This window comes from Diadema antillarum, unplaced genomic scaffold (assembly GCF_040938485.1).
Source record: "Diadema antillarum isolate AM-2024a unplaced genomic scaffold, OU_Dant_1.0 seq00000512_RagTag, whole genome shotgun sequence".
NCBI lineage: Eukaryota > Metazoa > Echinodermata > Echinoidea > Diadematoida > Diadematidae > Diadema > Diadema antillarum.
The window spans coordinates 1,835,244-1,907,332 of record NW_027271466.1 but is presented as its reverse complement, the minus strand read 5'-3'; the positions used below and the strand labels follow the sequence as shown (position 1 = coordinate 1,907,332).

General features: G+C 39.5%; 2 protein-coding genes across 2 annotated transcripts; both read right to left on the bottom strand.

Annotated features, from left to right (window-relative positions):
* Nucleotides 1-38,092: 38,092 nt before the first annotated feature.
* On the bottom strand, nt 38,093-40,969 carry LOC139734167 (uncharacterized). Its single transcript, XM_071644972.1, has one exon. The coding sequence runs from the start codon at nt 40,967-40,969 to the stop codon at nt 38,093-38,095; it is 2,877 nt and encodes a 958-aa protein (XP_071501073.1).
* Nucleotides 40,966-43,437, bottom strand: LOC139734166 (uncharacterized). The gene is made up of 2 exons (XM_071644971.1): nt 43,083-43,437; nt 40,966-43,019 (listed from the first exon to the last, which is right to left on the bottom strand). The coding sequence occupies exons 1-2, from the start codon at nt 43,435-43,437 to the stop codon at nt 40,966-40,968; spliced, it is 2,409 nt and encodes an 802-aa protein (XP_071501072.1).
* Between the last annotated feature and the right edge of the window lie 28,652 nt (nt 43,438-72,089).

Below are 72,089 nucleotides of genomic sequence, written 5' to 3'. Positions count from 1 at the left end.
ATGCTAATTCAACACGCTAAAGTTATCTTTTGTCGATTGGTAATATACGAAAACAGACTGTGAAGACAGAGTTTGAGAAATACATGTTACGCTCGGTACAAAAATGTCGTGTCCCTCATATGGTAATCATTTTATTTAAAAAAAGAATGGTGCTAGTATGTTCCCTTAAGTTACGTTCAGTTGACGTTATTTTGACCTGTATTCGCCGTAGTAGAATCGAGAGGGACGTAGGACTTGGAGCTCGCTAATATGCTTACGGCAGATATTTGCACACCACACGCACTTTTACTTACGTCCGCGTCCTTAAATCGAGAGCTCCTTTTCAACCTTCTAGAACCATCGACGCAGCTGAAGGGAACAATGCGCGCGTGAATTGCCCCCAATCTGAACCTGGAAGAATACTTGAGACTGGGATTCACTGACCCACATGCATAGATTATTGATGCATTTCCCAATCATGTCGAAGGAAAATACGCCATACGCTTGCATGCGCACGCACATGGGATAGCCCACTCGGCTGAGCTGCAGCGTTGCACATTTTCTAGCGCGTCTGCCTCACGATCACGCGGCCCGGGTTCGAACCCGAGTCTGGACTGAGCAATGTTGTGTGTAAACATACCGTCCCCTCTAGCAAGAGGCAAAACACTCTGTCCCTCGGATAGGACATAAAATGGAGGTCCCGTGTATGAGAGAGTCACAGCTCATGCACGTAAAAGATCCCGCTTCATTCATTCATCGCAAAGAGCAGGGTGTCTAACCCGGTGAAGTGGTCCCACCCCACATCCAACTGGACCCCATGGAAGACCAGCTTAGTGTAGCTGAATATGGGCTATCCAGCCATCTTCACAGATGGAAAATGAACAACAACAACAACAACACATTTTCGTAAGCGCTTTTAAGGGTCAACCGACTAATGGACGCGGACGTTCGAGATGGGTTGCTTTCTGCGTCGGAGATTTCACTGCGTCCCCAATCGAAAGCTCCCTATTAGCATATCTGTACCAACTGCGTCCGACTCATAATATAGTTCACAAAGGCCCTGTCACTACTTTCCGGGAAAGCTACGCGGGCTTGTGGCGAGGAGGTATTTTCTAGCACGCAAGAGATTTTCCGCGGGAGGAAAAGAATGCTTGCAAATTTCGCACTTGTTTCTTACCTACAAGAAGCGTGCTACTTAGCTTCTACTTGCGTGCATTCCGTGTGACCTGCGTGAGAGCTTTGAAACCTGTCCGTTTTCTGTTACGATCGACTTATGGGTACTGCGAAGTACCGGCATTGGAGTTACCTGCGAGATGCTGCCGGTAATGGTCTCCTACTGGTGTTCTGCGTGTACCTCTGCGAGCGAACCCCCACGACTCACTCGGAACAAGTTTCGAGCATGCTCAAGGTCTTGTCATACCGTATCTAGGGAAGTTTTGCGGCTTGACTTGCAACATATTTGCTACCCGGAGCTCTCCGCAGTTGGTCCGCACCTGACAGTGCCTAGCTCGTATCTCGCCTGTAGTTGAACGGAAGTGCGCACGGAAGTCCGATTTAACCGCAGCCAAGTTTTGAGCATGACCAAAACTTTTTTTTTCGGGTGAGTCGCGGGGATGTCCGGAGAGGTCCACGTAGAACGCCAGTAGGAGGCACTTAGCGGAAGCAATTCGCAGGCAACTCCCATGCAGGTACTTCGCAGTCCCCGTATACAGCCAAGATAATGACATTCTGTGGAACTTCTGCCATTCCTTCGGAGGAATTCCGTCACTGAGTTGTCAGCCCCCACGCGACTGGTATACAGGTCACACAGTATACGCGCAAGTAGAATTTAAGGCGAACGCGTCCAGCAAGTAAGACACATGCACTCACTCGCCCAAATCCATGTCTGCCCTCAGAATTTGTTCGGTACGCTAAAAAAAAAAATCCCTTCACGCAACAAGCCCGCGTAGCTTGCCCGGAGAGGTGTGGCAGGGCGTAAACATGGTTGCGGGTAAAAAGATTTGCGTGTCCACCTATGGGCGACCACGGGTGAGATACGTGAGATAGGTACTGTCATGTGCGGCTCATCCACGGGGACCTCCGGGTTGTAAAAATTGTTCTTTGCAAGTCGCACGAAAGCCGTGCCCGGAAAGGTGTGACACGGCCTTAATAATTCATACTGAAGTACGACGCGAGGCGGCATGGGAAAAAAAAAAAGATTTAAAAAGGCCTCGTGGCTGCGCCGCTCGGTCTCGCGTTCGCCCGCTTCTCGCAGTGCTCGGTGTGGCGAGTTAGTCTCATTCCTCAGCCACGATTCCTTGTCAAAAGGCTTGGTAGAACCTGGAATATCGTACATATAGCCATTATATTCTTCATCCTTGTCTTCTCGTCTGGGCTTTTAAGCGTGTCACGGTGTGTAATGTATCAACCTCTTTGGTTAGGTTTAGCATTTTTTGCTAATAGTTTGTATGGTTTATTACATGCATATTTTGAATTTTTATAAACTTGTGTTGTTGGATGAATATAGAATACAATTGGATTGAATTGAACTGATTATGGTGATCGGGACGAGTGTTCAAGACATTTGGCAATGATGTCTGACTGATTTCTGGGCAAAAGCAGTTTTGGGATTTGCTAAGCAACAGTCTGTTAGCCGCTCTTTGCACTGAATCTTGTATGTGGATAAGGTGTATTTTGTTTTAAGGAAAGTTGATTGTATGTAGTACTTGCGTTTGTCTGCTTGTAAAATTTGAATATCGTGGATTTGGTTGCATGTTGAAGCTGTAGAGTATGGAATGTAATGTGTGAGGAAAAAAATGAGGAATTAGTTTCGATGCAAATACACACTGTACTACTATTTTTCTTACTAATGACATTGAGTTTATAGCACTGTAGATTTTACCCAAGCAATATATAAATCACAAATATTAGGTGTAAATAAAAAATTGTAAATATTCACTAATCTTGATATTCAGACATGTCCTATTGTTGAGTGTAATATGCTGAATATCGTAATGTACATATTGAATACAAAGTAACCAAATAGGGCCTTAATGTACACCGGTTATGTCGAGTCTATAAGATTATATCGGGATATTAAAAACATTTGTGTATTATTCCTCCCTCTATTTGTGTGAACCTCACTAAAGCATTATCCTTTTTATACCATTCGAATCAGTTCCTGTATGAAAAGAAAACATGGTTAAGAACACGCCATGCTGTCAATATGCATCCTTACAAGATGTTTCTTTATTTCAATTTTGTTACACGTGTATTGTGAGCAATTGGAAAGTGTTTTGAGTGCCTTCTATGGTGAAGCCAAATCGGTTAAGTATCAGCAAGTAGTTTGCAAGAAGCAATATAATCGTTTATGATGATTTGTCTCAAGAGATTTGAAATACTGGTTAGAAATCGTATCGGCCTGCATAGCTTGGAATTACAAGTATCTTTAAAAGTTGATACAAATAAACTGGCAAACTTGGTAAATTGCCCCCTCAAAAGCCATTCGATTAAAGGATAAGTCCACTTTCATATACATTTGGATTGAGTGAATGCAACAATATTAGTAGAATACATCAGTGAAAGTTTTGGGAAAATCCGACAATATTCATTCCAAAGTTATGAAATCTTAAAGTATCTGCGCAGTCATTGCTGGATAAGAAGAATACTTCAGTGTATGATGTCACATGCGTACAACGATAAGGAAAATAAAAGGAGAATTTCACAAAACTTTATTTTTTGAAGAAAGGGCACATTTCTTCGACTTGTTACTGACGTTTGTTAAGATTAATATTATTTCCCTGCTTTCTGGACGAGAGAAGTCGAATGTTCTTTTGTTATGTGAGAAAAATGAAAATATGAATTTTCTTTATTCTTTCTTTATATCGTTGTACGCATATGACATCATGAGCTATAGTAGTCTTCTCATCCAGTCGTGACTGAGCAGAAACTTCAAAAATTGATAACTTTTGAACGGATCGTCTATTTTCCTCAAACTCTCACTTATGTGTTCTATGAATGTTGCTGCATTCACTCAACACACATGTCTATGAAGGTGGACTTGTCCTTTAAATACATGGTGTAAAAGCGCTGTAATGTAATGAATTATGTGTCAAAATTATTACACCATCATGTCTTGTCTAGTAAGTTGTTTTGTAGGATTCATAGTTGCCTGATCGTGTATAGTATAGTGTTTTAACAACGGGTATGTTGTTTATAATTCGATAAACTGGCAATGGCAAAGATTAGTAAGTGACCAGATTATCTATGATGCAAATGTATTGTGAAAAATGCTGCAAGTATCTTTTCCTATAACTCGAAATGTTCACCACGCCCCATCCACATTAAACCTATGTGTTTCACCGATCGCAAAGCGATTCTGAAACAAAATTTGCTTCTGAAAGATGTTACCATTGAGGAATGCAATTGAGATAGAGCGACGATGTACACAAAGACCTGCGGAAGGAGCACAAGCAGATCATGGTCAAAGTGAAAACGCTCAGGAAGGAAAACAATTTGGGTTCATTTCAAACTCAGTAAAAAGACTTATTGAATACAAAGATGGTCCTAAAGAATACCGCAATTCTCTGAAAACACCGAGGTTGTCAGAAAAGAAAAGTGTAGGTCAGTGCTTTGAATGATGCTCTTTTGAGAGAGCTACTCTGTTCATACATTTATATGTAATGTTTGTTTGAAAGTCAAATAGTGTGAGTGATCTTATATGATGTTGTTTTAGAAGGCTAAAAAACGATGAGCTCCCTTTTACATGTAATGAAAATGTAAATTGCAAATCAGCTATTTCCGTGTTGTTGTTTTTTTTTACGGTTTGTTTTAGGTGGTGGTTGCTTCTTTTTTTGGATCATTTCGAATTTGCCCATAAATCTTTGCCACAAATTCAATTAACACAGCTTGTTCACATTGTACTTTGTGAGTCTCAGAGTGATAACACATGCCAATTTCCTTCGCATAGTGTATCTGTACAGTCAGTATAATCCAGGAGAGTGGAATGAAGTGGGAAAAAGTTGTGACTTGATGAATTTTCTCCTACAACTTTCCTGATATTTACAATTGGGCACTCATGTCTCCGACCCAAAGACTACTGATTCTAGCCCACATGATGGGTTGTTACTTAATATTCTTTAAAGTCTCATTTTTTTTTGTTATTGATTTTAAAAGGGCTTCTGAACGGGGTGAAATGGGCCTCTCCCGGGAGAAGTGGGACCTCTTCGGATGAAGTGGGACAAATAGTAACTATTTAGACAGCATAATATTTAAGCATAAAAAACTATAGTAACGTGTGTATGTGAGTTGGTGCCTATGTTTCTTATCATGGCTAGTACTAATAAAAAAATGAATAAAAACACTGATCATTTCAGTGCTTATTCACGTCCATGTAGGACAAAGGATCCTAAAGTCGCTGACGGCTGAGCCGAGAAAATAAAGTTTGCAGTCAGATCATCGAAATCGTTCAAAATTATCTGATTTTTGTTTTTGCCACAATTTTGTAGTCTAATGTATCGTCTATCATCTGCCGAAATTTCGAAGCTAAATGGTCAAAGGAAAGGCAAGAAAGTAGCGTTTGTCTGGGCCATGATTTTACGACTTTTAACGAAACAGGAATGTGTCCAAAGATTTAGATTAAGCGCCGAAGCTGGACTCCGCCCCAGCAACGAGGGAGTGATCTTATTGGTCAGTGCATGGCATCTTGGTTTGATTGGTTGTGCGTAGACCGCTGCCGCTATAGGGCTCACACGGGTAAATAATTTCCCATAGAGACGTGTGTTAAAATTCAAATTTCAAAAAATTCTGTAAAATAGCTGGGAGAAATGAGGTGTTTCATATTCACTAACCTGGATAAGTGAGATATACCCTTTCATCCATCAAATTTCCAGGGTGGGTTCTTCTGCTCTAATTCTGTCCAAGGGTCCGCAAGGCCAGACTACGAGTTCTTGTCACTCAGAAAACCACCTATTTTCCGTACACGTACCCAATGAAATATAGTCCCCTCAAATTCCATCAGAGAAGCTTTCATCATCCAACCAAAATGCAGTTTGTAGAGGAATTCATACTCAATGTCTACAGATATTCAGTTTTTTGCCAAACTACATCATTGATTTTTGAATATTTTTTTTCTTCATTTATTTTGGTATCTTTGGTACGAATTTGTGAAGGGGTCTGGGACAGTCCATTTTATTTACAGGTGTGAGCCCTATGGTGGAGGTCATATTTCTTATTTGACTTTTTAACATCATAAATGTGTTTTGATATTTGCCCCTACATCATATGAGAAATCACACATTCAAGGGTTATAACGCTTCTCAAAGGGACACTTTTGAAAATCATGCCCTTATGGGTTTTTTTTTTTTTATAAATCTTGCAGTTTTGATCAGTTCTTCATAAGATGAATACATAGATCCAGGCAGTTATCCTTGATTATGGGGGTGTCATCATCACCTTATAGCCTACAAAGTATTTGATAAGTCTTTGTTTTGTCAAACAGACTAACTTTATGTATTTTGAGCTGTTTCAGTGGTAGCCAAAACAAAGAAATACATTAAAATAACACAGTCATTCAAAGTTTTGTGATACTGATGAATGCTATGTACTAAGATCTAGTATCACAAGAACATAATAAGAAAAAATTGTACCAAGGCAGAGTTGTGGGGGGGGGGGAGTAGAGGAGAGAGGTAGAGGGAGGGGGTAGGGAGGAGAAGAGGGAGGGAGGAAGAGTATCACAAGTACATAATCACAACAACATAATAAGAAAAAATTGTAGCAAGGCAGAGTTGTGGGGGGAGTAGAGGTGAGAGGTAGAGGGAGGGGGGTAGGGAGGAGAAGGGGGAGGGAGGAAGAGATCTGACATAATACAAGATACTGTACACAATACAAGAGTAACACAGTCATTCAAAGTTGTGTGATACTGATGACTGCTATGTATACTAAGATCTAGTATCACAAGAACATAATAAGAAAACAAATTGTAGCAAGGCAGAATTGTGGGGGGGGGTACAGGTCTCTGGAGAGAGGTAGAGGGGGGGGGGGGTAGGAGGAGAAGGGGGAGGGAGGGAGGAAGAGATCTGACACAATACAAGACCAACATACACCAGCAGAGCTTGTATGGGATGTATACTTCCCATAGACTTGCATGCATTGCGTGCATTCTCTATAGTGGAGGTCATATTTCTTATTTGACTTTTTAACATCATAAATGTGTTTTTGGTGATATTTGCCCCTACATCATTTAATTATGAGAAATTACACATTCAAGGGTTATAACGCTTCTCAAAGGGACACTTTTGAAAATCATGCCCTTATGGTTTTTTTTTAAATAAATCTTGCAGTTTTGATCAGTTCTTCACAAGATGAATGCATAGATCCAGGCAGTTATCCTTGATTATGGGGGTGTCATCATCACCTTACAGCCTACAAAGTATTTGATAAGTCTTTGTTTTGTCAAACAGACTAACTTTATGTATTTTGAGCTGTTTCAGTGGTAGCCAAAACAAAGAAATACATTAAAATAACACAGTCATTCAAAGTTTTGTGATACTGATGACTGCTATGTACTAAGATCTAGTATCACAAGAACATAATAAGAAAACAAATTGTAGCAAGGCAGAATTGTGGGGGGGGGGGTACAGGAGAGAGGTAGAGGGGGGGTAGGGAGGAGAAGGGGGAGGGAGGGAGGAAGAGATCTGACACAATACAAGACCAACATACACCAGCAGAGCTTGTATGGGATGTATACTTCCCATAGACTTGCATGCATTGCGTGCATTCTCTATAGGGCTCACACGGGTAAATAATTCCCCATAGAGACGTGTGTTAAAATTCAAATTTCAAAAAATTCTGTAAAATAGCTGGGAGAAATGAGGTGTTTCATATTCACTAACCTGGATAAGTGAGATATACCCTTTCATCCATCAAATTTCCAGGGTGGGTTCTTCTGCTCTAATTCTGTCCAAGGGTCCGCAAAGCCAGACTACGAGTTCTTGTCACTCAAAAAATCACCTATTTTCCGTACACGTACCCAATGAAATATAGTCCCCTCAAATTCCATCAGAGAAGCTTTCATCATCCAACCAAAATGCAGTTTGTAGAGGAATTCATACTCAATGTCTACAGATATTCAGTTTTTTGCCAAACTACATCATTGATTTTTGAATAATTTTTTCTTCATTTATTTTGGTATCTTTGGTACGAATTTGTGAAGGGTCTGGGACAGTCCATTTTATTTACAGGTGTGAGCCCTATAAAGCTTGAGTGAACATGGCGGAGGTTGCTAAGAGCATACCTTCTATTGTCAAGCGGGGGAAAATGCATTGCCTCCCCTTGATCATGATAGCGTCGGAAGGTTTTCTCGAAACGCTGATTTCCTAAACAACTCGACATGGCCTAATAAAATCATCGATATTTCCACAACCGAGTACCTTTATGAGTCGTGCTACATATGAAATTAAAGTGGAAGAGTGAAGGAATCATGTCGTGTCATTTGCTGAAAATTGTCCTCCCTCGACTTTCGGATCTTTTTGTTGTAGCGGGTCACAATTTGTCAGTCAACTACAAAGAAAAAACATCTTGAAGGAAGATTATCTTGAATTTAAATAATTACGCAGGACCCTATGCATGAAAAAAGGATTGGAACCAACACTTGCTGTAACCCCAGAGTTTACCCCAGCACCCGAAAAAAAATCAAAATAACTGCGCACAACATGATTTAGTAGTGTTTGCAAAATCTTGTAATGCAAATTATTGAAACTCATAGGGTATGCATATAATGTGCTAAGTGCCTGCTAAAGCTGTACGATGAATTCAGAATGCCCTTCACAATGAATGCAAACGAAAAAATACAAAAAGAGTAAAATACCATTTAAAGTAAAACTTTTTCGAAGAATTGAAGCAAATTAGTTACCATGTGTTTGTACTATGATGTCAAATGTCTAATAGGCAATAGGACATGAAAGCTGATTACGTCGAAATATTTGAACGGCTCCCGGAAGCGTGTTTATTTATTTATTTATTTTTTTTGGGGGGGGGTTGTTTTGTTTTGTTTTGTTTTTTTGGGTGGGGGGGGGGAACACGATTTTTACCCCCCCCCCCCCGTGCCCCCTGTAACAAATCATTAATCGATCATTTCAAGACCAAAATGAACAATAAAGGCACTTTTCTTGTCAATTTCATAGCTGAAAATGGAAAATCATAATTCATTAGAAATATACATTAGAATATAATACACTTATATTTACTTATGTGCCCCCTGAAACATACCTATAGTTAACCTTACATTTTCCCTATCTTCTTTGCTTTTTTAGCAATATAGTTTTTTTTTATTGCTCGAGCAATGCGATCACGTTTAAGTTTTTAATGAACACATTTCAGACGAATGGCAAAGTGAAAGTGGGTCGATCGCTCTGCCTGTACATTTAGTAAAATGAACAGTTTTTATAAGTTTTGATGATAGTCCTTTATAGTGATTTTTGTTGTACTAAGTTTAAGTTCGCTCCCTCCCGAGGATCTCACACCGTCACATATAAACGTACCCCCCCCCCCACCGCATGTTATAATGATATTCCTTCGCACTATTTTTTTTTCACTATGTTTAATTTCCTAGAAATTTGCTTTCAAATGCTCTATAAAAGCGACTTTTTTACTCTGGTTTAAAAAAAAAAAAAGTCGCTGCCGTGGGAGGGGGTATCTGTAAACGCGACCTTTACACTCTGTTTTAACAAAATGTCCCTATAGTGATACACTAATAAAAAAAATGCTTCACTTTTGCACCTTTAAGTGTGCAAAGTGATGTCACACTGGCGGCTCCCTGTAGGAGCAACTTCGCACCCTCAAGAAATGGGTGCAAAAGTTGCATCATGCGCAATGGTATAATCTTGCAGCCTAGTGGGTGCACCTTTGCACCTCCACAGAGGATGCAAAGTTGCACCCTTTATTGAGGGTGCGAAGTTGTTTCCTTGGGTTCATCTTTCTACCCACACTAAGTGAGGCTAAGTTGCACCTTTTCATGAGGATGCGATCTTGCACCCTTTAACTTTCGACGCAACTTTGCACCCTTTCTTGCCTTTACTTTTTGGTGCAACTTTACACCCTTTCGTGAGGGTGCAAAGAAGCACCCAAAGTTCCGAAATTGTGCCTTGTCTTAAAGGTACAATCTTTGAACTCTGGGTGCCGCTTTTTACCCGCAAGAAAGGGTGAAAGTTGCATCTCGGGAGCAACTTTGCCCCCTCGAAAAAGGTGCAACATCGTACCTTTGGGTGCAACTTTGTACCCAAAGTTGGAAGAATGTACCCTCTCTTTAGGATGCATTCTTGTGCCTTACGAATGCTGCACCTATGTGGTGCTTATTTGCTCCATGACTGCTGCAAAATTGCTCCTTTAAAGGAGCCAGTCAGTGTCACTGCCTGCTTCTTTAGAGGCGCAGTATTGCCCAGTAATCTCAAGGTGCAACTTAACATCATATAACAGGGTATACTAGAAATATCACTGAAGGTGATTAATACCCCCGCCCCGTGACGACAGTCTTACCCAAGGAATGATCTTTCCTTGATCTTCTGCCATTTAAATGCCGTTACCATGGCAACGCAGCTTCCGACACGTCCGAAAAATATGTCTTGCACATCTTCCCACCAAGACTATTGTGTGTGCCACATTTCATAAGCTTTTGTCAAAAACTGAGGAAGTAGTTCAATCCACAAGATCTTTCCTTGATCTTCCGCCATTAATATGCCGTTACCATGGCAACGCAGCTTCCGACACGTCCAAAAAAATATGTCTTGCACATCTTCCCACCAAGACCAATGTGTGTGCCACATTTCATGAGCTTCAGTCGAATACAGAGGAAGTAGTTCAATCCGCAAGATCTTTCCTTGATCTTCTGCCATTTATATGCCGTTACCATGGCAACGCAGCTTCCGACACGTCCGAAAAATATGTCTTCCACATCTTCCCACCAAGATCAAGGTGTGTGCCACATTTCATAAGCTTTGGTCAAAAAACTGAGGAAGTAGTGAAATCCGCAAGATCTTTCCTTGATCTTCTGCCATTAATATGCCGTTACCATGGCAACGTACTTTCGGGTACTGTCAAAAAATGCGTCTTGCACATCTACAACCAAAGGCACACATCTGTACCAAGTTTCATGGAAATTGGGCAAAAACTGAGGAAGTAGTTTGCAACACAACATTTTCCATCATTTTGGCTCATAATATGTGAGCTGTTACCATGGCAACATACTTTTTGTCACTGTCAAGAAATGTGTCATGCTGACCTATATCCTAAGACAAACATTCAATATGAATTCCATGAGAATTGGAAGAACACTGATGAAGCAGTTTTGCCATGAAGCATTTTGCCCTACATTTTACCAATAACATGCCGTTACCATAGCAACGCACTTTTTGCCACTGCGGAAATATGTGTCTTGCACATTAACATATTCAGATGAACATCAATCTGTACCTAATTTCATAAAAATTGATCAAAAACTGTGGGAGGAGTTCGCGACGCAAGATTTGTACCCATTTTTGCCCATAATATGCCGTTACCATGGCAACGTACTTTTGGGTACTGTCCAAAAATACGTCTTGCACATCTACAACCCAAGGCACACATCTGTGCCAAGTTTTATGGGAATCGGTTGAAAACTGAGGAAGTAGTTCGCGACGCAAGATTTGCAACGGACCGACCGCCCGACCGTCCGCTGATTCCTATATACCCCCTTCAAACTTCGTTTGGCGGGGGTATAAATATAGTTACTAACCTACTTTGAACCTTATATAGTGAGAACTGATGTAAGCCTATTTGCTTAAGCCCTTTTTACACTTGTGTTTCTTAACCCCGGACTTTCTCTGACCCAGGACTATTGTTAGTCCCGTACCAATTTTTTCAGCTTTTTACACTGGCCAATTAGTCCTGTACTATCTCTTGTCCGGGGCTAAGGAGAAAACTGACCTTTTTACACTCGTATTTCTTAGCTCCGGACTTTCCAAACCACATGAATATTCATGATTACGCTGTGCACTGTACACGTACACGCACGCACCGGCAGCACTTGATTACCTCGTTTCTGATTGGTCAGTGGGGGTCGGACTTCGTCTCCGTCGCTTGGCCCCGGATTATTTTTTCGTTCTGTTTACACTCACTTTGCTTGGCACCGCAATTGCGGTGCTAACCCTGCTATTTGCAGGGCCAGATAGTACGGGATTATCGATGGGGCTAGCCCACTTTGGCAAAAACGAGTGTAAACAGAAAGTGGGCTAAGGATAGTCCCGTACCAACGGTGGGACTAAGCAAAAATTTACAAGTGTAAAAAGCCCTTTAGTATATCAAACTTATGTTGTTGTTGTTGCACTCTGCAAAGTAAATAGGATTAGAGTAGTTCTTGTGAATCATGACATGTGTGTGTGGAATTTGTGAATTGTGAAAAATGAATGTTAATGTAAAAGTTAACTTATTAGTTGTGTTCGAATAATATACTGAAACCAAAAATTTATCAACTCACCTTTCAAATAAGGTGAGCACTATCACTATCTATCAAACAAACCCTCTAGTCAGGAGTATACATCTGCATGAAGGAAGAGGTAAAAATAAGATATGCAGTTGTCTGGATACGTTTCATTCAAAACGTCCTCGAATGCGTAGTCATTCACATAACCTATAAGAATAAGAATATGCTTATTACCAGTACACAAAACCTCACAAACAAGAGCATTCTTCATAAATTTCTAAATACACCATTTGAAAATAAAAAGGCGTAAGAGGATATAAGAAGTTGTTTGTATGCATTTAAAAGAATGCATTATTTCAATGCGTACAATATTCATGTAACAGTGACGTCATCGTGAATCATCCGAAAAGATATGTTTCTAGCATAGACATGAATTCATATCAAATCTAAAATATGTCTTGTAGCTAGAAGTTTGCTCCATAATGCTGGTGATATTTGTCTTTAAGTCCTTATCACCAAATGTCTTGGAGTTAACACGTATTTAAAACATGAGATTCATGAGATTACGACTATGATTTAAAGAGTTACCTGAGATACACTTACCGTAAAGGGGGATTTTGGGTGCACGTCACGAGACCGGCACCCGCGAGTCATACAGCTCACAAGTCATACAACCCACGAGTCATACAGATCAAAAGTCAGACAGCCCAGTAGTTATACAGCCCACGAGTTCGACACTAAGTAAATAAAGCCCACGAGTTCGACATCAAGTAAAAATAAGCCCACGAATTATTCAGCCCATAGGTTCGACACTACGCACAAAAGGATCACGAGACCGACACTTGCCTCGCGTGAAAGGCTCACGAGACCACCACTATGCAAATAAAGCTCAAGAGACCGACACTAGACGCACGAGGCTCACGAGACCGACACTAGGCAAAGAAGGACCACGAGACCGACAGGATGAACAGCACCACCTATAGAGCAATTAATTGTATAGGGTGTCGAGATAATGGTATAAGGAAGATAATGAAAGATGGAAAAGGAGAGTTGCTAGGGGATTACCTGTCACCCTCCCTTGCCCCCTGAACTGTTAAAGATGTTTAATTGTGTTTGCGTGTTTGAGTGTTTGTGAAAAAATAAACAAAATTCAGTAAAATTTCATCAGCTGTTTCAAAATAATTTCGAAAATGCCAAAACACTCTCGTCTCACTTTCCGCCAAACATATACCGGTATACACCTGCTTAGAAAAAAAAAAAAAATATATATATATCCATATATGTGGACATTCAAATCAACCCAATAGAATAATACCCAGGTATGAAATGAAGTTTACAAGAAAATATTTCACAAAATGGTCAATGTTGCAGTGCACAATTGCTTTACATGATAATATGGAAGTTAGTCCAGGAGTATTAGTTTTAACCTGGACATTTATGGTAACAAGCCGATTTTTTCGGGATAGGTCCAGAAAAATGTCTAGAATAACATACTACAAGTCCCCATAAATCCTCTTTGAGTGCTTTCCGCAATCCAAGATGGCGTCCAAATTGGCCGCCATTTCCAGGAATTCTTATAACTTTTCAACCAGAGAAGCCAAATACAAAATTTAAATGTCTAAATATATGTTTTGAAGCATGAAGAACTCAATAAAAAACATATAAAGAGACGTTGATGCACGCAAGTAACGTAATCCAAGATGGCGTCCAAAATGGCCGCCATTTTCTGAAATTCCTATAACTTTTCAGCCAGGTAACCTATATAGAAAATTTAAATGTCTAAATATATGTGTTGAAGGGTGAAGAACTCAATAAAATACATATCAAGAGATTTTGAAGCACGCAACCACCGTAATCCAAGATGGCGTCCAAAATGGTCGCCATTTCCTGATCTTTTTTATCTCGTGATTTTGAAAGTAGATTTTAACTGTAGACACTTGAAATATCGAAATATACGTTAAGAGTGACAGGGAACCAAATATAATACTTATTCAGAGATTTTGAAACACAAATAAAGCACTTAAGCACTCTCAGGAACCCAAAATGGTGTCCAAAAAGGCTGCCATTTCCTGTTTTCTCATTACCCTGAAACTAGGTAACCGCGATACCCACTTAAATGTATAAATATATAATTTTGAGACATAAAAAGGAACCCAACGAAATACTTATTCACAGATCATGAAGCACGTAAGTTCAAATAAAACTACGTGAGTTTTTTGGGAAAACCAAATAAACCAAATGTTGCCCAAAATGGCCGGCATTTGTTTATCAAAAATTGCCGTTTGTAGCCTGTTTCAAGAGACAGAGAAATTCAACATAATGTTCGAGATTCAACAACTCAGAGGGTCCAGTGGATCATTTCCCTTAAATGTGCACAACACGGGCATAGGTTGGATTGGATGCATCCCCCTCCCCCCCCCCCCCTTGGGGAAGGTAAGTGGCCTGTACAATCATTATTTTCCAAATATTCAACCTGAATAATTTGTACTTTGTCATTGAATTGCAATCATAAAAATGCTAAACGTCCCTCGCTCGGCCCCTTTCCATAGACTTTGTACACTTTTGAGATTAACAAATTTCCGAATATGTCATCAAAAAGTGTGCGCTTGATCTTTCACTTACAAAATGCAAAACTTAGTTCCCTCATATTGGATGGTAATTTGCCCTTCCTAACCCTTCTACCTCTCACTACCCCCCCCCCCCCATGTAGATTAAATATCCCTTTGATTAACAATTCCCAAATATTCCATCAAATGTGGGTAAATGATATAATTATTTTCATTTCAATTCAAGTGTAAAAGCTCCTTCGTGTTGGAGGGAATGGGGATACTGAGACTTTGAATTATCCACTCTTTGAGGATGGACAATCAATATAACACCAAGGGTGCACTGGGCCGGTTAATGACGATCATAGAAATGTAAAACTCTCTCCAGTCGAAAGTAATCCCCTTCCCCCTCCCCCCCCCCCCCCCGTCCTCTACCAGCTCATTGCCTTGAATATACTAGTCTTTATTCTACTCACACTTTTTAATACAAACAAAAATCTAGTATTTCATCAACAGTGCGCACCATTAATCCCGCAACCTGAAAAAAGAAAAAAATCTCTATTTTGTGGGAGGGTGCATCACCTCATAAACCTTCGCAGCCTATTTCCATAAATATATATTTTCTCACTTGTTGGACAAAAAAAAATCTCAGATATTTCATCCAAAAGAGTGCGCTAAATCTCTGAATTTCAAATTGGAAAATGCCAAAATCTCCATCGTATGGGAAGGAGCATTCTCCTCTCACACTTCCCCCTCCCCGACACTTTCCTGATTATATATTTTTCCTAACGTTTTCATATAGAAAACAAATATCAGATATTTCACCAAATGGGTGCAACGGATCTTTGAATTTCAAGTCTAAAAAACACGAAATTTTCACTCGTGTGGGAGCGGGCAACCCTATAACCGCGCTCTTCCATGATTATATATCTTGTTGTTCCTTTTTTGATTTAAACAAAAATATTTCACCAAAAGGGTGCATCAGATTGTCTGAATATCAAGTCTGAAAATGCAAAATCTCCCTCATGTTGGGGGAGGGGGAGGGGGAGGGAATCCCCCTTCCACACCCTCCATTCATTGTCCATTTCCCTGAATACTACTTTATATATTTCCTACTCTTTGATGGAAATAATTCAATATCTTACCAAACGTTTGCACTATATGTTTCACTTTTGAGTAAAAGAAAAAAAAAAGATTCCTCGTGTGGGAGAGGAGTATCCCTCCTCCATGTACCAATAACTATGAGTGCCATGTTCCTTGATTTCTATCTATTATATAATATTACCTAATCTACACGTAATGAATAAGATAATTTAGACAATGTACGTTTAGGTGGAGCAATATACTGCCCCAAAGAAATTCATTGTCATGTGATGAATCACACATATTTTGAAGTACATGTAGGACCTAGATACTAGTTTTGAACATTTATGTACTACAGATATCAAAAAGAATTGTTTTTACTTCTCAAGTGACAACTGACAGTTTCAACTGGAACTCGCCTCATGGTAGACATCAAATGCGTTGGTAATAACAAGGGGCTAGCACTAAATTTCCATATCATGTGCTTGAGGTGACGAAAATAGACCATGTGGTGAAAAGATATTGCCTTCTAGTATTGGCTCTCTGTTTAGCAACAAATCTGATGGTGAAATGATTCTCTCGTAACAAGAACACACTCCTTGAGTTTAAGACCCAAATTTGTATACTTTACACAGAAGAATTATATTTGAAATAAAAAGTTTTTTTTTTTTCAAATAAACTATACTAACATTTATTTACATGATTGTGAGATAAAATTGCAACTGCAGGCCAGTTTGCACGCCATTTTGCATTTTAGGAAGAGCTCGAGCGGTTAAATCGGAACATGATTGCGTCAAAATCTCTTAATATGTATTTCATTGAGTTCTTCATGTTTTGAAACATATAAGACTCTTAAATTGTGTATTGGATTTCCTAGTTGAAAGGTTATGTTTCTTTCAGGAAATGGCAGCCATTTTGGACGCCATCTTGGATTTCGGTACTTGCGTGCATCAACATCCCTTATTCATCCTTTAAAACATATATTTAGACATTTAAATGTTCTATTTGGGTTACCTAGCTGAAAAGCTATGAGAATTTCAGAAAATGGATGCCATTTTGGCCGCCATCCTGGATTTCGGTACTTGCGTGCATCAACATCTCCTAATATGTGTTTTATTGAGTTCTTCATGCTTCAAAACATATATTTAGACATTTAAATTTTGTATTTGGCTTTTCTGGTTGAAAAGTTAAGAATTTTTTGAAATGGCGGCCATTTTGGACGCCATTTTGGATTGCACAAAACGCTCAAAGAGGATTTATGAGGAATTTTAGTATGTTGTGCTAGACATTTTTCTGGACCTATCTTGAGAAAATCAGCTTGTTACCAATAAATGTGCAGGTTTAAGCCTTTTGAGACCTAATGCTTTTTGACTAACTGGAGTAGTCATCTGCAAATGTGCTGATTTTAATAGTATAACAAAGTCACGGGAAATTATAAAATCGTCTATAAAGGTAGCTCTAAGAATTCGTACAAGAAGATGCATCAATGAAAACGGCTATTTTGATTCATTAAAAATGTACCGTTTTGAGGAGAATGATTTTACCAATACAAGCCACAAATCTACGTGAATCGCTGCGATGTAAAACGTTTATATCCTTTGAAACGTCATACATTAGAGTTACAGAAAAAAATAACAAATTGAACTCTTAAGCAGTCGGGTATCAGCAGGCGGATAGGATATCCAATAAGGCCTACTTAACTAGTGAAGTGAGAAAGAAAAGGGCGGAAAAAAAAACTAACATCCTGTCCACCGTCTATCTAGAAATGGGAAAGCATATTAGAAATAGAACGATGGCAACTAAAATCAAACCGTACATCGTTCTTGTCCTCTATTATTGTTGCATTCATTTTTTCCATTTTTTTTTTTGGGGGGGGGTCCCCATGAAGAGAACACTTGTATTTTTTTAAAGAGAAATTGGTAACAGTTTCGCTCCACGTGACGTGACAGAAATTCCCTCTTAAAGCCAAAACGCGTAAAATTACAGTTACTTGATGTCGTAGATATGTAGATAGTGCTGTTCAATGGGTTAAAATCAGGGTCATCCCTCGAGACCGACACCCACGAGTCATACGGTCCACGAGACCGACATCAATAATAGGTTCATGAGTCATACAGCCCACGAGTTATACGGCTCAGGAGTCATACAGCCCATGAGTTCGACACTTCGCACAAAAGGCTCATGAGACCGACACTATGTAAAGCAATAAAAGCTCACGAGACCGGCACTAAGCAAAGAAAGCCCACGAGACCGACATTAGGCAAAAAAGACCCACGAGACCGACAGGATAAACAGCGCCATCTACATGTCAATTACCTGTACAGAGTGTTCTTTGAACGGAAAAATAACATACAGGCGGATGCAATTTCGTCACGCTATCAATTAGTGAAAGATGGTAACCATCTACATAATCTTATGAACGACATCGATATGTATTTCTACATATTTCTGGGGGGCAGGTCTGTCAGGGAGCGACGTTGTTATCAATTAGAAAAATAGAATTGTATTCTTCATCCTCCCCCCCCCCCAAAAAAAAAAGACAAAAAACACAAATGAATTAAGAAAAGACATGTTTGACATCATAGTAGAATAGTATCATATAAAATCCCAAAATCCGTGTAGTAGCTAAAAACATTTATCTCTCATCCATTCAATGTATTGTACACTTTGTATTTGCATTAAAAAATGTATATGCTTTATTTTCCTCCTAATTCGTTGAGTTGTATTAAATTCTTGTCTGCACCCCACCTTCTCATCATGATATTCAAGTGATGTTTATTTGCCAGTCCTGTGATGAGTTTTCCACAAGCAACCGCCTACAAGAATAAAAACGTAATGATTTTGGTAGCCACTTTGTTTATTGAGATTAGATGGAATTGCACTGAGAACTTCTCTTACAAGCCGTTTTTTTTTCTATTCAACCCATAAGCATATTCAAATCATGCCGATGTTCATCTATAAAATGTCTCCCGATGATCCCACTAGAATATAACAATCACCGAAGCCAGATATCTCTCTCTCTCTCTCTCTCTCTCTCTCTCTCTCTCTCTCGGAGGGGGGGGGAGTAGGAATATATAAAAGAGGTCAAAGGGTTAACATGCAAATGACGAGGGTGTCTTGGCATCTTTAAGTTAATGTGGAAAGATCTGTTCACTCTTTCACTGAATTTTGTTCATTTTTTTCACAAACACACACCAACGCAAACGCAATTAAAGATCCTGATCATTTCAGGGGGTGGTGGGAGGCAACTGAAGGGGTAACACCCTGGCAACTCTTCTTTTCCATCTCTCATATTTTCCTTATGCCATTATCAGGACACCCTATACAATTCATAGGTCTACAAGTGGCGCTGTTCATCCTGTCGGTCTCGTGGGCCTTCTTTGCTTAGTGTCGGTCTCGTGAACCTCTTTTTTTTATGTCGGTCTCGTGAGCCTTGTATGCGTAGCGTCGGTCTCGTGGGCATTTTAAGTGTAGATTCGGTCTCGTGGGCTTTGTTTGCTTAGTGTCGGTCTCATGAGCCTTTTGTGCGTAGTGTCGGTCTCGTGAGCCGTATAACTCCTGGGCTTATTTTACTTCATGTCGAACTCGTGGGCTTTATTTACTCAGTGTCGAACTCGTGGGCTGTATAGCTGGTGGGCTGTATGACTTGTGATCCGTATGACTCGTGGGCTGTATAACTTGTGAGCTGTATAACTTGTGAGCTGTATGACTCGTGGGCTGTATCACTCGTGAGTGTCGGTCTCGTGACGTGCACCCGTCAAGAACAATAGGCCTACAACCTCTGTTTAACAAAGAAGTAAGCATAGAATTCGAATATGTTAAATCCGCCTATTGGAGCAAGAAAATCACTAAGTTCAGATTGGCTAAAACGTTGAATTTCAGCAATGAACATGAAAGAGTAACTGAATAAAAGCTCTGAAGTGTTTGGATGAAGCTATAAGCTGACAAAAACAAGTTGAAGAATTTTGTTAAGTCTACACCACACAGTTGACATTGGTAAGACGCCTGCGGAAGTATTTAATCGAAAGCAGTGCCAAAACGCTGAATTCCATTTGAATAGTGTTCCTGCACAGGTCGAATGGTTCACGAATTAAGCTTTAAGGATATGTTCATTAGACAACACATAAAACAAGTTAATGGATAGAGTAGCCGTGAGAGTGGACCACACAGGGCCAACCAGCCAGGTGATCGGAAAGCTACTTATCTAATTTCGATTCAGTTCAGTTTATTTCTGCATTCCGTTCTCAATATAATGTATAACAACAAAATTTGACAGTATGTCATAAATTATATGACTTGCTCCAATGCACTGATACACATTGTGATGGTATGATTGTATAGCGAAAAAATATGGGGAGAAAAAAATAAAATGTCAAATTGAATGTAACTTGAACGATAAAGAACAGTTGACAGTGGGCATGTTTATATATATATATATATATATATATATATATATATATATATACTGAAAGAAATTAGACTTGAGGCGGACGTTGTTCTCGATCTTGTTCTCCCCAATCGAGCTTTCGGCCTGTCATCAGGCCTTCATCAGGATCTGATCTGGGACTTGTATAATTTGACGTGATGTCCTACATCACAGCACCGTGTGCTCATCTTCTGTGTTGAGCTACATGTCCCGTCTGGTCTTGGCTGAGTGTTCCGCTACGGGTTTTCTGCTACAAGTCTGAAGTCAAACTCGTATCAGAACACAGTCTGTATCGTGGCCTGTGTGGTGGGGACAATGAGTGAACTATAAAAACAGTTAGGTGCCAATTCATGTATATACTTATAGACAAGCAATTCTTTTCTCAACATGCAACCAGTGTAGTGCAGTAGGTTCAACAAAGGAGTAGGTCTGTCATGCTTCTCTGCTTTGAATATTATCCTGGCAGCGTGATTTTTAATGCGCTGTGCACCTCTCCACATAATAAGATGTTTGCAGAGAGAGGGGTCGGATATAACATGCGTACAGGCTTACAAATGTTATGCAGATGACAATTGAGAGATTTTCCCACTGCAGTTACCTGATCAGACATAGATAAAGCAGAGTCAATGCTGACATCAAGAGCCTTAACAGAAATGGAGGGGACAATGGAAGCATTGCCGACAGACACCAACCTCCAGGCTTGTGAGAGACGATGATTGAGTTTGGACGACTCAACCCCACAAGACAGACACCTATGAGTCCTACAGCCCATGAGTCCTACAGCCCACGAGTTTCGACACTAGGCAAATAAAGCCAATGTGACCGACACTAGGTAAAAACATTCCACGAGTTCGACAGATACAACAAGGGGTTTAACATGTCGGTCTCGTTGGCATTTTTTTTAGCATTGAACTCATGGGCTGTATGACTCGTGGGTGTCTTCTCGTGACGTGCACCTGACATAACAATGCGCTCTGCGAAATTATGCATTGCTGTGATTTTACAAAAGAAATCTTTAAAATAGCTACGAGGAAGTCAAGCAAAATGTTAGATGACCTCATTTCTGCAGGAGCACAGTTTTGTGAAGAAATTCAACACACTTGGTTATCTCGTGTATTGTGATTGTGACGAGTGTTGCGGCTGCATACCCGATATCAGGGAGTTTTCGCTACACGACGGGAAGACCGAGATTACGCGGAAGCAATTAGCTGTGACAGTCCCCTTACTTGTGTATCACCCCTAAACGTAATATCAACACTAAATGTGATATCGACCCTAAATGTAATACACCTTAACCCTAAATGTAATAACAATCCTAAATGTAATACATTTTAACCCTAAATGTAATACATGTCAACCCTTAATGTAATTTCTACCCTAAATGTAATATTTTTTTAACCCTAAATGTAATACAGGTCAACCCTAAATGTAACAACAACCCTAAATGTTACACATCTCAACCCTTGATGTAATATCGACCCTAAATGTAATACATCTTAATGCTAAGTGTCATAACAAACCTAAATATAATATATTTTAACGCTAAATATGATAACAATCCTAAATGTAATTCATGTCAGCCCTATTAAATGTAATACATTTTAACGCTAAATGTAATTACGACCATAAATTTAATACATCCCATTATATAGGGAGTGTAACCAACGCAGAATATCGGGCAAAAGATCAGGGGTAGGGGATATGAAGTAACCTTCTATAGCATTCAAGAGCAGCAATAGTTGCTTAGATTTGTTTTTGTTGTTTACCCAGGTAAAAATCACACAGTCTTATTAATTCCTTTGTTTGCTGCAAAGTTAATTAGGTCCATGTGACATAGTTCTTAAATCTATTACCTTTATCGTACAATCACACAAACATTTTGTATTCCAATCTTCATTCAGTGTTCATGATTATTATCAGTTTTGCTGAAAAAGAAAAAATGGGCAAAAATTCTTTGCAAGGAAATTCTGAATATGTATAATATTGCAAGAAAAAACACATAAACTACTGATATAGCGAGTAGATTTAGGAAATTAGAAATTAGAAAGATCAAGAAAGATTTCGCAAAATCTTGTATGAACTGTCATAGTGTTTCAATAACGAAATATCTGTCACATATTGACAGGGCAACAAATCATTGTCCGAAATATTAGCCTCGTGACATTGTTCACTACTCCTGGCAATCACTACTATACTTATGGCACGAAACTGGGGTAATTGGTCGTGGGGAGGGTACCCGAAATAAATTCAAAATTCCCGTAAAGCAAAATGAAACAGTGTAGATTTTTTTTTTTGATCATCTTTGAGTCACCATTTGTATCATTGACTTTCCTACGATATATGAATGTATGAGTAAGGCAAACTGACTTTGAGCGAGGTCTGAACTGTTGACTCGATGATATCAATTGCAGAACGTGAAGCATTGGATACATGTTTTGCTGCAATATGGAAGGCCGAAAAAGCCTTACGAGAAAACCAAGAATAAATTCAAAACGCTCGTGCCATTGCCTATTGCATGATAAAACTGACGATCACTAAAGCTCCTTTAACATAAATCATTCAAAATCCTAGACTCTCATACAGAAAAGGGGTGGATATCAAATTGAGGGGTCAAAAAATATTACATTTAGGGTTGACATGCTTTACATTTTAATAAGGTTTTTCCTTATGTTGTCTCCGGTTATTGCATTTAGGGTTATAAGGTGTATTACATTTAAGCTTGTTTCAGGTCATTACACTTCGCGTTAAAGTGTTTTGCATTTAGGGTTGTTATTACATTTACGGTTAAAGGGGATGGCTAGTAACTGATCAGTGGGAATCAGTGGGAATGCTGGGGATAATTGTTCCAATCCTTGTGGGATTCATTTAAGAGTACATTATATATCTGTTGTTGGGTGAAAATTGTTTGCTTCAGAATGGTCTCGTACAGTAACGTGCAGTTTAATGTTTCCAGGTTAGCATGCCTGCATCAGACAGTGACGGGGCATTAAACTGCACATTACTTGAATACGAGACCGTTCTGAAGCAAATAATTTTCACACAACAATAGTTTATAATGTACTCTTAAATGTATCTCACAAGGATTGGAACAATCATCCCCCAGCATTCCCACTGATTCCCATTGATCAGTTACTAGCCATCCCCTTTATAGGGTGTATTACATTTAGCGTCGTTATAACATTTAGGGTTAAAAAGTATTACATTTACGGTCGATATTACAATTAGCGTTGACATGTATTACATTTCGGGTTGTCATTACATTTAGGGCTGACATGTATTATATTTAGGGTTGTCTCCGGTATATATATTTCATCACTTTATTGATATACAAATCGAATAAAGGAATACATAAATACAAAACATAAAAGCCCAGGACATAACTGGATGAACAGAATAAGCAGGGCATATACATAAATATCACACAATGTTACAGAAGATTTACGAACATAAATACACATAACTTTGACAGAATCCTACACATATTCAAAGTGTGAAAAATATTGTATAAGCAGGCAAAAGGATAAGAAATGAGACCAGAAAGATTAGGAGTAGAGAAAATGGAGACATAGAAAGAAAAAAGGAGAAAAGTAAAATAGCATGAAGAAGAAGACGAAGAAGAAGAAGAAGAAAACTCGGCCAAGTGTAGTACATACATGATACACTTTTCTCTTGACGGCATTTAACATACCTATTGAATTTTAACAAACATTTGCATTATTTTGTATTCCAGTGAGTCCTATATAATAAAGTGGGGCGATTCCGCATACATAAATTATTCACAATGAGACACGGTCATTCATTCCGCGCACATTAACATAACAATAACAATAAATTACATAAATTATTAATATCACATGAGACAACTCAGCCCCGGGGAACCGGAAAAACCCTGGAAAAGCCCAGACCCGGATGGGGACGCACCATTATTATAAACCTTTAATTTATATTCATATACATTAAAATATATATATATATATGTTATAATGATAACCCGTCTCACAAAAACTCATGCCCGACAACAAACCCTCCCGAATATCAATCCGATACACAATTAATCCAGTGGCCTCAACCTAAACAAAGGGCCACGGATTAATATAAAATTATGTCAAAACAATAAATTTTGACATTGCCATTTTAATTCTTCCTTAGCCGAATAAATTACAAATAAAGAAATGATTGCAAGTGACGGCAATCTGTCCCGATAAGTCTTAAAAGACACTGGTTTCCCTCACATAACTCAAGATAACAAAATGTATTCAGACTAAATGGACAAAAAAAAAGCCCTTTCCAAACCTCAAGCCAGAGCCCACCCGACGGCATAACACACCCATCACATAGAGCAATGAACTCGACTAAATGCAAACCCTACACACATCTCAACTATACTTCATAATTATATGTTATAATGATAGCCCGTCTCAGAAAAACTCACGCCCGACATCAAGTCCTCCCGAATATCAATCCAATACACAATTAATCCAGTGGCCTCAACCTATTATAAACATTGGGTCAAAAATTAAAATTGAATTATGTCAAAACAATGGATTTTGACATCCCCACTTTGGTTCTTCCTTAGCCGAATAGATTACAAATGAAAAAAAAAATGATTGCAAGTGACGACAATCTGTCCCGAAAAATCTTAAAAGACACTTGTTTCCCTCACATAACTCAAAATAACAAAGTTTATTCAGACTAAACGGACAAAAGAAAAGAAAAAAAAACCCTTTCCAAACCTCAAACCAGAGCCCATCCGACGGCAGAACACTCCCATCACATAAAGCAATAAACTCGACTATGTGCAAACCCTACACACATCTCAACTACTTCATAATTATATGTTATAATGATAGCCCATCTCGGAAAAAAAAAAAAAAACTCATGCCCGACATGAAGCCCTCCCGAATATCAATCTGATACACAATTAATCCAGTGGCCTCAACCTAAACATTGGGCCAAGGATTAGAATTGAATTATGTCAAAACAATGTATTTTGACATTCCCACTTTGGTTCTTCCTTAGCCGAATAAATTACAAATGAAGAAGTGATGGCAAGTGACGACAATCTGTCCCGAAGCGTCTTGAAAGACACTGGTTTTCCGCATAACGCGAGAAATTTCTTCAGCCTTTGCACATTGTCATTACTAACAAAGCCCCGGGAACCTATTTCAATAGGTAGAAAGACAACAGTGTAACCATTTGCTTCGATGTCAGATACCAAAGATGCATATTTGTTTGACTTCCGTTCATTTGCCTTGAGCAAATTTGTTTCAAAAGGGACTGAGCTCAATAATTGCGAGTTTCTTATCGCTTTTCCAAAGGATGCATAGGTCCGGGATTAGGTCAGTTTGCGTGCATTCCAGAGGAACAGTGGACCGATTGGGCCTTATTTCACCTGCAAGATCACTTTGTATGATGGGATCCGGTGAAGCTTCACCGTTCCCATGGATACCTAACCGGGCGACCTCAACAATGTGATGTAAAATGTTGTTGTGGCGCCATGTGAAGCGGCCTTGCTCCAAAGCGACCGAACAATGATTGAGCACGTGATGAAGTGTTTCACGATTACCACATTTTGTGCACCTATCACTCGACCTCTTACCCCATGTAAGCAGATTTGCCCGCGTATTCAGCGAGTCTGTTAGAGCATTAAGCATGAACTTTGCAACTCTTTCAGGTAAATTGTACGCCACACTTTTCCACTGGGCGTTACCGGTTTCTAAGCTAATTAATTCAAGAGTTTTTCCTTGTACAGCCAGATTTTTTACATGATTGCGCCAGTATTCTGACACTCGTTGTTTACACAAATTCTTCGCCGCTCGCTTTTGTTGCGGGGCCGATAGATTTTGCATGTGAATGTCGTTCCAATCTCTTTCGCATTGGACAGTGGCAGATATTTTTCTTGTCCACTTCTTCTCCCTTTGAACTTTTGAATTCAAACATTCATTGACTTTAGAGTCACTCTTTTCCCGAATTTGGACATGTGCAAAAGTATGGCATTCAATGTACAAATTAGAAATGGAAGGAATGTCAAGTCCCTCAGGCATGTGAAGCATTGCCATGGTGGCTGGATGGGCGAGGCCCGACCACTTTTTTGCATATCTATTCGTGAGAGCATCGAGCTGCTTGAGATGCGTTTGACAAAGGTCATTGACCGTGACATGGAATCTGATTGATGGTAGAAAATAACGAGAATACATTTCCAATTTGTACATAGGGCGTACTTGAGAAGCATCAATGTTACGTAAACCTGACAATATAAGTGCGCTCAGGTAATCATACACTGACTTAGAATTATCTTTATCAGTGACCAATGACCCAAGAAACTTGAAACGATTATCAGTGTCACTCAGCGACAGAACATTCTGGCCCTCAATGTGAAATGCGGTAGTTTTGTTAATAGTTCCACTAGATATTGACAATGACCTACACTTCTGCGGTTTAAGTCTGAGCCCGAGACTAGTGACATGAGAAGACAGCGTATTCATAATTCGCTGGTGGGATCTACTGTTGGAGGTGATCAGACAGAAATCATCAGCGAAAAATGTAGTCACATATTTACTCTCATTCAACATATAACCAAATTTATCATTTGTTTTCAAATACTCAAGTAGGGGGTTAATACACATTGTGAAAATAAGGGGCGATAATGGATCCCCCTGAAAGATCCCTTTCCGAAACTGAAATGGCTCAGTGTTCCAATGTTTTGTTACTACTGTACCAGAGATAACAGAGTACAAATTACTAATGTAGGCTCTCAATTCTGATGGAAGAAAATAACTGCTGAGTATATACTCGATCAGTGTATGAGGCACTGACCCAAATGCATCTTGTAGGTCAAACCATGTGAAGTGGACGGTTCTCTTGTTGATTTTAGCATGTTTGATTACCTCGTGAACAATCATGTTATGGTCAACACACCCTGAAACACCTTTCATGAAACCTTTCTGAGTTGTAGTGTCAATCAGATCATTCTGAGTTAGATAGCTCTCAAGGCGATTTACAATTATTTGGTGAAAAATCTTACCAAACACGCTGGAGAGTGCTATCATTCTGAAGTTCTCAGGATTGTCCAAAGAGTCCTTTTTATGCAGAAGGATAACTTTTGCTTGAGTCCAAGATTGCGGTGGGGTGGGGTTAGGGCTCAATAATAGCTTGCTATAGAGAGTTGCCAAGAAATGATGAATACTGGGCAGTTTCTTTAGTATCCCATAGGGAATCCCATCTGGCCCTGGTGCAGAGTTTGAACTTTTGTGACCTAGAACTTGCTTGATATCTTTCGGTCTGATTGGTCCCATGTTGAATTGATGGTGAATCTCATCAGCCTCCGGGCCCGTCCACCAGTCGAGCTTGTCCGGGTCGATCGGCGTGGGTTCGGCTGCGTACTTCGCTGAAAAGTAGTCATCAGCTGTTTGTCGCGAAAAGGTGGGATCGGATGCCGAAGAGTACAAGGTATCATTGACGACATTTTTACTGAAAGACCAAAAATTTTTCCTAAATTTACTTTCTTCATATTTTGCTGATCGTTGCTTTTCATGGGCTCTTTGTTCCTTCCGCAAAAAGTTATACGAATGCAATGCCTCATAGAATTTAGCACGATCATCAGAATTTGCGTTTGGAGAAAAGGCCGTTTTGCGTAGAGAATTTTTCATTTTTTTCATTTCCAACAGCGTCTTAGATTGTCTCCTGATAAATGGTTTGCACTTGCTTGTTTCGTTCATACCTGAGAAGTGTGGCGACGTGTCAAAATACTCCTGTAAAATATCGGTAAAACGGTCCCCTGCTAGTGAGGCGGGTATTGAATCACTGGCCAATTCATGATGTATTATACGTGTAGCGGCTTTTATGTCATCGTCAATGTGATTCCACTCTTCAGGCGAGAGTTGCGGGCAAGTGTATTTCCGAAAGGCCGGTGTCTGCTGCTGAGCCATGGTGCCAAATATGCAAATTGCCGACAAGAAAATGGCCTCGATGAGAGAAAGTGTTACACTCATTACAACTGAGTACCGCAACAGAAACGAGGAGAACACGTTAAAAACTGTACATGTGCAAACGTTAAAATCCAATAAAAATCACAGTTTGGTGAAGCAGTAATATCCGTAGGCGGAAAACAGTAAAATAATGCACAATTGGCAGAGGGTTCAGAAGCCCTTCCTTCTCCGTCTACGGACACTGCGTAGGGTTAAAATGTATTACATTTAGGGTTGATTCGATTTTTTACATTTAGGGTTAAAATGTATTACATTTAGGGTTGTTATTACATTTAGGGTTAAGGCGTATTACATTTAGGGTCAATATTACATTTAGGGTTGATATTACATTTAGGGTTGTTATTACATTTAGGGTTAAGGCGTATTACATGAAGGGTCGACATTACATTTAGTGTTGATATTACATTTAGGGGTGATACAACTCCGACTCCGTCCCCATATCTAAGCAGTTTCGCTTTCCTGTTAGGACGGAGGCGTGGGGACAAGATCGCTGATTGGCTGGCTGGTTGGCTGACTGGCTCACTCCAGCCCAGCATCGGGACCGAACGCTATTTTGGCCGAGTACAGTACTCGTTTTCCCCAAAGACGGGGCGTTTCTCTGATTTGATCATGCGCAGAAGCAATTTTTTGCACATGGCACGCTCAACTACCGGCAGCGTCGTGCTTGTGAACACTCCGCTATTACCCTGTAAATTCACGCGTGTTAAAATTCAATGAAATGCGATCGCACACGTAAACAATTATGGTAAAAGACTGCCTGACACCTCGAGCTATTCTTAGATGAATATTGTGGTTGTTGCTAGGGGAATATCTGTGATTATCCACAATGAAATTATTTCCATTTCACCTTATTCGCGCATGCCCAGAATATTTCTAGGCTCCACTTTATGTCCCTCGAGATACCATCCCGTTCTCAAAAGCTGCGCAATGTAGCGTGAAAATCGTCGCAATTGAGATCTGAGGCAAAACAAAATACATTTTTTGGAAGAGTTGAAAAGGACAAGACAGTGTCTGGCACCAATGAGGTTGGTTTGCCGAACGTACAAGAGTAAGCTGCGTATAAACAAGTGTAGGGTACGACTTCTGCTAATTCCTCATCAACACGACACAAAAGAAAATAAGGTACGCAATGGTCAAAGTTGTTGTTGTTGTTGTCTTGTTTTGTTTTGTTTTTTGCTTTTGAGTTTGTTTGTTTGTTTTTGTATTTTTGGAAAAAATGCATCAGAGAGTTATTGTTTCCATTGATATGAAATACTACTACCTGACCTTAATTAACGTATCGTATCAGCCGTAGTGCTTTCGCGTTCCTCGTTTTATACTTTTTTTTCTGTAGGCCTACTCCCGGAGATCACCTCCAATTTTACAGTGATCATAATGAATGTTCCCTCTTCTTTTTCGAACGCATATCTTAGAGCATATTGTATAAGCCTATGTCACGTAGTATTGAATATATTTACATTGCTATGTAATTGTTGGCGTTTGCATATATAGTTATGTTATATGCTGAAAGCAAAAGTTTAGCGTCTCAGTTGTTGCCTCAACACATTTTGTGATTGATTGTGAAAAGCTTCCATGGAATTCCATGGTACTTCAATGACAACAGAAAATAGATTACGTGAAAATAAACAACTGAAAACTGCAAAGTTGCACTGACATTACAATTTTAAAAAAAAATCAAACAGTCTTAGCAATTCAGGAGTTGGGTAAAGAGTTTCCTTTCATTGTGCAAGAGTGCTGTTTGATTTTCTTCTGATCTTTTTTACACATAACCTTTAAAAGGGCATTTAAGCTTTATAGGCGTACTACGTGGCACTCTGATATCCTGATTACATTCATACTAATAAGAATGACGGAAGGTTCCTACTATGATAACTGCGTTTTGTAAATACACAATTTTTCCCCCGTTACTCGTTTACTGTCATTCAGAATGTTGAGAACTATGAGGACCGTGGTTTTTCTATTTTTCTGATAAAATGTCGTATCAGTGTTGAAAGGTTCCCTTGTGAGATGTACGTTAGACTTATGTCCCTCACCATAACACTGTACCTCTTCTCAATTCTCCAGAACACCATACACAAAGTCGAAAAGTAAATCAACCACACAATGGTATTCTACGAGTTTTCGTACAAATGTTGCTTTACTTGAACACAAACTGAGCTCCCATGACAACAGCAAATGTTGTTATTATTAATCATATATCCACATCCAAAGCAAGATGGTTCTATTCACAGACGACGTAGTAATGACTCTCTATATAAGTAATGTTGTCATATTCTTTCTTTGGTATTTTCTTTCTCCTGTTGGTATTTTCTTTCTGCCTCTCTATCTTGCGCCATGACTACAAATAGATAAATATATCGCACAGATACCACACCATGTTACTTACAGTTTCCAATATAATGTACAACATTTTTTGTAATAGACTTGTGTCAAAACCGGGGGATTATAATCGAAAAAGTAATTCCGAGTACACAAATTCAATAGGTAACGAAGTGAGAATGAAAATAGGGAATGAGACACAGTACATTGGCAATAAATTTCAATTATTCATAGATTTGAATGCAGGCAAATTATCCGTTGAAGAAGACACGCAAGAATGCATGACTTTTGGCAAAAATGAAAATAAGTGAACTTTTGTGTGCAAACGAAATAGAGAGGTGCTCAACTCTTATTAATACATCTCACAGACTTGCCAAATCATCTTACTGTTTATACCTCTCAGTGCATAACTATTTTTGCGTGTCAGATTTCCCCCAAAATTTGCTTTGATTTACCTCTTGGGATGTTCTGTTTTCGTAGATGCATTTACACAATATCACGATAGAATTTAATTTCCTTTTCCACAGTGCGATCACAATAAGAGAAGACGCATCCTCTAAAGATATCTGGACGCAGTGAGGTATGATTTTGTGTTTATTGTAGAAGTATCTTTTAGATACGATGTGAATTAAGATAACACTCATAATGACAATAGATCAGATGTTGCACAGAAAATGTGATCAGACAAAAATTTCAAGTCAAGACATAAATCCCATCGACTGGAATAAATCTGACAATGTTGGGGCTTTTTAGTAATAAAGTTAAGACGTCTATGAAATTGATATTCATGGTATTAAACACCACTCCTGCATACTTGTTTATAATGAGGAAATTTAAACGATTTTGACCTTACATCGGAAAAGCAGGCTACGTGGAAAAGGAAAACAAACTTCCATCATGAACGTAGAGCCTAGAACTTTGCATCTATATATATAACAGTCTTCGAAATACACTGCTGCTGCTGCTGCTGCTGCTCGCACTTGCTCGGTGCACTCAGGCGGAACGCCAAGGGCATTCATAGGTCATTGAAAAACTGCTGTGTCATTCCCACTAGGCAGGAGGGATGATGCGTGTACACTCGTGCGAATGTGCACTTAGTTGACTCAATACAGCACTAGTTTATGTCAATTTTATGAAAAGAAATAATAAACTGTGAAGGAATTATGAAAAAAATATTATGTTTCTGTGTATTTTATTCATAAATCCTCTTCATTTCAACCTATCTGTAATCACATCTTACCCACTTTCAAATCGACGTGTCCATAACGTCCTCGAGCCCCCCCCCCCCCCCCCCGATAGCTCTGGAACATTCCATTCAATGACGGGGTTTTTATTTTGCAACGTTATCAAATAACTCTCATGTAAGCAAGTTCTTACTATGGCTAATCTGTCTAATAATGTATCATAATCTATCTATGCTTAGATAACCTAATTCAAATGTGCAGAGACATAGAAAAACATATGTTTTACAATCGTGATACGTTCAACAACTCATTTACCCTGTGCTGAAATCCGCATGTCTGCTCACCACCAGCCTGCTGAGAAACTAATCAATATTCATGCTTACAGCGCGCATGTATCTTTGTTGCCCCAGCAACTGCAGTGATTTCTTACGCGTGGTATCGTGATATCGATCTCCTCATAGGGTGCGTGACGATATCTGATTACTCTCTGTGTGTCGAATTACGTTATAGTGCTAGTGAGTGTGGCGTAACTTCTCTAGGTTTCCCGTCCATTTCTCTCTGTTTTTCTCTCTTTTGCTTTCATATCATTTTATCTCTTTTATTTTCAGAGTACAATCGTACTTCTGAGAGTGTTTTTTTTTATTTTTCAAGTGATTATCTCGTTTGCAACAATTTAGAGGTGAGTTTTTGTTCGAGTGTTTGTTGCGTTTTTTGATTGAACATGATGTAGATTATCTACGTGTGTGTGAGAACATCGTACTTTGTATGGTACTTTTTTGATTGAACATGATGTAGATTATCTACGTGTGTGCGAGAACATCGTACTTTGTATGGTACGGTTAGCCTGACCAGACACTGTGCTGCGCACAGGGTCTGACATGTGTTAGTGTTTCAACGTTGTAAACGACCGTCACTATTGACGGCAAAATCACATAAAATACCTTTTATTTTGTATGATTTTAAGAGTAATATAATTTGCAACACTTACCTACAGCGTATTTTCCTGATGGTTGAGTTGAATTCGGCGTTTTGTTGGTATCCAGACCTTATTGTTGAATTTTTCGGAGTAGATCGTGCGGTGGCATCTTTTCCTTCGAGAGCTTCACACAAGCAACAAACTTCCACGCATGCGCATTCAGAAGTGGTTGCTTTTTACGTACGCCCGTGCGCCCGTGCGTTTCATGTGTTACGTAAAGCTTGTAGTAGATCCGCGCGTGCTGCACCGGCAATGATTTGAACTTTTTTAGTCGGGGTCATCCGACTATCTCATCACTTCCGCCCCGACTACCTACGTTGTAGTATACGAGAGTGAATGCCATTCATATAACACGCAGATGAGGAGTGAAGCAGTAAGGACGTTTACAGACCTGATTTCAGCCGTAGATTTCGGTAAGTTTTAGACGTAATTAAACAAAAAATCGCATACCGGTTATTGAATGATGGTCATAGATTACGATAATTCCTTATATTTTAGTTTTCCACGATTAATAAAGATAGTCATGAAGGAAACAGTGAACGATAACAACGTCCGCGAAGGAATAGAGGTGCAGCGCTGTCGCTTCGCGACAGCGCTGCGTGTAGTTATGGTACGGTATACCCACTCGTTTGTTTCCGTGTAAGCATTTTTACCGTAAAGTGTCTTCATCGTTCGTCTTCCAAGCATCGGGTTTTCACCCTAGTTTTCTTCATCGTAGTTTTTTACATCATTTTTTTTTTTTTTTTACGGTGCAAGATGTTCTGTGTAATTTTTCTACGGTAGAATGCCATCGTTGATGATCTTCGTGTATTCATTACTAGTTTTCCACCTCCGTTTCATTTTTGTGTACGACTAATGTCTAACGTAGCTAGCTAGGTCTAACTATACACAGCCCAGTCGCTGTACGTAGGTACGTAGCGACAGGGCTGTATTCGCACAGCGTACTTACAACGTCTGGTCGGGCTAGCTAGGTCTGCGATGTCTGTATCGCTTGCTGATGTGTTTTGTGAGCTGAGAGTGACTACGATGGGAGTGATATTCAGGGTTTTGCTGTGGTTGAGATGATAGTGATGATGATGATAATGATTCTGGTGATGTTGATGTACGAACCATTATGATGATGCAATATTTATATTTCATGTGACCTAACTACACGCAGTCGCTGTCGCGAAGCGACAGCGGCTGCACGTCTACCCTCTTGTAGACGTTGTCATTTTCAGCGGTGGGTGTACGTTTCCTTTATGAATATCTTTATTTATTGTAGAAAACTAAAATATAAGGAATCCCCATTGTCTATGATATTCATTCAATAATCGGTATGCGATTTTTAAAAAAAATACGTCAAAAACCCACCGAAACCGTGATTAAAATCAGGTCTGTAAGCGTCCGTATTCGTGCACTCCTCATCTTCTGCGTGTTATTTGAATGGCGATCACTCTCGTATACTACAACGTAGCGAGTTGGAAAAGTTAATATGACCTAGTCGGGTGACCTAGTCGGAGCGAAGTGACGCAGCAAAGGTCAGATCATGAGAGCAGCACGCGCGGAAATACATGTACGTAGCAGACGACAAGCTTTACGTAACACACAAAACGCACGAGCGTACGTAAAATGTTACCACGGTGCTTCCGGTTGAGTGTTCGTAGTAGTTCGTTGATTTTGTGAATCATCGCACAATCTACTCCGAAAAATTGAACAATAAGGTCTGCATACCAACAAAACACCAAATTCAACTCAACCATCAGCAAAATACGATGTAGGTGAGTGGTATAAATCATCTTACTGTTAAAATCAAGCAAAATAAAAGACATTTTATGTGATTTTGCCGTCAAAAGCGACGATCGTTTACAACGTTTAAACACTAGTACATGTCAGACTGCTGTGCGAAGCACAGCGGTCTGGTCAGGCTGCATGTGACCATGACGTTGATGGTGGCGAGTACGACACGAGTAGCCTAGCCTAGGCCAATGACGAGAGCTTGAGAGTGACTGTAACGTATGACCCCCAGACACCATCGATGACGTCAAGAACCACACAGGGCGACACCCATGAAGAGATACCGTGCATGGCAGCAGGTTCAATCTGCAATTTAATATGAAACATAATCAACTCTTACACTACATGAACCAAAGGAGTAATCACTCTGACTTATTGGTATAAAGTAATGTACCTTTGCATAAGGCTACTTGCCATCAATAAATATTTTCCACCAAACATCACCTGTATGTAGTGTCTTCTTATTTGCCTGTATAACCCAAAGTGTGATGAGTGAACTTTCTTTGATATTGACTAGCATAATACATGTGCAAGGGCACTGTCTACCTGCACTAACATACAGTTGCATTTATCATTGACCTTGGCCATGCATGACCTTGACATGCCTTCTTACACATAGCAACCTCACACTGTACCTTTCACTAATCTGCCCTTGTTATACATCTTACATAGGCATTATCTCTTCCATAATTACCTCAATTGAACTACAGTACTCTTCATAAACTATTATAGTCATCTGCGGTATATCTAACGTAGATCTGTAAATGCTCAGATTATACAGAGCCCATCGGGCCTTATTCATCGTGCATCATCACTACGTTATACTGTGTAGGTAATCCATTACGTATATGCAACGTGCACCTTCGACTGTGTACTTTCACCTATTCAACCACTCCACATGGGCAACTCATTCACACACTACACTATATTTTGTTGCCTCATTTATATCATTTATACTTCGTCATTCATTAAGCCAAAAGGCTAAAAAGATAAATGAAACCTCAAACTTCATACAATCATACTCATTTCTACTTACATCATTGGGCTTGTAACGAAATCTGAGCTAAATCAATGGCATCTCTGGGCAACGAAAGTTTCGGAACTCGAAATTAGCAGCACACCTTTTTAGCGCCCCCACAGGCCGATACCCAATTTTCTGCTTCACAAGCCCGCCTATGACGTCACAATCAATGCTGAACTTATCACGAGCTCATACTTCATTCTGTCCACAACATCCCGGCCCTCTTAAATGTATCTAACGAAACATTTAACCTTCACTTTCTTCAATTACTTATCCTCAACCTGCCCATTCAAATCTATATTGCTTCTTGCAATACACTGTACCATGGTACCTTTAACGTCCTTCACAAATGATTTCTCAAAGTAACTCTTCCAACAATTCATGCCATAAGGCATTGAATAATGTTAGTGACTGTACACAACTCAGCACATAGGGATTCGAGAAATCTTGCATTTGTCTTTCAGCATGATAATTTGCATATAAGCTATGCTTAAACTTCACTGTCTTCATATGATCGCTTTAATATCACTATAACAACCAAATGATTGAATAACTTTGCATCTCTATTAAATCATGACACTCTTTCTGTTCTCCATAACAGATTGATAACATTAGCCACTCTTCCTTTGCACAATTACCAATCAATTAAGTTTCGATTTCAACAACTCACCGGACATTTATCCAAACAAAATGCTGTTCTTTATCTTGACTTTGAACAAACCTTACACTTCATATATTACACTTTGCATGTTTTGCATAATCTTGCTTTCACTTTGACATGTATACCTTTGTGAACTTCAAACTATTCACATTTTCATTACCGCATAATGTCAACTTAAACTTCCTTTCATATGTCCACTTTACATACAACAGGGATGACTATCCGACAGTCACTGTACCAACTCTTTAAATCTGTAATAATAAACCTGTACTTTGATGAGCACAAATGAACAAAAATGTTTCAATTCTTAGCTCTGGGTATTCATAATATATAAACAATTTTGCAATATTTACCCTTTGTCAAATTTGACCTGAACTTTAAATTTTCTCAAATCATAATAACAGTGTACTTTACACAACTACATACTTATTTCACTCATAACATTCAGTCAGTGAATTCTGTATCTTCTTTCATCATAAGACACCTTTGCATACAATTTGTAAAAGTATGTATGTCTAATGATGTGTATCACCTCCATACCTGTTGACACATTTTCCTGCATAATGTTTCTCTGATGGACCATAACATCAACTCTCAACCTGCAAAAACATGAAATATATGAACACTTGGATTTGTCAAGCTCTTGGCTTGTAATACCTCTGATACCTGAATGCACACAAGAATGAACACTTGCATTATGTCAGACTCCTTCCTTAATTATCAATGCAGCTGTGCATCAACATATGTACACATTGTATATCAACATACAACACTTTAGCAAGCAGTTTGTTTGTTTGTTTGTTTGTTAAAAAACTTAAAAATTCACATGAACCCGTCCTCAGAAAGAAACTCTGGGATTTCTTTGTTATCACCACAGTGCAACAATTTGCCTAGTTTTACTGCATACTCCACATCCATGTGAACTTCACAAGAAGGAAACCTTTGGAAAGGCATTATATCCATTAACTGTTGCAAAACTGCCAAAATAACAACCATGAGATATGAATCATTTCATATACACTTCACTTACACAATGTACAACATTATGCAATCAGCTATCTTGTGAACTTGCATAAAGTCTGTCTTATAAAGTCTGGTAAGAGTTATTTGTGTTCACTGGTAATGAACAAAAGGTGAATTCACAGTCAAGGTGGCTTTCATTTCCGCTGATCTGAATGGATGAATCAAATGAATCCCCGCGACAGAATCTGCGCACTTGTCACAAATGATCTCCTTCGCGATTTACGTCAAACACACAAACCTTCAGCGATATCACAACACAATCCGATGATAATATCACCTCTGAGAAAAGCTGAATCTTGTGTTTTCCATCCAACACGACACAAAACGACATCATTTTATATCGCGATTATATCACAAACTGCGCATCACATGATATTTCCACAACACGAATATCACAGCTTGACCTTCACACGCTATTTTCACAATGCGATGAACTCCATGTCGCGACTATAACACAAACTGAACATCACACTATATCTTCTTGCCGCGAACGTTGATATCCACTTGGCAATCACAAACGCTTTAACACATATCGCACTTTCTCACAAACGCTATGTGTAACACGCTATCACAATACTGGCTGATCCATCACAGATCCTAAATGAGCTCCATTAAACATCTCCTTCCAAGATCATGCATAACTTGGAAATCGGTTGAATGATAACGCTGTTCTTCGTCTAAATTGCTGCGCTACGGACGAAACCTTGGCTGTCAGGCATGGTTTGAAGCACTCTTCCCAACATCCACAGATTACGCGGAACATTTCCATCCACCACGAGCACTAGGTCACCAACTTGCACATTTCTGCGAGACGATAACCACTTCTCCCTTTCCTGCAGTTGAGGTAGATACTCCCTCGTCCAGCGTCTCCTGAAGATGTCAGCCAAATACTGCGCTTGACGCCATCTCTTCCTCGCGTAGACATCAGACTTGTCAGTCACCGTGGGTGGTAGTCGAGGCTTCCTGTTGAGCAGAAGGTGATTTGGAGTCAGAGCCTCAACATCACTCACGTCATCAGACACTCTGGTTATGGGCCTGTTGTTGATTATGCTCTCCACTTCACACAACAAGGTACTCAAACCTTCATCAGAGAGCATTTGTTGCTTCGTCAAGGCAAGAATCAACTTCCTCACCGTTCTGATCTGTCTTTCCCAGGTGCCCCCAAAATGTGAAGCTCCAGGTGGATTGAACGACCATTTAATGTTTTCCTGAAGGAGTTCGTTGTTTAGTCGTTCTCGATTCCATCCTTCTATTTCTCGCCTGAGCTCCCTTTCTGCTCCTACTAGATTGGTCCCATTGTCTGATCTTATTTCTTTCACATTACCTCTGCGAGCACTGAATCGTCTTATTGCATCAATGCATGAGTCTGTGTCTAATGATGCAGCCATTTCAAGATGTACTGCTCTCACAGCAAGGCAAGTGAAGATAACACCGTAGCGTTTAACAGTACTCCTGCCCCTCTTTACTTCTATGGGCCCGAAGTAGTCCATACCGACTCTCGTGAAAGGCGGCTCATCAGGTGTCAACCTGTCCTTGGGCAGGTCAGTCATTTTTTGCTGCATTACTTTAGCTCTCTGTCGCCGGCATGCAACACACCCACTTATCATCCTTCTGATGGCAGCTCCAGCACCGGGTAGCCAGTACTTCTCATGTAGAATTGACAGCATGTAATTTCTGCCACTGTGTCCAGCCTTTACATGAATTTCTCTTAAGATCAGTTTTGAAACATGGCTTGCCTTCGGAAGTACCACTGGGTGTTTTGCCTCTAGTGGTAGTGCAGATCTGCTTAGTCTTCCTCCGACTCTGATCAGACCTTCCTCTATCCTTGGATCCAGTTTGTAGATAGGACTGGATTTCTTTACACAGCCATCTGTTTCAGTCAGGGCATCCTTTTCTTCTCCATAGAATTTAGATTGCTCATGTTGGAGTATTTTCTTCTCTGCATACTGCATTTCATCCAGTGTGATCCTTTTGAAGTCCTCATCTACTTCATGCTTCAGTGATTTCATTTCTTTCAACCACCGGATGAATTTCACCACCCAGCAAACTGCTCTTTTCAATCCATACCACGATGAATAGTAGTTGATCATCTCATCTAAGGCATTCTCATCAGAAGATAGAGTGCTGAATGTACTTGCATCTCCCTTTGATGATTTGATCTCTGCATCATTGTCTGAAATCACTTTCCTCTCAATTGGATTTGTGGGCCAATTTTCCTTCCCTTGTAGCAAGAATTCTGGACCATGTAGCCATCTTTCTTTCGTCCTCAGATCACCTGCCGACAAACCTCTGGACAAATCATCCGCTGGATTAGATTTAGAATCCACATAATGCCATTGTTCTGGAGAAGATGCATTCCTGATTGCAGCAATTCTGTTTGCTACAAATGTCCGAAATCTTTTCTCCTCATTTCTGATGTACTGAATGACGATAGTACTGTCTGTCCAGAAAAATGATCTCGTCACTGGTACATTCAGCTCACGTTTCAGAAACGAGTCCAGTCTTACACTCATTGTTGCAGCAGACAGCTCCAGACGAGGGATTGTTGTCTTCTTGATAGGTGCCAGATGAGATTTTGACATTAACAGCTCACTGTGTTTCTGACCGTCTGTGGCTTTCAACACCAAATAAGATGCTGTCCCATATGCTACCTCTGAGGCATCAGAAAAATGGTGCAATTCATAGTCGTTCACTTCAGCTAGATCATGGGGCCGTATGCACCTATTTACTGTGAAGCGTTCAATAGCTGGTAACTCATCTAGCCATTTCAGCCATTTGTCTTTGTCGATTTCTGGTATAGGGTCATCCCACGTTAGCCCCTTTCGACACAGCTCCTGCAAGACCAATTTCCCTCTGACGATGAATGGGCTTGCATAACCCATAGGGTCATACATTGACGAGACGACACTCAGCAGTCCCCGTCTTGTGAGGGGTTTGTCCTTAGGCGATATCTTATAGCCAAAGCAATCCTCTTCAACGTTCCAGCTCATGCCTAAGGCTCGCTCGACCGGTAATGCATCGTGGTTCAGATCAACTCCAGCTAACTCCTTGGATCTTTCTTCTGGTGGTATGGTCCCCAACACACATGGAGAATTACTCAGCCATTTAGTCAGTCTGAATCCACCTCTGCTGAGTAGGTCACGAAGCTCTGCTGCCAATTGAATGGCCTTCGTTTCAGTCTCTGATGTTACTAAGCAGTCATCAACGTAGAAGTTCTTGTAAACCGTCTCGACTGTGATGGAATCATAATCCTGCTGGTTGTCTTCTGCAGTTTGTCGCAGTGCAAAACTGCACACACTTGGACTCCAAGTACCACCGAAGAGATGTGAACACATGCGATAGATTCTTGGTTGCTTTGCAAGATCTCCTGATTCCCACCACAGAAACCTCAGGACATTTCTGTGATTTGGGGTTACTCGGACCTGATGAAACATGGCCTCAATATCTGCAGTCAGTGCGATAGGATCCCTTCTGAATCTCAGAAGTACCCCTGCTAGCTTGTTTGTTAGATCCGGCCCTTGTAGGATGACATCATTCAGAGCTACGTCTCTCATCTGGCTGCACAATCAAAGACAATGCGTACTTTCCCGGGCTTCTTTGGATTTATCACAGGGTGATGAGGCAGATACCAGTGTTCTCGATCAACTTGACTTTGATCTTGTAGTTTGTCGTTAGCTTCTTCAGCATAACCTTTCTTGAGAAGGTCAGACATTCCTTCCTTGTATTTGCTGAGAAGATAGTCATCCTTGGAGAGTTTTCTTCTAAGCGACTGCAAACGCTGTTCAGCTAGATGACGATTGTCAGGCAAACGTGGAAGATTCGTTCTAAATGGGATTGGCAACTGATAATGTCCACCATCCATGGTAATTTCTCTCTCCCAAGTCTCTATCGCCTTCTGGTCATTCACTGACAGACTCCTGTTGTCGTCATCAAGGCATTCCATTCCTTCAAGTTTCCAGAACAACTTGACTTGCTCTTCGAGACCTCCAGCATCAGCTATGAAGTTAGCAGTGGCTTGGAAATTTCCCTGACCGTAGACTTCTCCTGATGCTCCTTCTCGCACTTCCAAGGGCATTAAGGCCTGGGGAACATCCTGCCCGATCAGCATACTGACCTGGTGTTGATTGACAACTGGAAGGTCAAAGTCACGAAGGTGTTCATACTTGTTTATGTCTTCCTCCGTAGCCATGTTTCTAACACTTATGTTCAGATTCGGTCGGGTGTAAGCTTGGATATCGAGCCCCTCATCAGATGTTAGTCCTTTCACCTTTAACTGCACAGTCTCACATTCAATCCTGTTGTTTGGTCTTTCCAATTTAGAGATAGACAGGGTCTTGGTCTCACCCTTTGCTTCCAGAGTGTCAGCTAATTCCTTTGTACAAAAGGAATGTGTAGATCCTGTATCTAGCAAGGCAAATGTTTCTACGCACACATTTCCATGTGGAGCTTGAACTTGAATGGGAATTATGGGAAGGGCGATCCTATACCTCCCGGCCCCCATGACGTCACTGCTTGCGTGTGATGATGATTCACTGGTGCTAGCAAACACATGCTGATCTGTTTGGGTTGATGAATCTAACTGATCAGAAACTCTGTCTGTTTTCATTGATGACAATTCAGGATCATTGGAACTTGGTCTAGTAGACGGTCCTCCAGTGTGCAGAAACTTTGTGTGCTTTAAAGTACACCCTTTCACTGAGCAGGTTCTGTTTAGAGTGCATCTCGATGACATATGCCCTTGCAGCAAACAGTTGAAGCACAATCTCTTGTCACGGGCTAATTGAAGACGCTGTTCTGGCTTCATGTCTTTAAACCGCTGACAGTAAAATAGCCCATGGTTAGCCTCGCAGAGAATACATCTTGGTGTACTGACAGATGTAGAATAGGAACCTCTTTGTGGTAAACGATGACTTGAAGGTGTTGGTCTGTCTTTAGACTTCTTATAGAAGCTGCGTCCATCATTCGTACCACTCTGTAGTAATGACCCAAAGACAGGATCATTCAGTTCTTCTGCTGCTTCAGCGACGAACTCCACAATGTCAAGGATGTGTGGTGATCTGCCTCTGTCCCGGATAGTCTTTACCAGCTTTAACCAACGACTACGAAGATGGTATGGTAGTCTCTCAATTATCTTGACCATCTCTCTGCGGTTGCTAATCTCTTGCAGCATTCCCAGTGCCCTCAGTGTTTCTGCACAGGTCTTTAATTGATCAGCGAAGTCTCTGAGTTGTTTGCTGTTGCTCTGTATGGCTGGACCCTCAACGACTCTCTTGATCCATGCTTCACTGATGACAAAGTTGTTACCAAACCGATCAGCTAACAAATGTCTTGCCTTGAAGTATCCTTCGTCTGGGCTCATCATCAGACAGCACTGGATGATGGATTTCGCTTGGCCCTCACACAAGTTGTAAAGCTTTAGCAACTTGCTATTGTTGTCTAAAGTTGAGTCACCAATCAAGCTGTGGAAGGATCTCATGAACTGGAAATACTTGAGCGGATTTCCGTCGAACTGCATAATGTCAACATTAGACAAACTAATTGTTTCCATCAACTGTCGCAGTTGTCTCTGACCTTCTTCCAAATGTTGAAATATCTGCGTTGTCACTGGGCTCGATGACGGCATAGGCTGTTCAACAGGATATTGAAAGGTTCTATCTGCATCACTACTTGTGCCCCTTTCAGAAGCCATGGGTTCATCACGTCTTGGCAACGGAGTAGAAACTGGAACCATTTCGGGTGGTTCCAACTTGACGGGTTCCAACTTGACGGCTTCATCATCACTTTCATCGTAAACAGCTTCCTCGGCCTCAGCAATCCTGAGCTTAGTTTGCAGGGTCAACTCAGCCTTTCTTAGCCTTAACTCCAGTTCCTGTCTCTCGAGCTCTTGCTGCTCTTTCAGGGCAGCAACTTCTGCAGCTAGGGCAGCTCGTCTGGCCTTACTCCGAAGTCTGGACGACGCCCGTGACCCAGCCTGACTCACAGAATCTTCGGGTCGTACATCTGACTTGGCTGCCTCACTCATGGTGGTGCGAACTCATCAGCTACACAAGTTGATATTGAACTGATGTAACGTATGACCCCCAGACACCATCGATGACGTCAAGAACCACGCAGGGCGACACCCATGAAGAGATACCGTGCATGGCAGCAGGTTCAATCTGCAATTTAATATGAAACATAATCAACTCTTACTCTACATGAACCAAAGGAGTAATCACTCTGACTTATTGGTATAAAGTAATGTACCTTTGCATAAGGCTACTTGCCATCAATAGATATTTTCCACCAAACATCACCTGTATGTAGTGTCTTCTTATTTGCCTGTATAACCCATAGTGTGATGAGTGAACTTTCTTTGATATTGACTAGCATAATACATGTGCAAGGGCACTGTCTACCTGCACTAACATACAGTTGCATTTATCATTGACCTTGGCCATGCATGACCTTGACATGCCTTCTTACACATAGCAACCTCACACTGTACCTTTCACTAATCTGCCCTTGTTATACATCTTACATAGGCATTATCTCTTCCATAATTACCTCAATTGAACTACAGTACTCTTCATAAACTATTATAGTCATCTGCGGTATATCTAACGTAGATCTGTAAATGCTCAGATTATACAGAGCCCATCGGGCCTTATTCATCGTGCATCATCACTACGTTATACTGTGTAGGTAATCCATTACGTATATGCAACGTGCACCTTCGACTGTGTACTTTCACCTATTCAACCACTCCACATGGGCAACTCATTCACACACTACACTATATTTTGTTGCCTCATTTATCTTTTATACTTCGTCATTCATTAAGCCAAATGGCTAAAAAGGTAAATGAAACCTCAAACTTCATACAATCATACTCATTTCTACTTACATCATTGGGCTTGTAACGAAATCTGAGCTAAATCAATGGCATCTCTGGGCAACGAAAGTTTCGGAACTCGAAATTAGCAGTACACCTTTATAGCGCCCCCACAGGCCGATACCCAATTTTCTGCTTCACAAGCCCGCCTATGACGTCACAATCAATGCTGAACTTTAACGAACTCATACTTCATTCTGTCCACAACAGTGACAATGAAACGGGGGCTGATGCTCGCTCGTGCACAGGAGTGGTCTAGATCTAGAGACCTGCATTTTATCATTTTTTCATTCCTTGTTCACTCGGGTTTAGTGCTACCAAAATTTGTGTCTCTGAAGAAACTCAACCAAAAGCTTGACAATAAAGTTTGCATCAGGTCTATTCTGTAGTTAATATTAGATCTAAATGGCGATGCTAATCTAGTTTTCATTTAGAACTCGATTAAATCCCACTTTCTTTGCTCATTTTTCAACTAATAAATTATTTAGAACTGTACTTAAATTCTGATGTACTGCATTCACCATTGTGTGAAATCAATAAAAAAGAGCCTGCTGAGCAGGGGTTTCATTCTATCCTTTTCATTTCCTCCCTATCCTTTTGGTTTCCTTCCTAGCTGTCACTTTCTTCTTTGACCCGGGATGGACAAAAAAAAATCACATCTTGCCATGTAAAGACAGAACATATATCATCATGAAATATGACATTAAAATAAGTTTTAAAAAAAATATGTAAGTGATCAAAATTCTTCTTTGTGAAAATAAATAATAAATGAAAGGTGATTTCTTATGAAGCAGTTCTTTCAAATGTCCAACAGCTTCGATAATGAATCAAGTTACGTCCGATTTGTTTTTTACCACACAAATCAGATATCGTCACGCATCCTATGAGGAGCCGATCGATATCACGACACCACGCGTAAGAAATCACTGCAGTTGCTGGGGCAACAAAGATACATGCGCGCTGTAAACATGAATATTGATTAGTTTCTCAGTAGGCTCGAACCTCTGATAGGTGTTTCAGCCAATAAGAGACATTCAAAAATAGATTTCTTTGCATATATTATTTTTCAGAGTCCCACTAAGGATCTCTGTGATTGGTTAAAATCATTTTACAGCTCCTGGCCAAGTCTGAGGTTGTAGGACGCCCTCTCTCTCGTAGCGCCGAGGCAGCTAGTATTTCAATAAACTACTGATAAGCAAATTGGGAACCAAGTCCAGAGAGAGGGTGGTATAAAGTGTTTCAAAGCCACGATTCATTCAAGTGGATCAGAACCGCCGTTTCTTTTCGCTTGCCAATGTATTTGTGAACAGTTTACTTCCTTCTTTACTGAAAATTCTACATTAGAATTTTGTCATCGCAGTTCCTCGACCCACTTAATAAAGTGTCTCTGGTTATTCCTGTCTTTGTATTGTAGGTCTATGAAATCGAGTTACTTATTAGGATGAGTGCTTTAAAATTCTTTGAAACGGCGTGTAGAATCTTTGGAATTTTTAAAGCTTTTCAATTAAAGCATACATCTTTTTGCCTATATTGGTTCCATTTTTTTTTTAATCAGCCAGTGGTGTTCTTTGTCATTATGTAGCACAGGAAACTTTATTTTCAAACTTTCTTTAAAATTTTCCTTATGATATCAATACCTGTGGCACTGAGCGCTTCTTTAGGAAATAGATCTTACATACGATAACAGAAACAACTTGACTTTCCCAAGATTCAATGCTATTATAAAAATTTAACATAATATCTATTTATAGCATTTTGATACATTAAATGGTTTAAAGAACATTGAAGACGAGATATGAAACTCGTCACACTGAAGACGAGTTAGGTGATACGCTTGGGGTCATCAGATGGCGGTCATCTGTGATCGACAAAGAAAACAATGTGATATAGCACCGTGAAGTTATATTGAGATATTTAGTTGAACTTTTTTGGACCTACGTTATTCAGATCACATTTTTTTTCTGTCACACAAATTAATTAGAAATTCTGTGCGTGTGCGACTAAGTCAATTTACAGGCTTTTTTAGTACGTACAATGCATTTAACCAAGTGATCCAAGTGATTACATAACCAATATGATTCCCTCTAATCTTGTTATCATAATTTAATACGATCAGTTCAGAGAGCTCTTACAGCTATATACAAGCCTGTGAGATTTACCAGCAGTAAAAGCAATGAAGCCTCCGATACAAAACAAAGAGTTATAGAGCAAGTGTGTCTGTTTACATGAGAATATGATTTATACCTGGACGAAAATGGCATTACCTCAATTAAAGAAAAATGGGCAAAGTAAAAACTATTCTTGCTTCTCATCCTATGAGTTTAATTATTTGAAATTTCACGGGCCCAAACGTACGGCTCCTGAGAAAGAGACAGCGCCTTTAACCATGTAACTATATGTCTCCTCCAGCCAAGAGTAGTGAACGTAAGCTAATACGTGAATGATAATTTATGACGATCACACGTGATCGACACACATTCAAAGGGGACAGTTAGAAGTGGAAGGAGTGCTTAATCGTCTCACTAATTTCTAATCAATGACACCCCTACATATAGGCATACCATAATTTCGCATCTAAAATCAATGGTAAGACTCATGCCCCATTACTTGTATAGTGCATAAACTTTGCTTTTTAAGCTTTGAATGAAACGTGTCATAACATAATTCTGTAATTCCGTCAGCAGTGATTGACATAATAGAGAAGAAAGATGTATCAAATTGAACGCTTAGAACCTAACCAGGGGGGATTACAGCATCATACTCGGTTCTTTACTACCCAGATGCTAACAACGCCCATCACCCATGGCTACGCATAGAGAAACAGCCATGGTGAAAATAAAACTGTGCTTTTTTCATAGGCAGAATGACACAGAACCCCTTCAAACACACTGTACTTGGTAGCGTGTCATGAAAGAGCTCTTAACTAATACCAAACAGTGTATACCTTCCATTCATGTGGCACGAGATACCTCTATAGCAACATAAAGCCTATCTACAACTCCGATGGTCGAGCAAGAACAACCTGAAATTTCAAAGAGATGAGCGAGACGCTATACACCTGGCCTAGAGTTAATTAATTCAGTTTTCATTCCAAATACTCAAGTTGGATTATGTTGATAGAAACATTCACATCTGCAGTAAAACTTAAAGAAAGGTAGAGGAAAGGGAAAAGAAAAAAAGGGTGGGAAGAGGAAAACTGCACAACTGCAATTTATGACCTTGCGTGATACAAGTGAAGGAAATGTTTTAGCTGTTATAGCATAGTTTAATCATAAACTGACAAATAGGAAGACAATGTCGAATTTTAAAACCATCAATTTAATGTCAGAGAAGAAACTATCTTACAAAATGCAGTAAACCGTAGCGTAAATCGCTGGTCTACCACTCTGCCTAGGAACATCCTTACACACACACACACACACACACACACACATACACACAAATGTTAATTGAAAGAAACAAATTTAGATATAACCATTTTTTAATAAAAGGAAAAGAAAAAGAAAAAAATGTTCGCGTCAGGATAACAAACCTGTCCGCAAGAACATGCATAGTATTGATGATTGTCTCATTGATTCAAAAGCAATGATTCCTTTACCACCACCACCATTACCACGCAACAATGACGCCTCTGAAATCAATGGAAGCACTCATGCACATGTGATTTCATCGTGCATTAAATTCCCTTTTCCTAAACTACCAGTCGAACGTGCCATATTACAATATTTTATGTTTCGATCAGTAGTGATTGACTTTAAAGAAGAAATATAATGTATCAAATTGAGTGCTTACCCAGATGGCAATGCTGCGTTGGCCCAACGTTGGTCTAACGGCATACATGTACGTCGAGCCAACAACAGAAACGTGACGTCGCTCCGACGTCATTTTGGCCATCGGGCCAACGTTGGTCCAACGGTAAAGCCTTATGTTGAGCCGACGTTGGTACAATGTCAGACCAAATTTATACCAACCATTCTTCCACTTTGCATAACGCACTGGCCTAACGTTGGCCCTACTACTTGTGTGTATGTTGGCACAACGTCAGAAACATGACGTTGATCCAACGTCATTTTGGCCGTCGGGCTAACATTGGCCCAACAGTGAAATCTTTACGTAATACCAAAGTTATATCAAGCACTTTTCCACCCTGTTATAACATTAAGCTAAACGTTATACCAACCACTTTTCCAATGTAATATGACATTTATCACACAGTTAAACCATTCCCTTTCGACTTTGTAATGACGTTATCCCAACATAAAGTCAACGACTTTTCTACTTTGTTATGACGCTATCCCAGCAGCTGGATCGACCACTATTCCACCTTGTAATGACGTTATCCCACCGCTACACCGACATTGTTCCAACCAAGTTCATACCATACTATAACATTATCCCCTCGATATACCTGCCACTTTACAAGTATGTTATGGTGTTAGACCAACCTTAGACCAACGTTGTATCAACCACCCCACAATGACGTTATCCCAATGTTATACCAACGTTGTACCAACCACTTTTCCACAGTGTTATGACATTATCTCAACGTTAAAGCAATATAGTACCAACCACTTTTCTACCATGCTATAACACTATCCCAACGTTATACCTACCACTTTTTTAAAGTGTTTTGATGTTATCCCACCGATAGACCAAACTTATACCAACCATTTTTCACCATATAATAACGCAGTCTCAACTTCCAACCAACGTCATAAAAATTCCCCCCCGACCTTATTATGACGTTGTCCCAACGCTGAACCAACAGTTTATAATTCACTTTTCACCGTTGTGCCAACGATATACCAACGTTGGTTCAACGTCATCCTTTTACTGTTGAACCAACGTTGGTGCGATGACCAAAAAAGTTTTTTAGGCCAATGTCATGTTTCTGACGTTAGGCCATCGTAGTCTTGTTTCTGGGCAGAAGCCACCTGAATTAGAGTCTATTCCTATAATTCCTACAATCTACCCTATTCCTAAGCTTCTACATCCTATACATATTCGTATACCTATATCTATTCCTATTTCCTAGCTGAAAGAAAAGTATTTGGTTTTCTTTATGAACCCTTGCGTGATTATAATGTTTCAAGACATGGTTACTAACTGGATGACACTTTCATTATATTTTCGTCAAAATTCCATCCAAACATCGGAATGCTTTTTACACACGCGAGTGGAAATTTTGCATAAATCAGCAATAATTTGATGGCAATTTCTAACACAGTTAACAGTTTAATCCCAGTATCAATATTTTTAAATTTAATGTTGTTTTTTTTTTTACATTTTCACCTGATTTGAATTGCAAATTCTCTCATTAATATTCATGATATTTGTACGTCGTTATTCCAACGTTTGGCCTACGTTGTCCCAAAAGCTTTTTCACATGGTTATGACTTGGCAAAAAAAAAAAAAAAATCCTAATACAGTGTATTGAAATATGTCTTTATATCATGAACATGTTTCAATAATATAAGCAGTAAACACTTAAAAAGCTTAAAGGGACATTCCTGACGATTTTGATAATTTAACATTATGTAGTATATACATAAATCGACAACTCATGTATAGATTTGTTGAATCTATTGTGGTTCTTGATCAGAGAAACAATACTTTGAAAATTCTTAAACAAATTACACTAACAAGGATGATGACATATGAGGTTCACATTTTTCAGAAATGTAGCAGTGTAATTCCATTACAATACTGCTTGCTTGCGAGTTCACCTGTGTATAATCTATGCATGCCTTCTTTTGTTCTGCTTCCTTGAGCCCCAACTCATGCATACTTATGGTGACTCTGACATGTCATCATCCTTGTTCATTGCAATTTGTTCTTAATTTTGAAAAAAAAATTCTTATTCTTCATCCCAGTTATCATAAATTCTGTTCAAACTCTGTCCTCACTATAACTAATTTACAGTTGTTCCCATGCAAAGAATCTGAAAATCATCCGGAGGTCTCCTTAGTTTTCTCTTGTCTGTTTTTATGATTATCTTTTTTGTTAAAATGACAAAGTGTGCATTTTTAAAAAATAATATTCGTGTCTTTTTTATATTCTGTTCGGTGATCCATCATTCAATGAGTGAAAGTCAAATTGACAACATGTACGGCTTTAGTTTTTTTTTTCCTTTGGTGGAAGTAAGAATAAAATTGTTGAATCTGAAAAAAAGTTTAATATTGGCATCAATACATTTTCATTTAATGTCTTTGTTCTGTCTTCATTAGTTTTCAATTTACAGACTCTCTCTTATGATGGATAATGATGGAAATGACGTTTATCCCAACTTAATTTAGACCAAGCTATAGTGATCACTTATACGGAGTATCAAGCCAGGAGTACACCAACCCCTCTCCAGCAGACCATTTCCAGCTAACTCAAATGTTTGCTGCAATTCATCAACATTTTGGGCAAGTACCCGGTTGTGAATCACATATATGCTATAATCTCCCCAACATTGGCTAACACTCACGCAACACTTTGCCAAAGCGCTGGCCAACCTCATATTTTTGACGTGACACCATACGCGCATGACGTTGGACTAATGTTGGACAAACGCAGCATTCAAAGTGGAAAATTGTTGATACAACGAGGGTCTGACATTTTACCAACGTTGGTCCAACATTAGGCTTTCACTGTCTGAAAAATGTTGGCCCGACGGACAAAATGGCGTTGGGCCAACCTCACGTCTCTGACATTGTGCAAACATACACGCATGACGTTGGACCAACGTTGGACGAACGTAGCATTCAAACTTGAAAAGTATAATAGTTGATGTAATGTTGGTCTGACATTGTACCAGCATTGGACAAACGTCAGGCTTTCACTGTTGGGTCAACGTTGGTCCGATTGCCAAAATGACATCGGAACGACGTCATATTTCTAACATTGTGCCAACATACAAACAATCAAGTTGGATTAACATTGGACAAACGCAGTGTAGTAGAGCGGTTAAACCCTCAAAATCATGAGAATTGTGCAAAATTTGACTAAAGTATGAAACTTTCACCAGTGTTAGTACATACCATAAGATTCATTTTAAGATCGGGACGTTAGTCTGATTTGACCTCTGATGACCTCCAGAGGTCAATGAACTTTGAATATCAGAATATTGATGTTTGGAGGCATTTGTGAATGATAGGCTTATATAGATCCTGGTTACGCTGCACTAAATATGCATTTGTACTACAAATCTCCTGATTCCACAGGACATTGACAGGTTTTTACCTTTGACCTCTGATGACCTTTAGAGGTCAAGACCTCTAAATACCATAATATTGATCTGTGATGTTATTAGTGATAAACATGGTTAAGATGTGCAAAACAAGCATATCTGTTTTGCAATGAAACTGTCTTCATATTCCAAAGAGCAAAGACAGGTTTCTAACTCTGACCTCTGGTGACCTTTTAGAGGTCAATGACCTCAAAATATCATTACATTGATCTGTAGTGTCATTAGTTAATGATCAACATGGTTAAGATGTACAAAACAAGCATACCTGTTTTACAAGAAAGTGTCTTCATATTCCAAAGAGCACAGATAGAGCTCTACCTTTGACCTCTGGTGACCTTTAGAGGATGTACAAAACAAACACAATTGTAGCCCAGATGGCTATTAGCACATGTTTATAATAAAGAATAGAATAGAATAAAATAGAATAGGATAGAGAGTAAAAGAAAACAGAACACTGCAGTCGTTTTCCTAGGCACCCTGTGAGGTCAATATATGCTCAGTCTTTTCCCCTTCTTGGAGTTTATGAAACCGCTTATCTTCCTTCCAGCTATTTCCTTTCTTGTGTTGTTTTTGTGGTCAAAACAACCTCTTCCAAGAAAAGTCTGTGGTCATAGGAATTTATGAGTTTGATGTTGGCTACTTTCCCCGCTAGTGATCAGCACTCTCCACCCCCAAAGTCCCGCGCCAAATTACGGGGAATGACGTGATGACGTGTTTTTGCCCTCTGATCCCCAAACATAAATGACCCTCTGAGCTGGAAGGTGGCCCTCCTGCCAGAATTTATCCCTCTATTTTAGCATTTATTGTTCAGTGGAGTGGGTCAAACAGGAACTCCAAAGACAAATTCAGGGATAATGACCCAGAACAATGATGGCGTTGGTTGCCATAAGGACACTAATATTCATTTGGTTTATCATTTTGATATCCAAGAAACGATAAAGTCTTTACCAGTGGTTACAGAGAACAAGTGAATTAAGAAACTAAAAGACAGCGGGCGAGTTAATCAGAAATTGAGATGAATCATAGAAAATTGAGTTTTCATAGAAACGAATAGGAGGAGCAAATTGAACATTTGACCAGTAAGGAATTAATTTCTAGTGAACACCACACCCCAATATAAGATTGAGCCAATGAAATGCTTTAGGGTAAGGAAGTTTGTAAGTAAATTAGTTATTAAAAAAATGTCTCAGCCGAAAAATCAGTCAGAGTGGCAAGCATAGTTGGAGCGTCTTCACACTATGTAGTGAAGCAAAGGCTGCAGAGTATTTTGGAATTTTGAGGAACTTTGAGAATAGTTGGAGACCACAGAGATAAAGTCAGGAGTTCCCCTTTCTTGGTACATCATCCCCCCCCCCCTCCAAGTCAACCAAGTAATCTTTATCGACGTTGAATGCACCATCGACCTACGCTGTGAGTGTGATGAGGATCTGACTGTCATGACTGAACCGGCGAGCAGCAGGACATTAGGAAAAACTATGAGTCACGATAAGACAAAACTTTGGTTTACGCCAATTTGGAGTGCAATTACAAACTCCAAATAGTCAACAGGTGTCATCGGAGATGTCGAAGCGCCCTGTCAGACTGATACAAAGTGGAGAGTGATGGTGACGAAGAGAATACTGACAGCGTGACGGCAGACCGCTCGACGGACGGCCCAGTCACACTGACGAGATCGACAATGACATGCAGACGAGGACCACATTCGTCGACCGAGAGTAATCATTTAAGAGGAATGACTTTAATTTACGTTTGAAGACATTTCAAGACATGTAGTAGTCTGATATGTTAAGGGGAAAATCATTCTACTGTTTGCAGTCTTGTGAACATACTTGTATCTTTAGCGAAAACTGTTCGAGTACGTGGACAGTGATAAGTAGGCCCCTATAAAATCACTCTGTCGAGTAAATTATATATGAACCAAATGGCTTCTTTTGAACACGTATTGTATTGAAAAGTTCTTGGTAATTCTTTTCCAGGCAAAATTTGTACATGAAAATTCCGATGTTAAAAGCATGTGATGGGAAATGTAAACAGTATGTGCGAATGCTTCTATGTTTCCTGCTAAACTTGTTTGTTAGTGGGGAAAAGAAAAGAAACGGAAGAGATGTCTCGCTCTACCGCGTCTACATACCACAACGCCTACGGATATCTTTGTTTCACATTGTTAGTGGAGAAAAGAAAAGAAAAGAGAAGTTTCGCTTCATGAGAGATGTTCAGATCCCGCTCGACACCACAACGCCTACGGATGTCTAGGCTGAAGGTGGGTTTGAATGTCTTATAGGGCCGATAGAGCATCAACAGTAAGTGCAGATTAATTGGCACGCTATCTTTTGAAGAGAAACAATAGTTTGTTTCACACAAGATGATAGCAGAAAGACAATTGATAATCATCCGCTCATGTGAAATCAAGCAGAAGTTTTTCAAAACATTTCAAGAGGCATCTTGGTGAGTTACAGTCTGTTAAACATGCCAACATACTGTGAAAAACAAATTGAAGGCCACCTGCAATAGGCCACCTGCAATAATGCCTCGCATTTTCCGGCATCACAAAAACTTTGATCAACACGTTCCATTTATATACTCGTGATGGAGAGGGCAAATAATAAACAACAACATTGCAAGATTGATGCATTTCTACCAAGACAACAGACAGGAACTGTTATTCCACGTAAAATACATAAACATGTATTCTAATTTTTCCATGCATTTTTCCCATATCGTTACACACAACCATTACACACGTATACTTGATTAGTGTTCAGCTCACTGTGTGCAGACTGAGCACGACCCAATAATTCAGAACCTCTGCCTGAGAAAGGATTGTAGCCTATCCCGTAAGTCAAAAAGAAGCTTTCTTATCATCTCGTGCATCCTGTACTCTATGTGCAATGCACTTATCATAGAGACAAGCTTGCCTTCACCCTAACTGTTTAGATATTGCCAGTGGAAGACTCTGATAATCGCATACAGTGGCTGTGCACCTATAAGAACGCTGGTCTGACCTCAGGATGTCTATCCAGTTTAGTCGTATAGGAGATCTGTGTGCCGATCCGTGCAATGTACGTAGGCTCAATCGCGTGCTTCACTGAAGACGCAGATGCTGCCCTGTCTTGAAAGAGATTGAAGGTATAGATCTAGACCAATTTCAGCAGGTTACACTGAATCGTCACTTGCTGGCAGAGAGTCATGCAGGTGATATTACCCGCTGTCAGCGTACCCTGATTCACACATTGGATGCAAACCGGATGGCGGCCATATTGGAAACAACCAATATTTGGGCATGGGGGCACAACTCTTGGCCATCAGGCCCAAGTGTTAAGGAATATCGAGCATAAAGAAGACAATTAGAGTAAATAGTAGTTCCACTCCTATTTGGAATTGAGGTACCTAAACAAGTCATTGCAAAAAGGCCCCAAATTGCCTGACGTAATGGCCCAAACTTAATTGGATGATAATAGCAAGTTGCAAGACACAGGGTTGCTTCATGTGGAATGCATGTTATGCCTCACAGTATGTCGCTTTCCAGATGGTCCATGACGTCACTGCATGCTCCAGGACCATGAGTCATTCATCGAAACCATACAGCCCACGAGCTTGACACTGACCAACACAGTTCCGCCAGCTCGAAACTAGGTAGCATTGCCCATGAGCCTGACACTTAGGCAAACCAGGCCCAAAAGAGTCCGACATATGGGGGGAGGGGGAGGTCCACAAGACCTACACTGAATAGATTAAGCTTTCTAATGTAATACATATATCAATCTCGTGGGCCTTGTTTTCCTCGAGTGTCGAGCTCGAGGACCGCACAGCTTATGGGCCTATAATATGTTGCGACACGGATTGTCGCCCCTACACGGATTGTCGCCTCCTGCTCGGGGCGACAATCCGTGACGGGCGTTGGCGGCACGGATTGTCGCCCGCCCTCGAAGCACATTTTGCTGGGTAATATCGTTCTGGACATAATTATTGAAATACTAACACATAACTTACATGGCTACATCCATGCAAACATGCCATGTAAAAAAGTCATGGTGAGGTTTCAAGGAAGTGTGTATGTGCGTGTGCACATGATAATTTAGTGTCCGTTTGTGCGTGTGTGTGCGTGTGTGTGTGTGATGGAAGAATGTGTTTATTATGTCAGTTTTTTGCGTATGTGTTTTTTAGCTGCGCGTGGGGAGGGATAGCTAGTAAGCTGTTGCTGGCATAAACATTGATATTGATTTTATCAGCAGCTTTGAATTTGATGAGTTTGTTTGGCAGATTTGTATATGAATTCGGAGTGGAGCTTGCGTGCGGGCGGATGCTGCTTTTCTGCATACGGTCCATTATGTCTTATTTATCAACATTGGGAAATCGTTTCATCAGGAAGGATGTGGTATCGGTTCGGGTGTGCGTCGGTATGTGGGAAGGGGGTTACATTTCGTTATTGCAAAAGTTTGTTATTCTGAAGGCTCATTCGTCCGAAGGCTCATTCGTCCGAAGGCTCATTATTCCGAAGGTTCGTTATTCCGAATTTCATTTTTGGATCAACGAACCACTAGGTATAGGGAATTGTGTGTTTCGGATAAATGAAGCCTCGGAAAAAACGAAACTTCGGAATAACGAACCTTCGTGTGTGTGTGTGTGTGTGTGTGTGTGTGTGTATGTGTGTATTTGGGTCGGTGAATGTGGGTGTGGGATGATTTAGATTTTGTTTAATCAGGGGTTGGTGGGTTGGGGATTGGATTTGAAGAAGGATAGTTATAAATGGTATGACGGATGTTGATAGGATTTAATATTTAGGATAGATGTAGGCCCTAGATTTGTTTCGGTTTGGGAGGGGAGGGGGTGGTGGGGTATTTTATGACTGATTTCATTCTAGATTTGTGTAATATATTTGTGTGTGTTTTTTTTAATGTATATGCCCTTGTAAGTAAGAAGGTGTTACATGATCCAAACCAATATATTCAAGGAATATAGGTTTGGTAGGGCCCTATACATGTCAAAACTTTCTCGTGAAGAAATTATTAGTAGGGTTTGTCTATAATCGAGTTATCTATGTTGAAGTGAGATTATTTGTGGTATAAATTGACAAATGGATTTGCTTTTGTTTCGAATTGCCATTTGTAACTTTTTTTGTTCATGTTGCACCCAGAATGGGTCGATTTATGAATGATTTGAATGAAATCAATAAATATCAAGGAAAAAAGTGTTGAGTTGGTTTGTTTGCATTATGAGGTTTGTTTGAGTGTTTGTTGGTGTTTGTTTGTATTACGTATGTATTAGCGGTGTGCAATGGCAGTTCGTTTGTGCTAAAATCAAGTAACGATTGACAAATTTTTTACGGCGTGTGGAAATTATTCGCTCATGCATAAAGCATGCCAAACCTATTCTGGGACAAAGAATAGTGGTATGGACGTTCTAGTTTATAAGACTGATGGAAGAAAATGACTGCAGGGAAAAATGAACAAAGACAAATAACATTTGGGGAGGGTACCTCCCTCGTATGTATTTTCTCTCGGTCTCTCTCTCGCCTAGCCCGCCTCACCGCTGATATTTGGTTGACACACCCATACTATTTTTAGATCAACGCTGGTGTGAATTCTTTAAACACGTGCTCATACACTCTGAAGGCGTTTGTATTGCCACAGTAGCGCCACTATATTCCACATACACACGTAAGCAAACAGGCACACGTATACACACAGACAAACAAACCACTACCACTATGTAACCACCACACATGCACAGTATCTACATATTGTATTATTATACTCCAAACACACACACAAACACAAACACACACACACACAACAAATCATACACATCACACATCATGCAGCTCACAATACACACACACACACACACACACACACACACATACGCATAACTTACCAGTCATACCCATCCCACCAAAGCTTAACACCAGAGGAACCACCCCGAGCCCGGGGCGACAATCCGTGACGGGGCGACAATCCGTGTCGCAACAAATTTTTTGCCAACACGGATGTCGCCTTCGAGGTCAAAAACTGGGAACTGCACAAGGATTGTCGCCAGGCGACAATCCGTGACGGGGGCGACAATCCGTGTCGCAACATAATATTTGATGTCGAGCTCATTGACCTTGTTCATCTAGTGTTTAGGTCATGGGCTGTACGACTCGGGTTGTTTTGACTCGTGACGTACATCTGATGAGGTGGGCCTGTTGTTTTCTGGTTGGCATCGGTCACCCTTTCATCCAGTTCAAGGGACTTTGCCATATGCCTGTTCACAAACTATTAAAGGTACTGGTGAGGAGTGTTCGGTTGTGCAAAACATGCGAAAGAGAAGGTGTTATGGGTATAAAATGAAAGCTAGATATGTAACTTAACATGTGTTAAAATATCTTGGAAATCGGAATCTTCTCAAATGTTTTAAAAAGCGAAAAGCAATACATACTTTTCTGGAAAAAGATCCTTCGATACGATGGCGATACGTATTTGAATTGCGGAATACTGCTTGTTGACTGCGAACATCAAGCCAACTTACAGCGAAATCAAGCCAACATGCCGAGTGAGCTGCGGAACTACTAGTAGTTACACGTAGAGCTAGCTAGCTCTACGGCTGGCTGTGCCTATGGCCGGGTGCGGCGAGCGCTGGCCGCACTTCACTTGCCACATAGAGATGTATACTAATGATATACTAGAGCGCGGACTGCGTGTGGCGCGTACGCAGTGCTCGTGTGCCGAGATGAAGAGGCCGCGCGCCATCTTTGTCCGGGCAAAAACAAGCATCGCGTCCGGGCAAGCTCAGTAGTGGTGGACACGTGAACACGTATACAACAAGCGCTCAAACACGTATTGCCTTTCAGCAAAAAGATGAGGGGGTCGGAGATGAGAGAAGGAAACAACTCAAAAATTTAAGTTGCTAGCAATCTCTTATTATGAGTGGTAAAGAAAATGAAAAAAAAAAATTTACTTTATTCTCAACGAGGTAATACTTTCAAGCCGACCAACACGACCATGGTCCATGCAATACAAAGGGTTCTCTTGGTCTCTAGACTGCCGGATGCCCCTTGTGATACAGTGTACTGCGTTAATATATATATTTTTTTTTTTTTTTTGCAGTTATATTTTTTTTTCTGTATGAGGGGACTGCATTCTATAGTCCTATCTGTGTATACGAGTGTTTCATTGTATTTCTTCTTTTTTTTTCCGGTGGTGGTGGAAATGAAATAAAATCATTTTTATAAGTATACGTGTAGGCATATTGGTTCCATGACATATTGATGTTCAAGCTCGAAATGCTAATGTTCAAGCTTACATAAACCCTAACCGAAATCATAACACCCACGGTGACCCTAATCCTAATCCTCACCCTGCCTTTCTTACAAGAACCAAAAGCCCAATCAGACCCATGATGGTAATTCTATTTTCAGAAAGATATCAATGCCGGAGCATATATTACGTATTCTGAGCTTTTCTCACACTGTGAAATTAACTGCTGGTATAGCAAAGGGTGGAGGAACGATTTTTTTTTTTTTTGGGGGGGGGGGGGGGGGCTCAAGGGCCAAATAGGGCACTTAGAAATGAGCACTTTTTTAACTTAAAAAGGGGAGTTTTTGTTTTTGTTTTTTTTTAAATGGGGCAAATGCCCCCTCCCCCGTTCCGCCGACCTTGCATATAGTTATGTACTGTATTAGCTATCTATATTATAGTAGCAATAGATCGAGAATAGCTGAGGGAGGGCGGAGTGCTCCTGACGAATTTTGCAAGACCTTTTCTTTTCTTTTTCCTTCTTTTTTTTGCCTTGAATCAATCTGTTTATTGAAACACACACTATAAATGTAATTTTAGTTATGTCTCTGTGCTTCCTGAGGCTGCTACCTCGGCGTCAATACCAAATAGCGGCCAGGTAAGTGAGTGCCCGGAAGACAATAGACAACGCCATGTCACTGAGTTTCCAGATGTTGTCATCGTAGGGGACTCTATGATAAAGCACATCGACGGCCGTCTTCTGAGCCGAAGACGCAAAGTGTTCTGCCATCCACACCCGGGTGCGAAGGTGGCAGATATCTCCGCTAAGAAGGTTACCGAGGGTGTAAAGGCGAAAGGAGACGCCATTCTACATATCGGGTCAAACAACGTTTCGCACCCCTCGCATGGCAATGGAAGTACATCCACCGCAGATGACATCATAGCCTTAGCAGACGGGATTTCAAATGAAGGATGTGAAGTTGCCTTATCTAGTATCGTGCATCGTAGATGGGAATCAGCTCATCAGAGGCGCCTCGTCGATGGGGTGAATGAGCGTCTGCATACCGCTGCCCGTGAACGAAGCTGGGGTTTCATTGACAACAGCAGCATCGGTGATAGGCATCTTGGGCGAGATGGGGTTCACATCAACAAGGCTGGGCAAGCTGTTCTTGCTTCGAATATGCGAAATTTCATCAGGCGACCCAGAGAGCAACCCACTGCATCTTCTCAACAGAGATCGTATGCTGAAGTGGTGGGATCCTCAACACCGAATTTCAGGATGATTCCACCTCGAGGGCGGCTGAAATCGACCCCCACCCACCCGTGGCTTCCACTGACAAAAGCTCAACAGGGGTAGCACGAGCATCTACGTCTCGTGACGGCAACATGCTGTTAACCTCCCGCTCTAACTTTGGTGAACACTGTGCGGGTTTTTGTTTATTGAAGTTAAAATCACAACCAATTTCTAACAGTGCTTTGAAAGTTTGTACCGAAAATTTGAATTGCAATGATAATGTTAACACTGGCGAAGCACAAAATGCTCTCCAGGAGCGACCACATGAACTAATCAAAAGTAAAATTAATAATTTGATGAATGGTTCAATACCTCCTCTCAGAAAGAGGGGTCTAAAATTTGCCCATTTGAATATTCGTAGTTTAATTTCTAAAATTGATGAACTTAGATTACTTCTGAGACATACATCACTTGATGTCATTGGTTTGAATGAGACATTTTGTGATTCCATGATTGATGATTCTGAATTGCATATCGATGATTATGTCCTATTACGTAGAGACCGTACAAGACATGGTGGCGGTGTGGCTGTATTTTCCAAAAGATTCAACTATAAAATAAGAGACGATTTGAATTCATCTACTTTAGAATGCCTTTGGTTTGAATTGCATTATCCAAATAAGCCTTCCATCCTTGTAGGGGAATTTTACAGACCTCCGAATTCTCACGTCGATTTCTTTGACGAATTAGACAGGACTTTGGACTCTGCTCTCTCGGAACATATGAGTTGTATTATATAAGGTGATTTCAATTGTAATTGTATGCCACACCAATATGATGTGAATGCCGAAAAAGTTATGTTTTATACAAATATGTACGGACTAAGTCAGTTAATTGATACTGCCACAAGAGTTACAAATACTGCTTCTACTTTAATTGATTTGATATTTGTATCAGACAAAGAACTTTACAGTGAATGGGGAATATTTGAGACTAGCATTAGCGATCATTATTTGGTATATGCTATTCGGGACTTCAGTGCAAAGATCCATCAAAAATCTGAATGTGCGGAATTTCGCTCATTCAAAAATCTTAATGAGGAGGAATTTTATAGTGATTTGAGAAGTGCTCCGTGGCAGGTCATAAAAGATATAGACGACGTTGATGATGCGTGGGATATGTGGTTGACTCTTTTCAATGATGTTATCAACAAGCACATACCTTTGCGCAAAAAGCGGATAAGAAAACATGCATGTCCATGGATATCTGATGAGATTGTTAATCTCATGACGGAACGTGATAAAGTTCTCAAAGCTGCTAAATCTAACAATAGTGATGATCTTTGGAATACCTATAAATATCTAAAAAACAAAGTAACTCATCTCATGAGAATAAGAAAAAAACAGTATAACACTGACCAAATTTTACAAAATCGTAACAACAGTAAGAAAATGTGGAAGAGCTTGAGGGAACTTACGCCTAAATCATCACCCATTTCTCCCAATACCATAAAGGTTGATGATGCAGAAGTATCGGACAACGCAAGTATTTCTGAAGCATTCAACAATTTTTTCATATCTAATGCTACTAAAATTACAAAAGACCTGCAGAGGAATACTTCGCAAATGATATTTGATGAGGACAAAGGCTTTGTTCCATCTCATCCTCAATTTAATTTAAGTATGATAACGAGAGATTTTGTATTGAGACAGATCGAGCTTCTTGGCATAGATAAAGCAACCGGAGAAGATCACATCGGCTGCAAACTTTTAAAGATGACAAAGAATGTTATTGCAGAATCTCTTTGCGATATTATCAACAAATCCCTGTCTACGGGAGTTGTTCCACGTGAATGGAAAAAGGCTCGGGTAGTACCGATATTTAAAGCAGGAGATATTTCTTCGTTGAATAACTACCGCCCCATCTCAATCTTACCAACAGTGAGTAAAATTATCGAAAGGGCCGTACATCAACAACTGAGCGAATTCATGAATGCGAATGATTTACTACACCCTAATCAATCTGGTTTTAGACCATTTCATTCCACATCAACTGCTCTTGCAAAACTTGTGAATCAGTGGTCTTTGAATATAGACAATAATCAAATTTCTGGAGTTGCCTTCATAGATCTTCGGAAGGCATTTGACACTGTAGATCATGACCTACTTTTACATAAATTAAAGTGTATAGGGTGTAGTAAGACGACTGTAGATTGGTTTAAATCCTATTTAAGTGACAGACAGCAAGTGACGCAATTCAAAGGAGCCAAGTCCCACCCTTCAACTATTAAATTGGGTGTACCTCAAGGGTCAATTCTTGGTCCCCTTTTATTTTCAATATATGTCAACAGTCTACCCGAGTGTACTTCAGAAGGTGTTATAGATATGTACGCTGACGATACGACCCTCACTGTCAGTGCTAATGACGCAACAGTTTTAGAAGAAAAGATAACTGTTGCACTAAATAAAGTAATGGGGTGGATTAAGAAAAATCGGCTCGTCCTTAACACTGACAAAACTTCTGTCATGATTATCGGCTCCCGTGCTAATCTCGGGGAAATTGAAAATTTCAGTATTTCATTAGATGGTAGTCGGATTAAAAGAGTTCAGTTCACTAAATGTTTAGGTGTTTTGATAGATGAAGAACTGAAATGGTCTAAACAAATCGAAAATGTATGTAAACGTACCCAAAAAAGTGTCTGCATGATAAAGAGAGCGAAGGCCTTATTGCCCCAACAATCCCTAAAATTACTTTATAATAGTCTAGTGTTACCACAATTTGATTACTGCAGGCCCGTAGCCAGGGGGGGGGGGGGGGGGTGCGTCGGGTGCGTACGCACCCCCCCCCCCCAAATTCTGAAAGGTCCACTTTTTCATAATAACGGTTTTTAGCAATTCTCAAGATAACAATCCAAATAAATATAAAGACACATTATATGCTACGTAAATGTGGAAGAGCACGTTTAACAATGTTAAAAATAATTGTACGAAACCCTTTTGTTGTATGAACCATCGGATCGTCCCCATGCACACAAACACAAATGTTACAAAATGTATCAATTTGTGCGAGCTATTATTATATTGGCACTGCATGCCATAGCCCTTATGGCGCGTGTGACCGGTGTTTTTTTTCCACTGGCCGCCCGAGTACGTGCGATTCGTGGATGACATTGAGGTTGACACTTGCATTTTTTCACAGGAACAGAGGTAAGTGGATGAAAATCTAATAGCCTCAAGTTTACATATATGATAAAAATTAAAGAAATTTCATCGAAATTACTATAATCGAAAACCTGAGACTTTTTATATCTACGTCTCACAAAGATATAGTACATGTATATATAAGTACATGTTGGCATGATAATGCCTGGGGATAGATTATTATGTCAACTATTTTCCATTATGAATGCATGCTCCAATCAAATTGTGAAAAGGTGGTCATGAATTAGCATTTCTTACGAACGATCAGGAGAGACAAAACAAAATGAAAGACCTGTCTTGCTCCAGTTCTCTTGTAACACTCATTGGGCCATTATGCATGCCTAACGAATTATGATAGCTGCTTTTTCTAGCCCTTTTGCTAGTACCAACATTCGAGAAAAGATCATCTATCAAGTAACTGTACGATCTCCGTGCATAATCTAATGCTTTTAAATACACTTGCCTACTCGCCTTCAGCTGGCATTTGCTTACGGTTCCAACAAATTATTAGTTATACATTTTCTCATGATGTGACAGTTCGATTGGTTGTCATTTTGAAGTGAGCCAAAACCTAAGAACATTCTCACTTATAATTTCCAAAGAGTATTATGCAGGCACGCAAACTCAATTTAGTTGTATTTCGTTTAAATGTAATGGGTAAGAGGGTATGAGAGAGAATGCTGAGCTATGAAGTAAAATGGTAAAGTAAAAAAGTTTGTCAGATAGTATTACAAAAGTCTGAATATTGCAAGAGCTCCGGAGTAAAAACAGTCAGGGAAAAACCCTATGTATGATAACATTGTGAGAGCGTTAGACTGCATTGTGACGCGTCGTTATTTAATTTACATTATTTATTCATAGTTTTCATAAAAAACACAGGTAATGAGCCGGATTGGGTTAAAATTCTTACTTACAGCTTTGTAGAAGTCTGAGTCAACAGTATCACACAGTACTTCAAGACGTATTAGTACAAACAATTTCTTGAGCCTGCACCGTTTCAGGCTCTGTTCTGGATACGGCGGTAGAAACTCATTCTTTTTTGTTGTTTATTTTATCATTATTTACTAATCTCTTTTCTAACTTACAGGTAGCGGATTTCTTTGCAGGCCAAATTCGGAAATGTAGTGTTGATTATTACTTATACATTTTCTCATGTTGTGACAGTTCTATTGGTTCTCATTTTAAAGTGAGCCAAAACCTAAGAACATTTTCACTTATGATTTCCAAAGAGTATTATGCAGGTACGCAAACTCATTTTAGTTGTATTTCATTTAAATGTAATGGGTAAGAGGATACGAGAGAGAATGGAAAGTGCTGAGCTATGAAGTGAAATGGTAAAGTAAAAAGTTTGTCAGATAGTATTACAAAAGCCTGAATATTGCAAGAGCTCCGGAGTAAAAACAGTGAAAGACCCTATGTATGATAGCATTGTGAGAGCGTTAGACTGCATTGTGACGCATCGTTATTTAATTTACATTCTTTATTGATATATTTTCATAAATATCTCAGGTAATGAGTCGGATTGGATTACAATTCTCACTTACAGCTTTGTAGAAGTCTGAGTCAACAGTATCACACAGTACTTCAAGACGTATTATAGTACAAACGATTTCTTGAGCCTGCACCGTTTCAGGCTCTGTTCTGGATACGGCGGTAGAAACTCATTCTTTTTTGTTGTTTATTTTATCATTAATTACTAATCTCTTTTCTAACTTACAGGTAGCGGATTTCTTTGCAGGCCAAATTCGGAAATGTAGTGTTGATTATTACTTATACATTTTCTCATGTTGTGACAGTTCTATTGGTTCTCATTTTAAAGTGAGCCAAAACCTAAGAACATTTTCACTTATAATTTCCAAAGAGTATTATGCAGGCACGCAAACTCATTTTACTTGTATTTCATTTAAATGTAATGGGTAAGAGGGTATGAGAGAGAATGGAAAGTGCTGAGCTATGAAGTAAAATGGTAAAGTAAAAAGTTTGTCAGATAGTATTACAAAAGAAACTCATTCTTTTTTGTTTGTTTATTTTATCATTATTTACCAATCTCTCTTCTAACTTAAAGGTAATGGATCTCTTTGCAGCCCAAATTCCAAAATGCCTAGAGACAGCTAGTAACCAAATATGCTACTATAATTTAATAAATAAGAAATAACCATTCCAGTATGTATCTTAGTGTGCACAGTAAGACAGATCAAGTCAAATAGGAAAACATCTGAGCACTAAGCCTGAGGTCTGAATTTGCACTCAACTTCTTCCAATGGCTAACGGATGTTTAATTTTTGAATTTCACTGACCTCCAAATTTCACAAAGAAAACCTTCTTAGCATGATGGTTAATATGACATTTGACTGATATTGGAGATGTTTGCGAATCGGATCTACTACCTTTAATATTATTAAATCTAAAATGATTATTTGAAAGTTCTGAAATGCTGGAAATATCCTACCACAAGGAGGCAAAATATAAATGGTTCACATTTACAATTCATTTTGTTTTAAAAATTTTCTTATTTATTTTCGTTTTTGACAAACTCGCCTACCAGGCTTCAGGCCTGCTAACGCGGGTATACAATAGAAAAAATAAAAGTTAAAACAACACCAGGAAAATCACTATTCTCAATTTTGCGGCGCGCTACGCGCGCAGAGTCTCGAACACAATTAAACTTTGCAACTTCCTGGCAAAATGAGTTTTTACTATTTCCTAGATGAAATACCGTAACGCGATTGCATGCAACAGACAAAAATACAAATTTCCTCGAGACTTTAAAACGTCATTAAAACAGTCAAAATTCACAATTTGCGGCGCGCTTCGCGCGCAAATTCTTATACAACTTTTGTAGTTCGGTCGTCCAAAGAATATATAGATATATATATATACATATATATATATATATATATATATATATATATATATATATATATATAATTGTGTGTGTGTGTGTGTGTGTGTGTGTGTGTGTGTCATCATTGGTATTGGTACCGAAGGTCCGTTTTTTTAGTGACCGCACCCCCCCCCCCCCCCTTGAAAAATCCTGGCTACGGGCCTGTTACTGTTCTGTTGTTTGGTCAAACAGATTTCAAGACCATACAACTAAGCTAGAAAAAATTCAAAAGAGGGCAGCAAGAATAATTTTGGACAAAACATATGACACACCGTCGGCTGATTTATTCAAAAGTCTTAAATGGATGACACTAGACAAACGTTTTGATTTCAGCCGCGTTATGATGATATATGAATGCGTCCATAACTTCGTACCTTCAGGTGCACTTAGTTAAGCCTATAGTGATGTACATGAACATCATACAAGGCTAATAGACAGTGGAAATCTATGTGTGCCAAGATTTCGCTCTGATTGTCACAAGTGCAGCCCAATCGTATCCTCTGTACTTGAATGGAACAGGCTAGATCATTCAATTAGATCAGCTTCTTCCATATATTCATTTAAGAGATTGTTTAAGCAAAGTTGTTATATGTAAGTAACACACGAAATTCATTCTGGGCTTTATCATTCCTGTATAATAGCGTTTTTAATTGTTATTTCGGCATTCTGGTGAACTCTTGCTGTGGCATGTACTTTTTATGTTACTTTGCAATGTACAGTATGCTGGTATGTATCTACACTGTATTATGTCATCTTCTGTATATACGTTTTGCTATTTAATGTACATATATGTGACCCTGCACCTCAAAACAAACAAAAAGTCGCCAGACATGAATTTCTAGTTAAGACCATATTCTCAAAGAGCAGACTCTAAGCTTTAAAATGATGTATAACTCAAAGCAAATGGACTCTCCTAACCTATTTAAATATTGGAAAGAAAGCACAAACTCAGGAAAAGTGTGAACTGAGAAAAGAGGCTTTGAAGTACAGTGCCTATTCAAGCGCTTAATCTTCTCCAAACCGTGCTGGCCGTGTGATGAATGGGATAAAAAACATGAAGTAAACCACCAGAGTAACAACAATGAAGGGATTATCAGATTAAACTGAAATTAAGCATGCCTCATTAACACATTCTGTCCATAATCAATGCCAACTTTCAAAGCAGTAGCCCTATCCTTTCAAAAGTTATTAGAGTTGTAAGTGAAGAGTGTGGACAAGGTTTTTTTCCAGAAATGAAAAAGGGATTCTAAAGACACACCTAATCACACTATTCTACCAAAAATGTTAGAGATAAACTGCTAAAAAAACACACTTTTCTGCCCGTTTTATGACACCAAAATTTAGCATCATGTAAAAGAAGACCTGCTCTTTCATAAAATATGAAAAAGTCAAGTTCGGCTAGGTTGACCCATTTCACTTATTTTCAGTCCTCACGCAAAATCAGTGTGTGCGACTTTATGTTCGTTTTGAGGTGCACGGTCACATATATATGTTCATCAATATTATTCAGGGCTCCATGGAAGACCACTATTTATTGGTGAATGGACTACCCTGACAAAAGATTGGAAATAAATAAATAAATAAATGAATACTCCTATCATATTGAACAATTATGATAATAATACTATGACATGTAAATGAAAAAACCTAACAAATGCAACCACTTTCAAATAACTTGCACATTTGCAAGGAAAAAAATATTGAAGTGAAAGTCCAAGAATCAATGTCACATAGTTAATGACTTCAAGTACAAAGAACACTATACTATTTCAGTGTGGAGACCTTCTACATATTGCATTGTCAAAACACGTTCGGTTTAGGGTTTTAGCGTATACAATTATATCAGAACATCATGTAGGGACCTAACAAAATGTATATTACAGTGCACTCCCGTTATAACGAACACGGTTATAACGAAATTCCATTTATAACAAAGTAAAATTTTGGGCTGCAATGTCATCCACTCTATGTATTTCTATCGTTTATTTGTTCGGTTATAACCAAATTCCGATATAACGAAAGAAAATTGCCGGTCCCGAGGACTTCGTAATAACGGGAGTCCACTGTATTTTTATATCTATGTGAATGAAAACTGAACATCTTGTTTGAAGTACTTCCAACACATTTGTTCATCAAAATTCATATTTTTTTTTGCCTATAAAATACAGATGCAATGAATATTACAATGGCACAAACTCCATTTACCACAAAAATATTGTCCTCATAATAATGTGATTTGATAGTTATCACAAAATTATGTGCTGAAAAAGTGTCTTCCAAAATGCTGATGGACACTGCTACTGTGTAGGACCTGCTGTGCCACTTGAATGTAACACATGGCATGATATCAGTGATCACATAAATGATGATAAGGATAATAATCATTGTGAAGATGATGATACTAATAAAAACATTAGCAACAACAATAGTAATAACAACAATAATAATAATGATAATAATAATGATAATAATAATAATAATAATAACAATTATAGAGCAATAATGAAATGTGTGAAAGGCCCTTTCAGTAATGTACACTGCTGTGCATGACAGCCCTGCTTAAGTTCACTTTAAAACGCTGATGCAATATTTTATCATAACGGAGTGATTGTAGCTTTTCGCCGTGCCTATGGGCGCGGCGAGCGCTGGCCGCACTTCACTTGCCATAACTCGCATCATACACAGTGTGCAGTGCTTCTAAGCTCGAGCTGTACGACCTTGCATGCTGTAACTATGCACATGTACACATCGTACAGGACCTACAGTCTAACGTTAGTGTGTAGAGTTCGCGTTGTGTTTTCATTTGATGAGTCACTTGACTTATATCGCCAAAAAATTGAATATCAAAGTAAATTTGTGTTGTGTATAGTAGATAGATTCAAGTTTCGCACAAGTTAATCGAGTCCCGCAGGACTTTTTTCCTTTCATTTCTTTTTTCTTTCTTTTTTCTACAGTTCAGCCTCACTCCGATGTCATGAACACAGCTACTCTATTTCCCTTGTTTTGTATTGGAGTTTGAAGGACGGATTTGCTTTATGAATTTTGTCACATGTAATGTTTTACATTGCCCCTTGAAACAGTGCCCCGCTTGCTACCATTCGTTTTCTCTTTCCTTTTCTCTTCATTTATTCTTGTTATACTGTAGCAGGATAGGTAGGAACGTGTACGTTTACATAACTAACAGAATGGGAACTGAATTAATTAACTCTAGTCCAGGTGTATGGCGTCTCGCCTATCTCTTTGGAATTCCAGATTGTTATTGTTTGACCAAATAACGCAGGGAAGGAAGTGACTTGATTATTGCTTCATATTATATGAGGAATTTCGGGCAACACCTTTCCATTTAGTGTAGTGATTATGACGGGGTTCTCTGTCATTTATTTTCGTCATGGCTGTTTCACTAGTTTAGCCATAGGTGATATGTGTTGTTGGCATCTGGGAGAATAGAACAGAACATTACCAAACTGGAATAACCCCTGTGGTAAGCATTCAATTTGTTGCATTATCTTTCTTCTTTAAAGTCAATCACTACTGATCGAATTACACAATACAATATGGCACGTTCCACTGGTAGTTTAGGAAAGGGAGTTAATTCAATGCACGATGCAATGATATGTGCTACCATTGATTTTAGAGACGTCATTGTGTTGTGGTACTGGTGGTGGTAAGGGAATCATTGCTTTTAAATTAATGAGACAATCCTTTGCATCAAGACCGTATTCCCATCTAGAATATAATGCATGTTCGTGCGGCGTGTTTTTTTTTTTTATCCTGACGTGGACATTTTCTTTTTCTTCTTTTTAATTCAAGAATGTTATATTTAAATTTGTTTCTTTCCCCTAACAATTTTTTTTTTGTTGTTGTTGGATATTAGGTTGGACGTTCTGAGGCTGAGTATCAAGAGCAGCGATTTAGTTACGGTTTCAATGCATCTTGCTAACCTTCTTCTCTGACATTAAATTGATGGTTTTTAAATTTGACATTGTCTATTTGTCTGTAAAAAATACTGCTCTAACATCGAATACATTTGCTATCCACTTGTAAGAGGTGTAGGGTTATAGATTGCAGTTGAACAGTTTTCCTCTTGTCACCTCTCGTTTTTTCTTCCCTTTTCACTCCTTTTGTTTTTGTTATATTGCAAACGGGAATGATTACAATAACATAACCCAACTTGAAGTAGGAATGAGAACTGAATAAATTAACTCTAGGCAAGGTGTATAGCGTCTCGCTCATCTCTTTGAAATTTCAGGTTGTCATTGTTCGAACAACGGAGTTGAAGACAGACTTTATGTTGCAATAGGGGTATCTCGCCCCACATGAATGGAATGCATATGCTGTTTAGTATTAGTAATGAACTTTTTCATGTCCCTCCCTGCCAATTATAGTGTGCTTGAACGGAGGGGTTCTGTGTCATTTTGGCTATGGAAAAGCCAAGTTTTATTTTCGCCATGGCTGTATCTCTATGCGTAGCCATGGGTGACGGGTGTTGTTGGCATCTGGGTTATAAAGAATCGAGTATCATGCTATAATATACCCCCTCCCCCGGTTAGGTTCTAAGCGTTCAATACGGTGATATATCTTTCTTCTTTATTATGTCAATCACTGCTGATGGAATTACAGAATTATGTTATGACACGTTTCACTCAAAGCTTAAAAAACAAAGTTTATGCACGATACAAGTAATGGTGCATGAGTCTTACCATTGATTTTAGATGAGAAATTATGGTATGCCTGTATGTAGGAATGTCATTGACTAAGAATTAATGAGACGATTAAGCACTCCTTCCACTTCTAACTGTCCTCTTTGAATGCGTGTCGATCACATGTGATCGTCGTAAATTATCATTCACTTATAAGCTCACGTTCAAAGTGTACTCTTGGTTGGAGGAGACCTATAGTTACATGGTTAAAGGCGCTGTCTCTTTCGCTGGCGCCGTACGTTTGGCCCGTGAAATGTCAAATAATTGACCTAATAGGATGAGAAGGAAGAATAGTTTTTCTCTTGCCCTTTTCTCTTTAATTGAGTTATCACTTTCGTCCAGGTATAAATCACATTCTCATGTAAACAGACACACTTGCTCTATATCCCTTTGTTTTGTTTTGGAGGCTTCATTGGTTTTACTGCTGGTAAATCTCACAGGCTTGTATATAGCTGTAAGAGCTCTATGTTTTTATGCATATTACAAAAGTTGGCGGTTTTTAAATTTGTCATCATTGTCTGTCTGTTTGTCTGTTTATGCTTATAAAACACTGCTGTAACATCTAATATATTTGCTTCACTTCTCACACGCAATGTTATTGATTGCAGTTGTGCAGTTTTTTTCTTTTGCCACCTCTCGTTTTTCTCTCCCCTTTTCGCTCAGTTTGGTTTTGTTATACTGCAGATGGGAATGATTATAATAACATAACCCAACTTGAAGTAGGAATGAGAAATGAATAAATTAACTCTAGGCCAGGTGTATAGCGTCTCGCTCGTCTCTTTGAAATTTCAGGTTGTCATTGTTCGACCAACGGAGTTGAAAACAGGCTTTATGTTGCTATAGAGGTATCTCGCGCCACATGAAGGGAACGCATACGCCGTTTAGTATTGGTAATGAACTTTTTCATGTCCCTCCCTGCCAATTATAGTGTGTTTGAACGGAGGGGTTGTGTGTCATTCTACCTATGAAAAAGTCAAGTTTTATTTTCGCCATGGCTGTTTCTCTGTGGGTAGCCACGGGTGATGGGTGTTGTTGGCATCTGGGCAGTAAAGAACGGAGTATTATGCTATAATAACCCCTCCCCGGTTAGGTTCTAAGCGTTCAATGTGATATATCTTTCTTTTTTATTATGTCAATCACTGCTGACTGAATTACAGAATTATGTTATGACACGTTTCACTGAAAGCTTAAAAAACAAAGTTTATGCACTATACAAGTAATGGTGCATGAGTCCTACCATTGATTTTAGATGAGAAATTATGGTATGCCTATATGTAGGGGTGTCATTGATTAGGAATTAATGAGACGATTAAGCACTCCTTCCACTTCTAACT

Coding starts and splice junctions, on each gene's coding strand:
- LOC139734167 (XM_071644972.1), bottom strand. CDS start 40,969: ATGAGAGACGTAGCTCTGAATGATGTCATCCTACAAGGGCCGGATCTA.
- LOC139734166 (XM_071644971.1), bottom strand. CDS start 43,437: ATGAGTGAGGCAGCCAAGTCAGATGTACGACCCGAAGATTCTGTGAGT. Junction 43,020..43,082: donor GGCTTCTGAAAGGGGCACAA/GTAGTGATGCAG, acceptor CATCGAGCCCAG/TGACAACGCAGATATTTCAA.